The 71844-nt window shown below is 47.0% G+C and overlaps 1 protein-coding gene across 1 annotated transcript; it reads left to right on the top strand.

The window, feature by feature from the left end:
* The first annotated feature begins 19040 nt into the window (after positions 1-19040).
* On the top strand, positions 19041-70476 carry TBX1 (T-box transcription factor 1). The gene is made up of 8 exons (XM_084820347.1): positions 19041-19364; positions 24357-24861; positions 37002-37103; positions 47124-47295; positions 48307-48462; positions 58832-58899; positions 61564-61664; positions 67828-70476. The coding sequence occupies exons 1-8, from the start codon at positions 19142-19144 to the stop codon at positions 68271-68273; spliced, it is 1773 nt and encodes a 590-aa protein (XP_084676473.1). The 5' UTR covers positions 19041-19141; the 3' UTR covers positions 68274-70476.
* The last annotated feature ends 1368 nt before the right edge of the window (positions 70477-71844 follow it).

Genomic DNA, 71844 nt, shown 5'->3' with positions numbered 1-71844 from the left:
TAAACCCCCCCCCCCACCACCACCACCACCTCAGCCTAGACCTGCCCTTGGGGCTGGGGGCGCCGATTGCATGGTTCGCCGCGGGCGCCAGGCGCTGGCAGGCAGTCCGGGGCGGCCCCGGCCCCGCGTCCTGCCCCAGCGGGCCCCGCCGCCCCTGCGCCATCGCCTGCTCCGCGCCCTCCCCCGCGCGCACGAGAGCCGGCGGCTGCCGCGTGGGGAGGGGAGCGCGGAGGCCCGCCCGCCTGGCTGCCAGCCTGGGGCAGGTGGCCAGTGCTGCGCCACTGGCAGAGCCACCGGCCGGAAGACCCAGCCGAGCGCGTGACCGCAGAGCGAAGGAGCCGCCGGAGCAGACAGACGCGAGCAGGAAAGCCGGAGCGCCTGGGGCGGGCCGGGCGGGCCCGGCCAGGGAGGAGACTTCTCCCTTGCGGGGAGGGAGAGGGGGAGAGGCAGAGAGAGGTGGGGGGAGTCTGGAAAGCTGGCCAGATCCGGGGGGGGGGTGTCACACAGATGCGACGGTGCCTCCTTCCCGTTGCCACTCAGAGCCAGCTCAAGGGAGGGCAGCGGCAGGCGTCCAATAAGACCAGCCGAGATTTCGGGGCGTCTTTGGCCAGGAGCGGAAAGAAAGACGGGAGCCGAGCGAGAGAGAGGCAGACGGCTCCCGCTCCCGCCGCCGCTGTTCCTTCCGAAGCCGCGGAACTGTGAATGCTGGCAGGAGGCCTCGGGTTCTTCCGAGGGGTGGACAGGCCCTTGGGGGGACTGCGAGGAGGGGAGCGCCCGCGCGGCCGTCTCTGCCGTAAGTTTCTCCATCGCTCTTTTCGCAGACCTCTGCCTTTACGGAAGGGGAGGGGTGGCTCGTTGCTTCTTTTTCTTCTTCTTTTAAGGCGCCATTAACTCTTCCACCACCGATGCCGAGGGAACGAACAACACCTACCTTCTTGGCAGAGAATCGCTCTGGGCTTTGGTTTGCCTGTTTCGTTGCTCTTTTTTTATTTTTAATTGACCGGTTGTATTTCTTTATTTTAATCTCTGTCGCTAGGGTTACTTCACTGTTACTCTCTTGTGACATTATTCTAGTATTACTGCGAGACAACCTGTTGCAAATAGCATCAATAGTTTTCAACCTGCTTTCTCTCCATTGCGGAAATTCAGGGTAGTGTCCAATGTTAGTCCTACCTAGAGTAGACCCACTGAAATGAATGGGACAAGTTAGTCATGACTCAAGTGTCGTTCATCTTAATGGGTCTACTTTATGCAGGACTAACGTTGGATACTACCCTCAGGCTGCTCATTGGAGCAGACAGGATTCGGGACCACGTTTTTTCTTTTCCTTAAAGTGGATTAAGGCTGCAGCAATCCTAGACACATTTACCTGGGAGTCAGCCCCATTGAACACAGTAGGACTTACTTCTGAGTCAAGTTACATAGGATTGTAAACCTGCAATCCTATGCAGCTAACCTAGGAGTAAGCCCCATTGAAAATACTGTTGTGCTGTAAATAATTTTTTGCGATCCTATACAGGTTTAGCCGGAGGTAAGTCCTTCTGACTACAGTGAGATTTACTCTCAAGATAGCGTACTTTGGAGCGCACCACTACATATAAAACTACTCCAGATTAACTGGATTATGGATAAAATTATAGATGATTTACGATGCTATATGGGTGCGTGCGCGCCTGTATGTTTAGTCGGATGAAAGCCCCTCTGAATCAAGTGAGGAAAAAAAACTGATGGAGCGATCCTCACCGTAATTGAAAACCCCAGGGAAATAAACTGGACTTACCTTCGAGTAAACATTGTTTGGATCGGTCTCTTCAATACATTATGGGAAGTGGGGTTGCTATGCTTGCTGAGACGGTTGTACGTTCCTTCCTAGACTTCCCACACCACCACCCCGACTCCAGATCCAGACACAACCCATTTAAGCCGGAGTTCTTGAGTTCAAGCTAAACTATATCCTATTAGAGCTGCAGAAGGATGAGGCACTGCGGTTGCAACTAATATGTGCTGGATTGGAACTATGGTTTAATGTTGTGTGCCTGCTTTTGTGTGGGTGTGGTGTATGACATCATGATTATCATTTTTTATTATTTATTATTACATTGATATCCGATCTCCACCCCCTTGCAAGGAACCCATGACGGCTTACATGGCCCTCCTTCTCTCCATTTTATCCTCACGACAACCCTGAGAGGTAGGTTAGGCTGAGAGTTAATGACTGGCCCAAAGTCATCTAGTGAGTTCCATGGCCAAGAAGGGACAAGAACCCGGGTCTCTGGAGTCCCAGTCCAACACTCTAACCACTACACTGCACTGGCTTTTTATACCAAGTATGTGATTATATATAGATACACACTGTCTACATAGCTGCATTTATCATCAAATCTTTCTCAGCTGTTGTCTAAATAAAATTGTGTGTGTGTGTTTGTGTCAGATACTGTAACGCACGCTGAGTGCAATACAGCTCCATTAAGTGCAATGGTTAGGGATTGATTCCTTTATCCCTCACAGGGTGGAATAAGTCGGAGTGGCCGAAATCGTATTATATGCACCGTGTCCCGACTTAGTCCTACTGGGAAATCAGTGGGACTGGAGTTAGTCGCAACTTAAATCCTATTGATGTCAGCGCATTTGCGCTAACCTTAGGACTCAATCTGGATCCAACGCACTGAATTCAGTGGGACTTACTCCTGAGTAGACGTGCTTAGGATTGTCATAGTGTGGATGACTACGAAGCCGTGGTCTGCCTGCCTCTCTCCCACTCTGCCCCTCCTGAGAGAGTGAAAGACGCAAAACCAAACCCACCATTTTTATGGACACTTTGCAAAGTCGTGTGAGGAGACAAGCGCGAACTGATCCACCACTGGTCAGAACCAGTCCGGTAACCCCAGCCGTGTAAGAGGGAAGGAAATGGTTAACAGACTTAATGTGCGAGAGAGAGAGAGAGAGAGAGAGAGAGAGAGAGAGAGAGAGATTTGCTGGAAGGACAGGAGTTTTGTAAAGGGCACCTGGCGCAGAAAAAACGCATTTGAAGGTGCATTAAATGTGGCGAATGCTCCGCCAGCCAAACCCCCAAGTGAACCAGACACGCGAAACCAACACTATCTGGGTTCCTCTCTCTCTCTCTCTCTCTCTCTCTCTCTCTCTGTTTTAAAGTCTTCATGAAGCAATCAAAGGGGAGAATAAGGCTGCAGTAATCTTATCCACGCACCTACTGGCGAGGGAAGTCCCCCTTCGGATCAGCGGGACTCGCTTCGGACTAAACGCAGACAGGACTGCCTCGTTCCAGCGCGACCCCAGGCAGCTCTCCTCAGAAGTATATCCCATGGAGTTCAATGGGGCTTGCTCTCAGGGAAGAGCGGGTCGAATCGCACAGCCTCGGAGCTACGGGGTGCTGTTGAGCGGGACCGCCACCTTCTTCGAGGCTCTCCGGAAGCCCCGAATAGATCCGGAGTGAGGCCCCGTCCACTTCCCCGCTGCCAGCCCCGCGGATCTCCGCGCACAGGGGACGTCCGGAATCCGGAGCCTTGCTTGACGAAATGGGAGGTGATTAATCACGCGCGCACACACACACACACACACACACACACCCCAATCCTCTCGTCGTGGTGGCAAATTAAACGAGCGAACCGTGTTGATCCAAGGATTATACGCCCGGCCTGCGACTCCATTAACAAGCCCCGCTTTCCCAGGGAGGGAGCAAGTCCCATCTAAAGGTTCGTCTACGGTTACAGGAGGATCAAGTCGGATGCCCGCCGCGCCCAGCCCCCGTTAAATATGGGGAGAGATTAAGAGGGCACTTCACACACCTCCCCCACTTTTCTTTTCTTCTTAAATACTTAGGGAGCTATTTGAAGGAAAGACCGGGAAGAAACGGGTTCAAGATGCAAAATACTGAGTGTGTGCCGAGGGAGGGGTGCATTTTCTAGCTTGAATTAGCAAGCCTATTCATTTGCTTATTAAAAATTAGGCCGCCTCTGAAGGTGCAACCCTCGCAAGGCGGTGTACAAGATAACATACAGAGAAGATATAGTAAAAATCCATAAATGCAGTCCAATAAATCAATAAAAATTAATGTGCAATCCAAATCCATATTTCTACTGGTCCTGTACATGTCTACACAGAAGTAAGACCCACAGAGGTTTTTTTTTTTTTTAACGTCAGGGATATTAATGAACACGGAAGCAAAACAGTTTAGCACTCAATATATTTGGAAATTACTCTCCTGTTAGTCGATCTATATATAAATTAAGAGAGACTGCATCTATAATAATCTAGAGAGACTATGTTGTTTTGCTGTTGTGTTGCTTTACACCTGCCTTTCTCTTTCTCTCTCCTCTCTCTATATATTGTTAGCCAGCCCAGCCCCAAACCAGACTTTGGGATGAGAAAATCCCAAATATCAAAAATCAGCAAATACTTATGGTCCTAAACCATGGACAGGATGTGATTTCCACTGGAAGTGATTTCCAATTGATTCCAATGGAAATCTCATCTGATACGTGATGGTGTGTAGTGCAATTTTAAGCATGTCTCCTCAGAAGTAAGCCCCATTGAGGTTACTGGGAATTACTCCCAGGCACGTGTGCATAGGATTGCACTGTTGGGCTAGTAACTATTGGAGAGGGGGGGGGGAGAGAGAGACGACAATCAATTAGCAATCCTATACACACTTTCCTCGGAATAACTCTCACTGAACTCCATGAGAAAATCTTTCAGACGAAACAGATTACAAAGTGGTAAGACTCTGCAGATTTTTAAATGGTCCAGAATCTGTATAATAATCATAATCATATTCCGATCTGCATCCACGTTTATACAAATAAGAACTTATTATGTCCCCTGAGCCTGAAGACCAATGAGACAATTTCTAAGTTGGAACACTACTTGGCGTATCACCCACAGTATACTGAAGCTGAAGCTCCAATATTTTGGCCACCTAATGCGAAGAGAAAACTCTCTGGAAAAGACCCTGATGCTGGGAAAGACTGAGGGCAAAAGGAGAAGGGGACGGCAGAGGATGAGATGGCTGGATAGCATCACCGATGCAATGAATACGAACTTGAGCACGCTCCGGGAGAGAGCGCAGGACAGGAAGGCCTGGTGTGCTGTGGTCCATGGGGTCACGAAGCGTCGGACACGACTGAACAACAACAACAATTTCATGAAGGAAGATTTCAGCTTCTTGCTGATATTTACAGATTGTTCATACAATTCCCATGGAATAAGGAAGGCCACCTCTTAAGCCAGGCATCTTTTATAAATGGAATGTGCCATCCACATCCCGCTGAAATCGCAAAACTCTTCCCCCTCCGTTTTGTTGTTGTAGCTTCAGTTGTATGTCCTTATTTTATATAATACAAAAAGAAACACAAACCCATGCACATTTTTTTTTTAAAAAAAAATACTGGATTGTAGCGAAAACAGCTGAGATTAAATTCTACCAACGACTACTCCAGAAAGAGCACCCTATATTTGGGGAAGAAAAAGTTGCGCCTCAAACCATTAGAAAGGGTGTGTGTGTGTGTGTGTGTGTCATCGTCTTTCCCAGAGTCAGTTACATTTTTCTAATCGCGAGCGCAGCAGCAGCGTGATTGATTAATGGGTAGATTAATCAACTCAAACGTCCTGCCGATTGATCGGGCAACGTGTGCGTGTGTACAATTTTTAATACAATTGCGGTTGGCAAGTCCGTTTTAGAAGACGCATTCCTCCCTACTGTGTATGAGATAAGCAAAGGAAATAAGCTTCTTTCTTTAGAACTGTTGTGTATTCTTTCCTTTATATTCAAATGTAATTGACCAATGATCAACTAAGGGTGCGATCCTGTGGATGTTTAGACAGGAAATTTTTTTTTGACAACTCCCAGCATTCCCCAGCCAGCCATAGAGTTGTATGACTTTTTTCTGTCTAAACATGCATGGGATTACGCCCTACAGTTAATTTAACTGGGTGAAACCCTGTAGCTCCCCCTCTTTGGACATTTCCAAAGTCTGTCGTGTTCGCATTTAGCCTCCCTGACATTCCTTGTCCTTAGGGGTGCTCAAGGAGGACTGGGGGATGCTGCAGATGCAAAACAGCCAAGGTGGTCACCAGTTATACTAGCGGAGCCTTCCTCAACCTGGTGCCCTCCAGATGTGTTGGACTACAATTCCCAGAATCCCCCAGCCAGCCACGCTGGTTGGAGGTACTGGAAGTTGTAGTCTGACAACTCTGGAGGGCATCAGATTGGGGAACACTGTATTAGTGGAGGGAACCCTGGTCCTGTTTTGGACGATCGCAAAAAAACTCTTGTTGATTATACGGAGGATTCTAGATTTCCTTTTGGTTTTCCCTTATGCAAAGCCCTTCATCAAACAGGTGGAGATGGGTATGTGACTTCAAAGTTTTACATTTTTGTTTGGCCACAGGTAGTGATGTAACCTGGGACACCCCCCGCCCCATCCATAATGCAAAGTATTTGTACTTATGGGGACCCAAGGGAAAAACAAACATGCAAGTAATATTCAACCCAGTTGCTCCTGCTTATCATTGCCTGCTCTGGCTAATTAGTATACATGCAGGGCGGAAAATGACAAGCATTAGGCATTTATTTTTAAACTGTATGCAATTCTTTTTTTATTAGATTGAAGAACAGTAACAGTACGGTCCTATACATATCAACCTAGAAGTAAGTCCCGTTAATTTCCATGGGTCTTACTCACAGGTTGGTGTGTATATAGGATTGCAGCCTAAACCTATTAGGCCACATATATTGGCTGTGCAATCCTATATATGTTAATGCAGAAGTCAGCCCCATAGAGTTCAATGGGACGCACTAACCAGGCAAGTGTGGCTGTATAGGATTGCAGCCTTGGGTTCTTGATTGTTCTGGAAAGTTCTGCACATGCACAAGCAACCACAAAATTCATGGATATAGGCCTACCAATAGAGATTAGTCAAATGAGTTTATATATATATATCCTGTTTTATATTTTGTGACTATTAAGGAAAACTTTTCACACACACAAAAATTGCTTAGACGTGGGAAACTTCTATCCTTAGTTTACTTGCTATTTTTTCTTAACCAGGGTCAAGCAACAGGGAAGGTACAAAGCTAGGCTATGTTGAGAGACAGCCAACAAAGAAAGGCTTTGAAACACCCCCCAGCTGGACTACAAATCCCATCATGCTGATTTTGAACATAATCCCCATTTTACTTATTTATTATTACATTTATATCCTGTCCTTTTTCCTCTTGCAAGGAACTCAAGGGGGCTTACATGGTCCTTCTCTTCCTCTCCACTTTATTCTCACAACAACCCTGTGAGGTAGGTTAGGCCGAGAGTCAGTGACTTACCTAAAGTCACCCATGAGCATCATGGCTGAGCGGGGACTAGAACCTGAGCCTCCAGAGTCACAGTCCAACGCTCTAATCACTACACCAGACTGGCTCTTACTTCCCCATAACTCAGCATTTTTGAGAAGTAAACAGCTACCACCATTTGGTCGTGGCAGCAAGAGAGGAAGGGTCTCTTCCCACGGACCCCCAATGTATCTCTAGGGAACACCTTTAACAATATAAAATGAGAAATAGCACAAGTATAGAGATCTGCTCTTCTCAACCCATCACTCCACCCTTCTCACTGATTCACTCTCTTTCCCTTTCCAGATGAGTCTGGCACGTCTCCTATTGTCTTAGACAGGGGGCTCATAAACTGGATTCAGAAGAACAGCTGAAGTGGGCGAAGCAAACATGGGGGAGTTTTGGTGTGTGTGATGTTTTGGTTTTGGCATGTGGGATAAACCAGGGAGTGGTGAGCAGCACCAGTATCACATCACCGCCCTTGATCAGGAAAACAGGGTCTTTCCAGCCCCTACACTCCATCCCAGCCAGGGCCCAGCTGAAATTAAGATTTCGCTCCTGACATTGCATAAGGCACAAGTGGGCAGAAGGTAGATCAGGAACTATGAATCTCCGGATGATTGGCAAGGGTTTCTGAATCCCAGCTGTTTTGCAGCAGCAACAGCAGCAGCATGACATTTCTCCAACTAAATTAGATTGCTGGAATGAATAAAGCTTGGGGTAACCAGGACTAGATTTTTCTGTGAAATAACTGTGAGTGAGCTCAGTTCAGTTCTGATATTGGAAACAAATTCCTAGGCTCAGATCTTGAGTTTTCTCACATGTTTTGGTCACCTTCAAGTCGGCCTAATCAAGGTATTATTAACCTAGTATGGATTTAGGCTCAGAATGTGCTCAAAGCCATCCTGTTCTTTAGGTCTAAGTGTATGTCCTTTGCAGTAATATATCTCACTAGTGAATCTTGGGGTTCTAGTTAAAAACAGCATAGATCTGACATACCTGAAGTTTCTTGACTCCTGATGGAGGGTTGACATTGCATAGTGATGGCTATTCTGTGTGGATCTGCTTGATTTTGTCTGGTCCCAGCAGTGGAGACGCTTAACTCTTTTTCATATACAGTGACATGATGTGGTCTCCATCCTGTAAAATGTATGTCATGTCTACTCTGTGGAACATCTTGGTGAGGCTTTTTGGAGCTGAAATTGCCAGCCCCTTCCAGATGCTTGTGTATATAGAAATGGTGCTATATAGCTCACCATCGTGTCTGAAAGATCCAATTGTCTGCCAGGGGATTATGCACAGTTTGGGAAGGTTGATGGGAATCTACATGTAGGTGATTTTTTAAAAAATGCTTCCCCTAAAGATGCATTGAACCTTAGGGCTCCACACACACTACAGTCAGCAGAGATGTGGTATTTTCAGAAGTGGTCCATTGAGGGTGGGGGAAAGATGGAGGTGTCTGTAGTTCAAACCTACTTGGAACAGAGTCTAAAACAGGGTCTCATTCCCACATGCTGGGGAAGCAAAAAAATGGAAAGGTCTGGCTGACTGGTTTGGGGCAGGCTTCCCCAACCTGGTGCCCTCCAGATGTGTTGGACTGCAACTCCCATCATTCCCAGCCATCTGGGTGGGAATGATGGGAGTTGCAGTCCAACATATCTGGAGGGCACTGAGTTGGGGACAGCTAGTCTAGGGGTATGCTCTTTGCCCAGAGTGCAAGACATCCCTAAGCAGGCTGTGCACCTTTAAGGGCTGTAGCTCAGTTGTAGAACATATTCTGTGCATGCGGAAGGTCTCTGGTTCAGTTCCTGGCATCTCCAGGTAGGGCTAGGAAAGACTCTTGTCTGAAAATGTGGAGATCCACTGCCAGTCAGTTGTGCTGAGCAAGATTGCCCAATGTTCCAACTCAATATATAAGCAGCTCCCTATTCCCATAGTGTTTTGGAAAGGGAGATAACTCTGTGGTAGAGAGCACCTTGTTTGCACATAGAAGGTCTCAGGTACAGTCCCTGGTATATCCAGGTAAGCCTGGGAAAGACTCCTGACTGAACGGCCTACAGAGGCTCTGCTAGTCAGTGTGAGATGATCCTGAGCTACCTGGACTAATGTTCTGGCTCTGTTAGGGATGTCAGATAAATCCACAATGGATTCGAATGAGTTCAGATTTCTATGAATTCAACTGTAGAGTCCACAGCAGACCAGCCTTTTCTTATGCCTGTGGATTCCATGGATTTGCAGAGTGGTTTTTCACAGGGGGGGATTTGTGCTCATACACATTAGCCGGTTAGCGCTAAGGCATATTTGCACAAATATGCTAATACGCATTAGTTGATGCACATTTGCGCTAATGTGAATTAGCGCAAGTAGAACAAAATTCTGGTTTTAAAAAATCCATTTCCATTAATGAGCAGACAATGGAATGAAAGATGCCCGATGATCTGCAAAACACTGGCAGAACAGATTTAACAAAATCCATACATCCCATCCCTCTATATAAGGCAGTGTCTTATATTCCTGACATGCACTTTCCTTATACTTGAAGAGATACTCTCTTCTTCCTTATGTTGTCAGATCTCCAGTGGCTTATCCCTGGCACTGCTTGGGAAGCTGAGCCCTGACTTTAAGAAAGCCCTGGTTTTCAAATAAAGTCTGCCTGCCCCACCTACAGAGATTTGAGCTTCTAGAAACCCAGGGAGGACTTAAGTCAGATTTTAACAATAGGTGGAACTCATACTAAATAAACTCAGGGACGGAACTCCCATGTCATTGTTGGAAAGAATCTTCCTTGCCCCATGGGTGAAATGCAACATAATAGGATTGCAGCCTGGAGCAACCAAGTGACCCTATGCACACTTATCTGGGAGTAAATCCCATTGAACAGAGTGGGACTTACATCCAAGGAGGCATGCATGAGATTGCATTGTTGGTCTGTCATAGGAACATAGGGAACTGCCTTATACGGATTCAGATCCTTGGTTCATCTAGCCCAGTATTGTCAACTCTGCAGTGGCTCTGCAGGGTTTCGGATAGAAATTTTTCCAGCAGATGCTACGGATTGAACTTGGGATGTTTCACATGCAAGGCGTGCTCTACCACTGAGCCACGGCCCTTAATACTAATGGTCACCAGCTTAAATCCCAGAGGGCAGGAGAGATAACAGAGGCCCTTTTACATGGTGTCTTGGAATAGAACAACTTTGGGGGGTTTAAGAGCATGAAGGCTTTCCCTTTTCCAAACAATCCTTCTGCTATATGCAGCACAAACACTTGCACTCTCCCACATCACCCTAAATCAAGATACCTTCAGTGGTAGTTTAGTTTTTGTAGTGTTCCCCTTCTTCATGGTCTGGTTACATACAAACAATCTATAATTTACAAAGTTGTTTTGACTGAGGATGGTGGCTGGACTGGTCTATTTAGGGTCACCTTCTGGCAAAAATGGGAATTTTAGAGCTGGATATGTTTTGAACTGGCCTTGTTATAAGCAGAGCAAATTCACAAACTGTTTAATCTGAAGTATTAAAATGCTTCAACCTGTTCAGGAGCCTTCTAAGGAAAGTTTCCACTTTCAGACCTTTGAGGATTGCAGTCAAGAATTCTTCTCCCATCCACCTTCCTAGTCAAAAGTTTCCTGGCAATTATGGGCTTCAGGGCCATATTCACACAGGCTGATCACTTCATAGCTGTGAGATTAATAAGCCAGAGTAGATATCGTCATATCTACACAGGCCACCTCAAAAGGAATATCTTCCAACTGTGTCACTTCTTAGATTCACCTGGGAGAAAACAGGTGCAGAACATGCACCATTGTGGCTGAGAGAAAAGTCCAGTAACATCCATGCTGAAGGGATTATTTTTTTATTTGCAAAAGTATATCCCACTTTTCCATGCTAGGATGCCCCCAGTACTGTTGAAGACAAGGGGGGTGTAGATCAGATATGTGCTTGGACAGGAGAGCTGCATGCAGTGCAATCCTATGCATGTCTACTCAGTAGTCCCATGAAATGCAACCCAAGGAAATGTGTATAAGAACTTTATCCAAGGAGGTGCCCTCCAGATGTGTTGGACTACAATTCTCATCACCCAGCCAGTTTGGCCAATGGCATCATCCCCAGCCAATGGCCATGCTGTCTGGGGATGATGGGAATTGTAATCTAAGACACCTGGTGGAACTGCAATCCAGGAGCAGTAAATTGAAGAAGGCTGGTGTATTGGATTGTAACCTGAGAGAGCCATGGAAGCTGCTCTGAATTTCACAAACACACCAGTTAGGACCTGGTCTTTTGTCCATGGTGCTAAATGACTTTCCACTTACCTCTTATGGCTTTTCTGGCATTCTCTCTCTCTCTCTCTCTCTCTCTCTCTCTCTCACACACACACACACACACACACACACACACACACACGGATGCGTGGTACTTCTTTACGATGGGGTTATATTCATGAAGACATGCCTTGCTTGAGGAGGATGCACACACATTTTAAGAAGAAATGCACCTAGCCTTGCTTCTCCTCCCAGGAGGATCAAATTCCTTGATGTTAAATCAGGATGATTCAGAGACCATAGCTCAGCGGACCTGCTTCGCATGCAGAAGGTCTCAAGTTCAATCCCCAGCATCTCCAGGTAGGGCTAGGAAAGACTCTTGCCTGAAACCCTGGAGAGCCGCTGCCAGTCAAGTGTTGATGGACCAGTGACTCAGTATGAAGCAGCTTCCTGTGTTCCTAGCGTTTCTCTTGCTTGCCACCTCTGGTTCTTAATGGTGTAAGCGGCCTCCACTTCTGGACAGAGGCTCCCTTAGGAAAGGAAAGAACAAGGCCTGTTCCTGGAAACATCACCTCAACTGAATAGTGTTTCTCATGTTTAGTGTAGCCCTTGTTCCTGCCACCACCCACAGCAAAGAAAGCTAGAGGGGAGTAGAAATCACACAGATGGGGAAAGGAGGAGCCTAGACCTGGCTGTCTCCATCACTTGTTTATCTGCCTTCATCTTTCTTTTGCAGCTATTTTCCCTGCTCCTCCTGCAAGGAGAATTAGCTGCTAAGGAGAGAGATAATGGATGATTTATTGTTATTATTTTTAAAAGATAGAGAAATCCAGTCAGTGGCTCCTGCTTCCCCACACTGAGAGCCAGTGTGGTATAGTGGTTAGAGTGTTGGACTGGAATTTGGGAGATCCGGGTTCTAGTTAGGGATGTTGGAGAAATCTGCAATGGAACCAAATGAGTTCAGGTTTTCATGAGTCCAACCCATACATTCTGCAGTGCACTGGCTTTTCCCGTCAGGCAGATTCTGCGGACTTGTGGACTATTTTTCTAACTTCCCTGGATTTTGTGCACATTTTGTCATAGAAAAATATGCAAAGTAAAAGCACCTGTCCAAAAATGTGCATTCCTTCCATAGGCTAAAGCATGAAAATGCACATTTGGGGGGAATTTGCGCATTTTCGTGTGTGCGAAGGTATTTCTTGCATGTGTGAATAGGGCCACCAAATGCCATTTTTTAGAATTCATACATTCAGGCTGCATTCTGAAGCACCCTTGCATACATGTCCAGATCAGCCCATAGACTAATGGGACTACAGCCCCCAGCCCATCTTCTCAGTTGGCCCCCCTAGCTAGCCCAGATCCCCAGACTTCAGTTAAGTTAAAGAGCAAGTTATTGAGCTAACTCTTTAAGTTACTGAGCAAACTCCCCAATAAAAGGATGTAAAATTGCAGCCTTAGGCTTATTTCAAACTGTTAATAACACAGTGTAACACCATTTTGTTTTCCAAGTATGCCTTTAAAAACACACACCTTATTATATTACATTTATATTCTGCCATTCCTCCAGGAGCTAAAGATGTCCTACCCTGGAGGCAAAGGCTATCAATGGCTATTAGTCTTGATATATGCTACCTCCCGGATCAGAGGCAGGATGCCTATGGACCCCAGTTGCTGGGGAACATGGGCGGGAGGGTGCTGTTGCACTCATGTCCTGCTTGTGGGCTTCCCATGGGCAGCTGGTTGGCCACTGTCACTGTGTGAACAGAAGTAGATGAACGCTTGGTCTGATCCAGCAGGGCTCTTCTTGAGTTCTTTTTTTTCCTTCCTCACAACAACCCTGTGAGGTAGGTTAGGCTGAAAGGTAGTGACTGGTCCAAGATCATCCAGCAAGAAATGTGTGTGTGTGGTGGGGGGAACACATTTGTTGGTCCACCTCAGCCAGCAAAATGTCTTTGGCTACCTCTCTCTCTCTCTTCTGTCCTAGTGGCTATTGTGTATGAGTGAGGCAGACAGTTTGTGTCTCTTTCTGTAGTGTGTGTGTGTGTGTGTGAGAGAGAGAGAGAGAGAGAGAGAGAGAGATTGTGTGTGTTTAGGTTTCCTGTGTCTGTATGGAGGAATGATAAATGGGGTCTTGTATTTGTCTTTGAGTTCTCTACCATGGACAAGGTGTTTTAGAGTGTTTTGCTTTGAGGGAAGTGTGGGAGATGATTTCCTAGAAGATAAAATGTGTTTCATTGTTGTTGTACATGAAATAGCTTTATTTGACTGTGTGTCTGTATGTGTCCGTATATGTTTACATACACAAATGTTCAGTGCTGGAAATGTAGTTGGGGGACCCACTACATCAGGCTAGCAGGAGGATCTAGCCCTGCTTGCTTAAGAGTAAGCTCCACAGAATACAATGGGATTTACTTCTGAGAAAACATTCACAGGGTTGTGGTGGTGATTACCAATGATCAACTGTAGAGTTAATAGACAAGAATAGCCTTAGGGCATGGACTGAGCTAGAAAAGGTATCACAAATGCATTATTATTAATAACAATATTAGTATTTACTATTAATACTATATAAATACTATCCTTTTATTACTTGTTCATATCAAAAACTATAATTATTAATACTATTGATATGAAATCCTGTTATTATTACTAAAACTAATAAATATTAGCAATAATATTATGTTGGTGATACAAGATTGGTGATAGGAATGTCAAAATATTGGGATCGATATAGAATAAGATTGCTGTGTGTGTTTTTAGTAGTACCTTAATCAATAGAATTTGTTCATTAATTCATGGTAGATGTCAAATTGGATTCAGAGCAGTTTTTAAGCACGGCTGCGCTTGGTAAGAGAGATATTAAACTGGGTAGGGGAATAGCCTTTCAAAATTATAGACAATCACACACTACTTGTACCATTTTTTAAATGTCCGTGTTATTTAGCAAACGTATCCTGCTATCTTCGCTAGACATCTTCAGGTAATCACGTGTACTGAAAATACCATAGAAACAGACTTCGCAGTCAAAGTTAAGCACCAGTGTTTTGTTTTTTTTAATCGATTGAGTCTCTTGGGAAAGCTAAGCCGGTTTAAATGTCTCTCATTGAAATCAGTGGGATTTAATGCACTTAGTTGTGGTGGATTTGGCCTTTAACTTAAACGTGAAATTTTAAAAAAAATTAGGCATCATATTTACAGCTTGCCTTTTTCCCATCAAGGAATTCAAGGTGATAGACATGGATTTCCCTCCTGGGAAAGGGCTCTCCCCTACCTCGCAGACACTGACCAGACTCAGAGGGGTTTTACTTCCCCCAAAGAAATCAATAGGACTGGTAAATGCGTTCAGGATGGGGGCGGGGAATGTTAGTTAATTGACCAGTTAATCAGTTGAAAGTACGACAGCTACCTGCGATTGATATAAACTTCCCTGGGAGAAAGCCACTGAACTCCAAAGGGCTAAATTCTGCGTAGACATACATGGGATCGCCCTTTTAGGGCGCAATCCTATGGTTTAGACAGGAAGAAGTCCTACCACGCCCAGCATTCCCCAGCCAGCCAGCATGCTGGGCGTGATAGGACTTTTTCCTGTCTAAACCTGCATAGGATTGCGCCCTTAACTTCGAGAGATATTGTTATTTAGGAATCCAATGTAGAAGTAATTACAACACTCCGAGATCACATATTCCGCTTAACACTTCCTTCCTCCCACGCAAGCAGTCGCACTGGCTTGGATAGGGTTTATTTAAGCAAAGTAAGTCCGTGTACAGGAGGTTGCATATTAAAATTGCCTTTTTTAGATATAGTCAAGCGGTCCCCCCCAAAAAGAATAAATAAATAAAAGCATGCTGCAGAAATAACAAAATAATAATAATAATAAAATTAATAACACAACAGCAACATAATAACAACAACATAACAATAACAACTTTAATTGGTTTTAGCTGTTTTAAATAGTTTTAACTCTTTATATGTTACCCCTGTTGTAGGATGACTTGAGTCTTTTTTTTTTTTTTTTAAGAGAAAGGCTTCTAATAAATCTAATTATTATCTAATGACATCACCTTGGGTTCCTCAGAGAGGAAAAAAGGCGGGATATAAATGCAATAAATAAAGAATTATGAATGTCATATTAATCTAATAATAATAATATTAGTAGTAGTAGTAGTAATGGATTGCAGTCTCTAGACGGCCTCTATGCAAAATTCTAGGTGTGGGCTACTTACTGATCAATAAGACATCCCGAAATGTAGCCCTGACTCCGCAGTGATGGACGATGGAGCAAAAAAACTAAGGGGCTTTGGTAAGATCTCTACCCAAGGAGGTGAGGCCTTGGAGGGTACACTCCCCCCCCCCATATCCATTGGGTTCTTTCTGGAGACTCATCTGGAAGGGGCTCGGATCACACGCATTCCGGAGGGGGAGCGTATTCACAGCCCTCCCCCCTGCCCCCCGGCTGTTCCTGCTGCAGCCGCAACGTCTCAGGTTGCTCAAGGCTGCGTCTGGTACAGTGGTGGAAAGCGATCCTGTTTCGCCGGCTGGCCTTCTAACGTTGCAGCAGCCGAGGAAAGGAGAAGGCGGCGGACCAAGCTGGCTTTGCAGGTGCCCGCTAATGAAGCAGAGCGAGGGCGCAATCCTATGCACGTTGGGGAATGCTGGAAGTTGTAGAACTCCGCCGCCCCCCCCCCTCTAAACACGCACAAGGTTGCACCCTTTATACGTTTTAGCCCGCTTGCAGGAAACGGGGAGCTTTCCAGAAAACAGATTCGAGAAGGGAGCCGAGGCAGATGCGGGGAAGGGAATTTTCCAGTGAAGTGACTTGCCAGGAAAGACTGGGGGGCGGGGGGGGGATGGGAATACGAGCAATGATGCCTCCAGAACCAGCGTCGGCAGCTGAAATTGGGAGCCGTTCCCGCGTCTTGCTAGCGGCAACAACTGGAGAATTGGTTAAAACGTGGGGATGCGGAGAAGACGCGTGTTCTTTCTCATCTACAAGGCAAAACAAAAACAAAAAAACACCATTTCGTATTATCTGTACAAATTGTCCGCTGTTTTAGGACCCAAAGAAATCTAATTTTCAAGTCTTCCTTCCTCTTTCTTTTCCATCTTCGGCAGGAAGCATTAATCCTTCCTTCTCCTACAATTTCGCATCTAGTTTATCCCCCATCCTAAGTACATGGGTTAGTATCCAAGGTTAGTCCTACACAGAGCAGACCCATTGAAATACATGAGACTTCAATTAGTGACAATTAGGTCGGCTCTATGTAGGACTAACATTGGATACTACCCATGAAAACCACTAATAATAACACTTCTTCTAATCCGCGGCTATTATAAATAGACTAAAAAACCATTTAGGTTCTACACCAACTGTCCAAGGGCCGCTTGATCTAAATTCATACTAATATAGAATCGTGATGACTATCGGAGGATTGATAGCCCGGCCCGGATCCAGTGAAGGCCGGATGCCATTTCAAGCCTAGCGCAATTTTGTTTTACGATGGGAGAGCAACCTCTTGCTGAAGTCTCGAGAGTGTAAATCGGTCAGACCCAATTACCTCGGACTTCCTACACCAGGCTGTTGCCTGGAAGCCAAAAACCTTTTGCCCCGAAGTATTTAAGGTTGTCCCGCTGCCACCGGCGGTTTAATTTAACAGGTGGTGTTCCGAAGGGGGGCGTGGGATTGGCAAACCTTAGCAAACTTGAGCTGATACGTGTCCCGCCCGCCTGCCCGCCCCCACCCACCTGCCTTGTGCTAAACATTATGGGTGGATGATGACATCTCTAGCATTGGAGAGGATGGGAAATCAATGAACTGCAGCGTAATTATCATTAAACTATTGCCTTATATAACCTTCAGTTCTAGGTGGGAGTTAAATAGGGAATTAAATAGGCTCCAATCCCACGCACGCTGGCGTGGGAGACAGAGTCCCACTGACTTCAGTGGAGTTTGCTTTTGAGTAAACATCCATACGACTGGACCGGGCGGGGGGGCCGGCGGGCGGTGATATATTGACAGTAAGCCGGTTACATTCGAAGCAGTACCCTGTTCACAAGTCCCCCCACTTTTTACAGAAGGGATTTGTTCTCTCTAGCCTCTAGGACAGGGGTGTAAAACTAGGGGCCCTCCAGATGTGACTGGACTACAAGCGCCCTCGTCACTGGCTATTGGCCATGCCAGCTGGGGCTGATGGGAGTTGGAGTCCAGCTACATCTGGAGGGCCAAAGGTCCCCCATGCTGGTTCTAGGGGTTCAGGTGGCCCGAAGGACTGGGTCAAGTGCCCCCCCCCCTTGTTTGCACGCCACAGCATCAGCAGAGGATGAACATTTTCCTTCTAGGCGGGTGCCCCTCATCTCCTCCTCTGGGCTGTTTCCTCCTATTACATAGGCAATAGGCGAGATCGATCTAATTTAAACCCTCCTCAGACACCCCCAGACTCCATAGGCATTCCCTTGGCCAGGCCAAGAGAGTTAGAGGTTGAGTGGGGAGGGGTGTACACACACACTCTCTCTCTCCCCTCCCCTCCGCATCTCTCCCTTTCTTCCCACCCCCCACCCCTCCAGTTTGTAATATCGCCTTAGCTGGTAGTGCGCTCCTGCATAATTCTTTGTTGGGGGGGGGCGGGAGTGCAGGAGTGGAATTAGCAGGTAGAAGGCAAATCTTACACACACAGAACTCTATACACATACAGAGCACCGTCCATATGACATCACCATCCGCTTGAAGGTGCGGGGAGTGGGGGAGTGGGAAAGAGGAGGGATGCTGGAAGGGCGACGCTTTCTCTGCCTTTCAGGGTGGGGGTGGGGAGAGAAAGAATAAACGAATAAATAAATAGTGAAGGAACTCGAAAGTAAACGAAAGGCGAAAATGGGAAGGCGAAAGACAGACAGACAGCCCTGGGGTCGGGTGGAGGAGAAGAGGGGAAGAAGAAAGGGAAGGAAGAAAATGAAGAAATAACTCCGGGGCAAACCGAGAGGAGGAAGGAAAGGAAAGGAATAAACTTTCTTGCTGGGAGAGGAGGAAAGGGAGTAAAAGGGGAAAAGGGCTTGAAAAGAAAAAAAAAAAAAGACTGTTCACTCGCTCAGGCTGCAGCAATCCTATGCACGCTTACCTGGGGGGAGGGGGCATGGAAGCTTACTTCTGAGGAAGCGTGCACAGGATCGCTGCTGTTCCGCGCGCACTCCCTCCCTCCCTCCAGAGGGAAAGCGAGCGGGCGGGAGGGGGGGAGCGCGATCGCGGCGAGGCCGGACCAAGGAGCACGGAGCGATTTTCCGCCAGCTGAGAGGGAGGAGGGAGGGAACGGCTACGGGTTGGGGGGGGGGGAGGGAAGGGACGGGCCAGGGCGAGGGGGGGGGGAGTCGCTTGGGAAACTTCCTGCGCCTGCTTGCCTTTCCCCCACCAGTCTCTGCCGCCCCGCTGGCGGGCCTCAGCCGCGTCGGTGCCGTCCCACCGCGGCGCTGAGCTCTGCGCTCCTCTTGGCTCCGACGGGCGGGCTGCCGGCCGGCCGGCTCCCTCCTCGCGCTGGCTCGCCCTTCTCTATGGACGACGCGAGCCCCCTGTCCCCCAAGGCCAACGCGTTCAGTATCGCCTCTCTGATTTCAGCCGCCGAGCAAGCCGGAAAAGAGGAGGTCGCTGCGCTGGACGACCAGCCCAGCAGCGCCGCCGCTGCCGCCGGGGGCCCCCGCAAGCCCTACAGCCCCCCCGCCGCCGCCGCCGCCCGAAGGAGGATGCATTTCAGCGCGGTCACCCGGGACATGGAAGGTAGGCTCCGGGGAGGGAGGGTAAGTTCATTAATTAGGGGTGGGGGGAGAGCAGAGAGATTTGGATCGTGGCAAAGGTTTGGGGCTCCTCCCCTGTGTCCCCCCCCCCCACACACGCACACCACAAAGGCGCCGGGTTCAAGGGCAAAGGGAACCGATCTCTCTCACACACACACGCACACTCGAAGGCATTCGCACACCAACACACAGGCGCTCTCTCTCTCGCGCGCGCTCTCTCTCTCTCTCTCTCTCTCACACTCACACAGAGGCACTCGCACAAACACATACCAGCGTCGGCGTGGGTTCCGCAGGAACTTGACAAGAGCCGCAAACCACCCTCTCCACACTTCGCCTTTGCCAAGTTCGTCCCCCGTTGAACTCGGCGGAGCTTACTTCCGAGGAGACATGTTTAAACGTGCGTCGCGCGAACGTCATTACCTCAAACCAAACCCCAGCTTCCCCGCGTGGGAAATCCAAACTCCCACGGAGCTTAATTCCCCCAGGAAACGTGTTTGGAGGTCTGTGGGTCAGAGAATTTAGGAAGCCACGGTAGACGGAATGTGACTCCCGCGGCACTCCAGGTTTGAGACGGGGGCCTTTTCCAGCCCTACCTGGAGGTGACTGAACCTGGAACCTTCTGCATGTCTTCTACCACTCAGCTCGGCGGCCCGTTTCGAAATATAACCTTCCTCATGGAAACCCACAGGACTAGCGCCATCCCGATCCTTAAACGTAATTTATAATAACAATAGTAGTAATCATCGCATCGGGTCAATGGTTAAAACCATTTCGGCTGGCCAGTATCCTCAGCGATTTGGCTCTAACCGCGTTGGTCCGGTGTCTTTTCTAAGAACAGGGGCACCCGGCTAAACTCACCCATCGAGGCTGCAGTGCAATGCACACTGAAACCTGGGAGTAGGATCCGTCATCGAGCACAGTGGGGTTCACGCAAGCTTTCTGACTTCCGAGCAAGCTTGCCTGAAATTGGGCTACGTATAAATATTAGCTAGTTGAGGCCAACGCCCATTGGAAAAACACCCCCCCCCCCCCGCCGCCAAACCACAGATCGATAATAAATCTGGACACGCACCTTCGCAATACGGCGCAGCTTTTCTGTCAATTAGCGAACTAGCCCTGAGCTACGCCGATAGTAACTACAAAGACCACGTGTCTGTATTTGTGTGGCGTAACGTAATTGAGTATGTAAAGAACAGCAGATATATGAATACGTAGGTCTGGATGGCTTGCTTTTGTACTGACACAGACGTACAGGTCACGGTCCAGTCAGCGTTCTTTCTGAAGTCCCATTCATTCGAATGGGAGAGTTGAAGGAACGCCATAGATTTCCCTTCACTGAAAACACTTTACTTAAAAGTCAGTTTCACTTAAGACCTGGGATCAAGCCTCATAGAAAGTGGGACTTACTTCTGCGTAGACATGTATGGGATTTCACACTTAGACTTCTTGTTTTCAATTGAATGGTAATGAATACACATAACTGAAGGTGCGTTGCTATGTTTTTATGGTGATTATAAACCCATTTATTTCACTGCTATTAATTTCCACCTGAATCCGAGGGGGGGGGGGCTCTTAGGGTAGTATGCAATGTGTGTCCTACATAGAGTAGTCCCATTGAAATGAATGAGACTTAGACATGACTAACTTAAATCCCATTCATTCCAATAGATCTACTCTATGTAGGATACTAGCCTTAGACTAGGGTGGGGATTACTTCATGGGACTACACAGTGTGGAAAGACCACACTTTTTAAAAAGAAAAGAAAACAGTAATATTGTAATAGTAAATCTGTAGTTGTAACAAGGTAAAATAATGGCATTAACTATCATTTTAAAAAATACTGGAATCTGACTGAATGGAAGTCATTGGGCATATGCAAAAATGTGATATTCTACAATACTGCCCCACAAACACATTACAATCAATATATTTGTCTTAACTAGAGCATGGTGGATAGATTTCCACATCTCCCTGTCAAATACTGCGTTTAGGGGAAGATTGAGCCCTCATCCAGACCACCAAATAAACAAATCACACACAGATTATTTGTACACTGGAAAATACACCATGAAAAATAACAAGAAAAGCAGAATGATAGAATAGGTGTGTAAACCATCTTAAAGATCTAAAAGGTGGAAAGAGGAGCTATGCATCTGTTAAACAAATATACTTTGTGGGAAGGTTTCCTGCTGGAGTCCCGCTGAAGTGAATGGGAGATGGAGTTTCGCCCGGTTCCCATTCACTTCTACGATTCTCTCCAGTAAGAGACTTTCCATGTGGAGACCTTCTAGGTGCCCAATACTAGACTGGATTATACGTTTCCACGCTATTCCATATATTTTAAAATAAGCCACTACCACTTTAAAAAAATGATATTGAAAAATTGACCATTATGAATTGAATTACATCTTTTAAAACAATTGTTATATTACTTAAATATATCCAGGAATCTAACCCCCATCAGAGAGCCCTGCTGACTTTGCCCATATTTCCTAATACCCCCAACCCCTAATGGATTATTTTTGTAAGTAAACCCCATTGAAAATCATCTCCAGGTAAGTATGTTCACGGTACAGTTCCTCCAGAAACTATGGCCTCACTGGTGTCAGCTACGCACACAACTCGATTTCAATGGATCTTCTCACCAGGAGGACATTTATTTATACTTTTAAATAATCGTAATAGAGAAACCAGAACCATCATGCGAACAACGGCTGACTGATAGTCCTTTTGGATATGCCTTTGGTTTCAATGGAACGGGACATTCAAGAATTGTAATTCGCTTTATACCCTAGCAATCCGATCTCGAATAACAACAACAACAACAACGTGAATATACGTTCTTCTTGAAATCAATAGGAATTTCTTCCCCCAGGCCTGTTGAGAATGGATAGAGAAGGACCATTAGTTTTCACTCCGGATTCGCAACCGTGACCCCCCCCCCCGGCCTCCCATTCACAGTGCAATTTCCTTTTCTAATAACACCGTTCCTCCGCCCCCCGCCCCGGTTTAAAAGGAGCCATTTCGACGTTGAGCCTAATTCAATCGAAGCTGGGGGGGGGGGGGGTAACTCGAGCAAATCCTAACCATTTACTCCTAGGTAAATCTACTTCGGATTGCAGCCTCTGGATGACGACAGAGGCGGGGCTTTCCGTTCCCAGAGGCGGCTTCAGCCGTGTGGGGCTCGGCGCTGCCTCTCCTTTTGCTAGGGAATTCAGATGTCCCGGGTGCAAGCGGGCCTAGCTGAGTGAGGAGAAAGGCGTGTGTGGGGTGATGGAGGCGGAGGAGAAATCAAGGGGCTGTATCCAATGTTAGTCCTACTTAGAGTAAATCCACTGAAATGAATGGGAGTTCAGTTAGACTGACTTTGGATATAACCCATTGGATGCAGCTGCATCCAACGTTAGTTCTCCTTCGAGCAAATCAACTGAAGTGAAGGGGGTTGTTTCCAATGTTAGTCTAACAAATCCCATTCATTTCAACGGGTCTACTCGAAGTAGAACCGCCATTGGATACAACCCAGCGAAAAGCTTGTGCGTGTGTCTCTGTGTGCAGCTGTCTGCAAACAACCCCTTCATTATAAAATCGAGGGGTGCAAAGAGATGCCCGCCCCCCTTTGGCGGGGGGGGGGGAGAGAGAGAGGCACGAGCCGCGGAAGAGCTCCTCCAAAAGGCGCGCGCGCGCTCCCCTTGTCAATCATGCGTGGCCTCCGGAGGCGAGAAAAAGGAAAGCGCGGTTTACCTGCGGGGGCTGCCCTCATCGCTCTCGAGAGAGAAGGAGAAATAGGGCCGGGGGGGGAGAGGGAGAGAGAGAGAGAGAGAGAACGAGAACCGGTTTGGTGGCAGCCCTCAGCCGGGGGATAAGAGCCCCGCCTCCGTCGCGGCCCAGCCGGGAAAGAAAGGGGAGCGAGCTGAGGGTGGTGGCGGCGGCGGTAGGGGTGTATGTGTGTGAGAGAGAGCGAGAGCGAGAGCGAGAGCGCGCAGCCTTGCCCGGGCAGCCGCGAGCGCTGGCTGGCTGGCTGGCTGGCTGGCTGGCTCCCCTCCAGGGCCCAGGCCCAAAGCCAACGTGGGGAGAGAGACAGCGCGAGGAAACGGCAAGGACGGCCCCTGCTGGGCTGGGCGCGAGGAGGAGACGGGAGGAGAGCCCGGCGCGCCCGCCCGCCCGTCCGCCCGTCCGCCCTCCCGCCCTCCGGGAGAGACAGGCGGCAGCGCCGCCACGAAACCCCGCAAAAAAGAGAGAGAGGAAAGAAACGCCCGCCCCGCCCGGCCCAGCCCGCGGACCCGGGCATGTCCTCAGTAGCGCGCGCGCCGCCCGGGGAAGAGAGGCGGCCCGACGGAGGGCGAGCGGGCGAGGAGGCCGGACTCGCCTTATCTGGCGCGCGGCGCTCCTGCTGCGCCGCCGCAGTCCCCGGCGCGGCCCCCGCCCGGGCCCGGCTGGCTTTGCCGGGGGGGCAGCGCGCCGGCCGGCCGGCTGGCTGGCTGGCGGGCGGGCGGCGCAAACTCCCGGGAGGGGCTGTTTGGTCTCTCCGCGCGCCCTGAGGGGGGAAACGGGGCAGCAGCGGCGGGCCGCGCGCGCCGGAGCGGGGGGGGAGGGAGCGCGCAGGGGCGCGCGCGCGCTGCCTCGAACTTGGCCGAGCGCTGCAACCACCACCAAAAAGCAACCGCCCGCCCGCCCAGCCCCGAGTCAAGACTCTGGGGAGGGCGAGGGCGAGGGCGAGGCAGGAGCTCGCCCGCCTTCCCCCGCTGCCCCTGCGCGGCGCGCGCGCGCAGCGGGCGGCGAGGGGCGCTATAAGTGCCGGCGGGCTGCGGCGGGGCGGCGCAGAGCGCGCGGCGGAAGGGCGGGCGAGGGAGCGCGAGGGCACGGCCGTCCCGCGAGGAGGCGGCGGCGGCGGCGGCGGGCGCGCCAGCCCCGGACCTGACCGCCCGCTGCCCTCTCTCCTCCCGCGCGCCCCGCCGCCCTCCGGCATGATTTCAGCCATTTCCAGCCCGTGGCTCACGCAGCTGTCGCACTTCTGCGACGTCGCCGCGTTCACCGCCAACAGCCTGAGCAGCCTCAACGCCTCGTCGGCGGCGGCCGGCTACCACCACCTCTCCCCGGCGCCGGGCGACCCGTACGGCCAGCACGAGCCGCCTCTCTACGAGCCCTGCTCGGCGCAGCAGCAGCAGCAGCAGCAGCATCCGCCGCCGCCTCCGCAGCAGCCGCCGCCGCCGCACCACCACGCCGGCCAGCAGGCGCAGCACGGCTACGCGTTCCCGGGCGGCGCGGGTTCGAATCCTCCCCCGCCGCCGCCGCCGCCGGCTGGCTCCGACGTCCCCGAAGGCGGCGGCGGCGGCGGCGGCGGCTCGGCTCCGGCCTCGGCCAAGGCGCCGGTCAAGAAGAACCCCAAAGTGGCCAACGTCAGCGTGCAGCTGGAGATGAAGGCGCTGTGGGACGAGTTCAACCAGCTGGGCACCGAGATGATCGTCACCAAAGCCGGCAGGTCAGAGCGCCCGCGGAACCCCCGCGCCCCCTCTCCCGCCGCGATCCCTTCCCTCTCCCCCCCCCCCCCCCGCCCTCCGAAGCAAAAAAAATTGTCACCCGCCCAGAGAGCTTCGACTACTGGGTGGTATAGAAATATAATGTAATAAAAGAAATAGGTTATTTTTACGCACGATCCTGCCACAACTGAGCGCTTTAAATATATATGTATATGTATAATATATATATATATATGTAAATATATATGTATAATTAAAATATATTGGTTTTAGTAGGGAAGTTTGAAGAACTCTGAAATCCGAGGGGCTTAAAAAAATGCCCGGGGCTGTAGGCTGACCTCGAAAGCCCTATTGATTTCGGTGGGACTTGCTTCTGAGTAGAATAGGTGCTCGGGGTTGTGGGGCTAGAATGCCTTGTGCGCGCATTTGGGAGTAAACCCATTGAAAGCTTTGGGGCTCCTTATCTGGTTAACCTGCGCAATCCTTACTCCGAAGGCATTGAGTTCCCACTGAGTTCGCTCCCAGGCAAATGTGTATAAGATTGTCCCCCAAACGGATTCCTGGAATCTATTCTTCATTTCCCCCAGGTATATAACCACACACACCCTATTTTCCTTCTTTCTTCTCCCTTCTCCCTCCTCTCATATTTTCTTTATTTTCTTCCTGTGTGATTTTGTTAGTGGATAGCTTACTAGTAAACGAATCAATTTGATATATTTGTATATATTTAATATACAAATGCCACAGTCCCCCCCCCTCAGTATGTCCTATTTCATCAGCATATACTTCCAAGTAAGTGCGATGACCTGTCCAATCCAGGACCCAATCTAAAACTTTGACTTTGAATGTACTTATGGGCGCAATCCAGTTTATTCCTGCCAAAATGTTGTTGATTTGGGGTGTGTGTGTGTGTGTGTGTGTGTTTTAAAGCAAAAACAAACTCTCCCTTTTATTACTCCTTCCATTGATTCACGATGCAGGTTAGGTTGGTGAACTGGGTTATCCGCTTTGGTCCTAAACTTGATGATGGGTCATTGCGGCTGATTTAACTGGGATCGTTTTCACCCAAAGTGTTTGGGGGCCTACAGTGTGTTGGTTTCTCTTTGAATTCAGTGGAGGAGGCAAGGCCGATCCCTAAAAAAACCTTCGCTGGGAGATAAAAAGTATCCCGTCTTACTTTTGATTGTGGGTTGCATTGAAGAGCCAATGCATAATCACTACATAAGGATCAATCCATATTTAGGAAAGATACAAAATCCACAATTAAAAGTTGAAAACAAGGCATGGGGGGGGATCTTCGATTCCACAAAGGTGTTGCCCACTTTTAGCAGTGTATCCTAAAATGTTAGATCCTATAATACAGGCTTAATGCCTTAAACCTTTTTCTCATTCTCGGATTTTCCTGAGTTTGGGTTCTATTTCATGACTCCAGTAAAAATGTTGATTGCACTACACACTTATGGTTTTGTTTTAATTCCTCTCGCAACATAGTGCAATAAATTAGGGCCTCTATTATGAATGCCTCTTTAATGGGATCCTTGTAAAATGCATTGCGAAGGAATGAACTTAAATCCCCTTGGGGACAGGCTGAAAACATTTTATAGGCTTGTTCATGAACACACACACACACATATATATATATATAACTTCACTGTTCCAGGGTAACCTGCTTTCAGTCATTTCTGTTTCTTTAAGGGGAAGCTCTGTGTTTTGTCCCAACGTGGGATGAAGAAGGGGGGAAAAATACAGAGAAGGCCTCTTATGCCTGTGTGGAGAGATGCAGAGATCTCTTTTAGAAAGTCTGTGTTTACATTACTAAAACAAATAGGAGGGGTTATATATACCAATACAGTCCCTTGTTCATATTTTATTTTGAAGTGGGAAAAACCATAGGATTTCACATGTTTATTCACCTCTTTACCTTAATGTCTCTGTGAGAAAAGTAAAATAAATTTGCACATCATTCTGGCTAAACTTTAAAACTCTCTGCACAACAGATTTTAAAAATTTGTTAGTTTTAAGTTAAGTTTGTTTTAATGATAATTAAAGGTGGAGATCCATCCTTAGTGAGGTATCAGTTAAAATTTTCTGTCAGAAAGGCTAATTTTATATTTAGCTCAGGTAATAATAATAATAACAACAACAACAAATAACCGGTAAATAAAACATTATCAAGGGGCTAATAATTTGACTTGAACACCCCTTCCCCGCCTCTCCAACTTCCTGTCTGCATCAGGAACTTAAAAAATATGTTTCAGCTCATTATCAGCACAATCCACAACTCAGTTAAGCTAAAACTACTGGGGTGGTTTATAACATATTCACTATTAAAGTCATATGCGAACAGACCTTAGCTTCCACATAATAAGATCCTCATACTGTCCTACTGATGTCAATGGGGCATGCATTTGATGGGCAAATCGGAATATTTAAACTTGTGACTGAAGGCAAGGTTTACGCAGGGTCAGATTTGGCCCTCAGTCTGATCCAGCTTTGCGAATTTCTTCTGTATTCATTCCTACTCATGGTCACTTTCCCTGAATGAGGGATCTCCGGATCGGGCCCATTCCCCTAATGTTTTGGACCAGAGTTCTTCACCCCTTGCTTTACTTCAGAAGAGGAACCAAAGTGGGAGAAATAGAAACCAGAGGCAACCAGGGCTTCCACTGAGAGGCCCAGTATCCTCTAACGCATTTGGGGCGAGCTGTTTAGGGGTTGCAAACTGCCCCCGCCACACACACACACACACACACACACTCCCCCCACCCACTCCATTGGTTAACCGGGATGGTCTTAAGCGAAATATTTCACCAGAAAGGAAACGTAGAAAAAATTCCTGGGCATGTTCGCTTGGGTCACCTATCCAACTGAGTGCAAAAACAAGGCAAAGTAGGAATTATTACCAAATCCCCCCTTCTCTTCTGAAAGCTATACAGGGAGGATTTGTACCAGAAACACCTGTTGGTAGATAATGGACACTTTCAGCCCAAACTAAGCACTTTTCAGACTGCAATCCTATACATGCATATTTCTGAGTACACATGCATAGGATTGTACTGTATGTTGCATTGATTCTCGCCCCCCCACACACAGACACACCGCTCCGCAGCAGTGTCTAAATCTTACCCAGAGAAATTCGAACTAATTTATTATCTATTATTGACCATATTTATATACTGCTTCTCATTTGACACAAATCCTGAACTTAATTTGGCTGGACCCTGCCCAGTATTTTTAGGTTTCAGGGCACTGTTCCTTTTTTTCTTGGGAGGTGAGTTTTGGTGGTTGCCCTGAAAGTGCCATAACTGTATCAGAAAGTGAAGTTTGTCCTCATTGCTTTAACGATGATAAGTCGATTGACTTTTCTTCTTCGGCGCCTGTCGTGTTTAGAGGCCTTTGCGTAGTAGAAAAAAATGAAGCCCTGTAGGCGAAACAGAAGCTGCCCTGAATTCCTCCCCTGTCTGTGTTTACTCAGAAGTAAGTCCCAGTGTTCTGGAATGGAGCTTGCGCCTGAATTAAATGTACATGAGATTGCAGCTTTTAAACACGCGCCCGCGCGGGCGCGCGCAAACACAAATCGAAAGAGACATTTGCCAGCCCATTCGACCTAACAGAATAACTTAGAAAAGAGGATGAAATGAGTTTGGGGGTGGGGGCTTCTTACAGGAAGCCTTGCAGAAAGGGAAAAAAGTTGCCACTGTTTCTTCCTCCAGTTCTCCCTCTCCCTCCCCCCCTCTCTCTCTCTCTCACACACACACACACACACACACACACCGAAGGAGACATTTGCACGCCCCTGCGAACTAACAGAATAATTTAGAAAAGCGGATGAAATGAGTTTGGGAGTGGATAGGGTGGCTTCTGGAAAGCCTTGCAGAAAGGGAAAAAAGTTGCCCCTCACACACATACACACCCACGCACATACACACAGACACACTTACTAGGGCTCATTAGACTTGCCAGTTCAAGGTAATGTTACTTTCGTCCTTCTGGTTTGGTAGGGCTTTCTAATGGAGGTCTGTGTGTGTTGCAAAGTGGAGTTATCCCCTAAAACCTCAGCGATTGTTTCAGTGGGTCGGAGGACCCACAATACTTGACACGGTGATTTCGGTTTGATTTCATACCATGGAACCTGTTTCCTCCCGGAATTCTTCGGGTTTATTCTGTGCACAGTCTCCATGAATGGGGTTTGGGCTTTTTGTTGTTCGGAGGGGTCTTTTTAAAAATTCCTCTGTTTGATTTGGATTTGAAGGTCAGTTTCTGAACAGGAACTCCATTAACTCGATTGCCCCATTAATCTCTGGATCAGCATCCTCTAATCCCTGTGCTGTCCCAGATGTATTTGGTCTACAGCTCTCACCATGGGCCATGCTAGTTGGGGATGATAGGAGTTGTGGTCCGAACACATCTGGGAAGGCTGGTATAGGTCCTACACTGATATGACCGTTGCTGATTTTTAAAGAAAGAAAGAAAGAAAGAAAGCACAAATCCCGTTCATTTCAGTGGGGTTTGCTTTCCAGCGAATGTGTTCAGGGGAACACAAAGCTAGACAGTCGTCTTTGACCACAAGAAAAATGGCAATATCCGTATTAGGGCAATACCGTTATTAAGGTAACAGTCGCTAATGCGAAATGAAATTTCAAAGGCAAACGAGGCCTACAAGTGTGGATCGAATTGTGCAGATCTCTCTCCCCCCCCCCCCTTCCGCTTCTCCCTTTTGCGGTGAAATAGCCGGTTATACATGTTTTAAGTAAATTGAAATAAAGTTCCCATCCACTTTTGGTTCTTCAGTTCCTTTGAATGTGGCCATATCAGCTTTACTCGGAAGTAATTAAAAACAACAACAACCTGATTTCAGTAGACCTTACTTCCGAGTAAAGTTTGTTTTCTTGGGGGAAGGGTCCGTCCCTGCGTGTGTGTGTGTGTGTGTGTGTGACTTTTATCCTAAAAAGGGACCATGAACTATTTGGATTTCGGCCGATTTCTGTTCTTGATGACAGCGAAAGAATTAAGGCGTGAAAATGTAGAGTGAAAATGTGAAAACGCTGCTAACTGTAATAAGGAGATTGCTTTCTGTTTAATCTTATGCCCTCTCTCTCCTCGGTGCAAATCAGCGCCACAGTTCTGTGTTGGCCAAACTCTTTTAAAATTCTGAAGGCCCACAACAACGGGGGGATGGGGGACGGGACGAGATCCTAAAATGGGACAAACAAACAAATCTAGTTTCGAGACAGGCTTCTAGTCCCTGGTGTGTGTGCGCGCGCGCGCGGCGGCGGCGGCGGCGGCGGCAGCGGGGGGGGGGGCTGTGTGCGGTGCTCGTCCACATTGAAGGGCCCAGTTAATTTAATGATTCCCCGTGTCCCGGTCTACGTGTTGTTTTAAGCTGGGTTTTCTCAAGTTAATTTGTTTGTTTAAAGCTTCGATTCTCACACACACACACCGGAGTATGAGGTTAATAGGGTTCAAAGCCCTCTAAACATCATCCTTGGTCTGCTAACTCAGGCCTGGAACTTAATAATGAGAATGTTTGGTCCTCGTCCATTTTAACTAAGCAGGCACGTTTAAGCGAGCTGTCTGTTGATTTTTCTCTGAAAAGTTTGCCTGGTTTGGGAAGTGGATCTCCCTCTCACAAGCACGCAGGCTACACACAAGCACACGTGTGTGTGTGTGTGTGTGTGTGTGTGTTCTAGTGCCGAGAAAAACATGAGTGGCCAAGAAACACTCAGAACTGAAGCAACAGCTGTCCCAATCCTCAATCCAGATTTCTCCTTCTCTCCGTAGTCCGGGGCCCTTTCTAACTGAGAGACAGAATTTGGCCCCCCTGTGAATGAACGAGCAACTTTCAGAGGGGCGACCGCGCTAAATTTGTAGGAAACAAGATTCTGGTGGCACCTTTAAAGCAGGGCTGGGAACAGAAGATCGGTCTGTATCTACGGGTAGATCCCTGGGTTAATTGCAGTAGATTAGCCAGGATTTCTGACTCCCAATTGTTCAACAACACCAGCAACAAAATGACGCCCTTCCCACCCTAAATTATACTACTGAAATAGAAGAAAGCATGGGATAACGAGGAATAGATTTTCGTGTGGAAGCACTGGGAACTCAATTCGGTTCTGGTACTCAAAACAAATCCCCGGGCTTAGAATCCTTTCATTCCATGTGTTTGTGTGTTGGACCAGGCTCCGGTTCAGGGTTCTAGTTCTTCTAGTCTCAGGGTTCTAGAAAACAAAACCGATCCTGCCAGCCTAAATCTACCCAGTTCTCCTTTAAAGACCAGCCGATTTATTCTGACTTAAAATTTTTCCATGGACTAGCGACCCATTTCATCGACATGTATGGATTCTCTCTAGTCCATAAACCCAGTTGATCCACCGGTCTTAAAGGTGTCTCAGTAAGAGTTTGAGTGAATATACCGGCGTTACTGGAACCCGCTCGAGCCTTATAACTGAACTGGCCATCTAGTAAGCAAAACTGTTCCAAGTTCTTTTCCATCTGGTGGCCCAACAGTGCCAGCAGGTTCGATTTAGCTGGAGGGGGGAAGCTTGGAAAAAACTTCTCACCCCAGGAACTTTGTAGAGACCATTAAAGCGATCCTTACACCAGCGCTTCTAAGTTTACTCAGACATAAGTTCCGCGGAGTTCAGTGGGACATACTCCCTACTAAGTGAGATAAAAACTGCTTTTAAAAACTACTTGACTTGCCCATTTTTAAAAAATTAGACTTTCACCACCTTTTAATTATTTCCGACCTCCTTGCAACTCGAGCTCTGTCCAAGTCCCACTCGATTGCTATGTCTCTTGGTCTTACGATGGATTTTTCGGATTGTTTGGGCTTCGTTTTCTATTTGAGCCATTATGAAACAGTTTGGAGAAGGATTTTTTTTTTAAAGAAAAGAAAGAGGGCTTCCACCGCTCCTACATTTCTGCAGCCCAATCCTACCCAATTTATTTCAGTTGGATTTACTCTCTAGGAAATGTGCTTAGAACTTCAACCTTCCTTCGAATCACTTTGACATCAAAACATTCCAACTGGAAGGAAGTCCTATCAATTTCAGTGTGGACTTTATTCCCCCAGTGGGCAGGGGCACAAGACTGGGATGCTGAGCCCTTAGCTGTGTGTGTGTGTGTGTGTGTGAGAGAGAGAGAGAGAGAGAGAGAGAGAGCTCAAAGACCTGGGATGGTAGGGGCAGACCTCAGGCTTGCAGGATCTACTTTGTTTTTATTACTAGACCCTCTCAGCCAGACCTCCTCCAGCCCCCTGCCCGCCCATCCACCAGTCAAAGCCTGATGCAAAAAAAGGTACACTTAAAATTAAAGAAACTATGCACAGAAATCTGCTTTGAATCAATGGCAGCTGGTGGCTCTGGGTTTCAGCCAGAACCAGTTAGAACTCTAGGGTGCAATCCTATGCATGTTTAGACAGGAAAAAGTCTTTTAAAAAGTCCATGGCTGGGGAATGCTGGGAGATGTAGGACTTTTTTCTGTCTAAACATGCATAGGATTGCACCGGAAAGGAGCTGACACTTTGGATAGCTCCTTTAGAGTTCTGACTGAAACCAGGAGCAGATCCATTGCCTCACTGACATCGGAGCCACCAGCCTCCACTGTTTTGAGTACTACAATTGAACAGAGATACAGTCCTTCCACACATTTTTTTTTTAAAAAAAAACCCAACTCCTGGTTACCCCAAGCTTTTTTCATTTCAGTAGTATAATTTGGGGGCCAGTTATGTTGCTGGTGCCATCCTTAAACGATTGGGAGTCAGAAATCCTGTTGATTTACTGTAAATCATCCAGAGATCTACCGGCAGGTCCAGTGAAAAAAACGGAGACTTTTGACATCTCAAAGTCTAACAGATTTATTTTGCCATAAGCTTTCATGGACTATAGCCCACTTCATCAGATGCAGGGAATGTGAGACTTTCAAGTTTTTATTATATACAGACTTTTTGTTGTTGTTTTTGCTTCAATAGAGTCACATGCTCCTGGAAATTGTTACAATCAATTTCCTAACAAACCTAACTTCTTCCCAGCCCTGGCTTAAAGACTCCTGCCTTTAACTGTTCCTAGATTATGCCCCATTCTGCCAGGCTCTGGACTACAAGGACAATTATTGTGTAGGACTGGGCTAGGGTCCTGAGGAACACAAGTCCCAACCACCATCTGAATTGGGACACCACCCCCCCTGACCTTGGGGAAAGTTTGGTCACATGGAACAGAGCTCGGCCATGGGGACCTCAAAGCATGTGGGTAATTTGCAATCATCTCCAAAAGCCAGTGGTGCAGACATACCTGGCTGTATTTAAACTCCCTTGGAGTTCAGGATTATGTGTGATGTGCTTAAGCGAGTAGTGGATCACTCTGTCCACTTTGGGGTAGTTCTACCTGTCTCCTGTCTGGCTCAAAGTGTTTTTCCTCAACACCTGCTGTCCTGTGCACATTTAGGCTGGGATGCCAATCATATTACTTTGGCTGTAAGTGCCATTGATTTCAATGGGATATCTTGCTCCAAGTTAAAGTTGCAGTCCTATGCCAGGGTAAGTGCAGTGAGACTAGGTGGGCCTTACTTCTGAGTAAGCATCCATACAGGTTCAGGCAACATGTTTGAGATCCAGCTTAGATTCCAGTTGCGCTGCATAGGGGGAAGAATCAGGGTTGGGTTTTTTTTTTTTTTTTTTGTTTAACTCTATTGTGTTGTTTGGGCGAGAGTCTTTCACAGCAAATGTGGGAATCTCTGGTCCTGCATGGCATAGTTAAGTCCTTGAAAGCAATGGCGCCTATTTCCAAGGATTGGAGTTCAGGACTGGGGTACCAAATAGTCCAGAGAGAACAAATTGTAACCACTGGGGGAGAGGAAAAATAACAAAGTGTCTTGTGTGACCACCAAGACTACCAGATATACAGTGCAGCCCTATACGTGTCCACTCAAGCACAGGTATCATTGAGTTTAATGGGGGTTATCCCCCAGGTAAATTGGTACAGGATCATAGCCTTAGATGTGCAGAAGATTTCCTGCACTGTAACCCATCTCAGCAAATGCTCAAATCCACTGAAGCTTCTGCTGCAATTAATCTGTTAGCCTTTAGGCCCCTCAAGACTCTTCCTTTGTTTTTATTGCAACACACTCTCAAGTCCCCACCCTTGTAGAAACTGGGGAAATGGAGGGGGTGGGGTTCATCCTGGGGAAGAAGCAATCCTCCCCCAAGCCAGGATGTTGGGCATATTTATGCTGGCTGCAGACACAAGTCAAACAACAACACAAAAATAGGGTAGGGAATCTACCTGAGGCCTATTTGCAGTAGACTCAAGAGGTAACACTTTATTTGGTCTGTCCTCCTTTCAGGGTGTAGGTGTCAATTCATACAGTTTTCAGTGCTGTTCTATGAAAGAAAAAGCAAGAGTTCCCTGCACTTAGAAAAATAGTATACTAGGGTGAAGGCTAGGCTCCTTGCAATGCTAAATTTCTGTGTGTGAGGTGTTTTTATTTTATTTTTTTGTGGGAAGCATTAAAACTTGCCACCTCCACTAACAGTCTGAAGGGTGGGCAGTGCAGGAAAAGTGTCATCGCATGAGTCTTCTGCATGGGCCCTAGGCTACTGAGTCCTCCACAGGAGCCTGGGCACTTGGAAGAAGGTAGTATTGATGGAGGACCCTGGTAGAAAAATGGGTCTCTGCCACATTGGGCAAAGAAGGTTTTATTGAAGGTGGTTTGAGCTTCTTTAACACTTACCCATCTGGCCTGTGGATTGGTGGTTAGGAGGCACCCAGCATCCAGAAAAAGAAAACCAGTCCAGGCCACTTAAACCAAAATACTTGGATTTCTTTAGCAGAAGTTTGCAGAGTCACCCGCTGAAGAAGTCAATGGGATTTACTCTCTGGGTCAGCACTGCAGCTCTTCTATGGGATCTGGATCTCTATTATCAAAAGTAACCTTAGGATGATGCTTTTATGAGGACAAATGAAAACATCCCAAAGTAGCAATGAGCAAGCTTCTGAGTCTCCTATAACTACACTGTGAAGCATTCAGACTAAAGAAGAGCCCCAGGGAACTCAGAGCTTACTCATCAGTACTTTGGGAGGCTTTCCACCAGCAACAAAGCTACCTTTCATTTTTGGCTCCACCGCCAAATTATCATTCCCTCTATTCCCAGCGTTCTGTGAGTGCCGTTGTTTATGTAGCCAAAACTGTACCACCCCTGCACAAGAAGGAGGCATTGGCTGCTTTGGGGGGGGGACCCCAATTTTTGCAAAAGTACACCAAATTGGGTGGTGTTTTTTTTAAAAAAAGAAAACAATTGGGGTGGGAGGAGAACACAAAATAGCCCAACCAAGACTGGTCAGTGGTCTTGAAATTCTGACTGATTATTGGGGAGGGGGGAGACAGAAAAGGGGAGGGGGTGGGATGGAGTGGCTAGAATCCTAAACAGAAGCGCTCCACATTCAATATGTTGTTGCAGGTGCCACTTATCTAGTTGTAATCCCTTGGAAGAGCTTCTGCCTTACACCAGGGCAAAATATTTGTCCCTGTAGCCCAGGATTGTGTCCTCTCACCCAGTGGCTCTCCAAAGTCTCAGGCCATTACTTGCTACCTGATCTTTTTTTAAAAAAAAAAAAGCCTAGAGATGCCAGGAATTGTATCAGGGACATTCCGCATGCAGAGCTGGTATTCTCCCACTGAGCTATGGAGAGTCCCTCTCTATTTGCTCCCAGTCATGTTTTTATGAGGGGGGGGGGGAAGCGAGATGAACAAGTTTCTTTTTATCGGTGCAACCCATTGTAGTCAAAGGCTGAAGTCCCCTTGATTTTAAGGACCCTGGATTGCCAGTTCTGTCGAGTCTGTCCTCTCTTCTTGATCCGTTCTGGCCCGTTCCTTCACCAGCCAAGCATCACACTCAGACAGGATCACAATGCAAACACGGCCCAGGTTTGGATTTTTTAAATGCCCATTTCTTGCCATTGAAACCAATTTCTTTCCAAGGGAATTCACTGGCTTCAGTCGCCCTCACCCAACCTGGTACCCTTCCCGATGTGTTGGACTGGAGACCAATACATCTGGGGGGCACACCAGGGTGTGGAAGGCTGGTAAATCAAATGGACCGCCAGGGCAGTTAAGTTTGTTTTGCAGAAGCTGAAATGTAAATTCCATTGGGACTTCCTGTCAACCAAGTCATTTTTGTTTATGGGTGCGTGACGTGGTTATTAACATCCCAGTGTAGGAAGCAGTGCAGGCTGGTGGCTCCGGTTTCGCTGGGGTTATGTATCCATTCTGGGTTTCAGTCAGAACCAGCCAGAAGTCTTAAGGGGCTATCCAAGGCACTGAACCCTAGCTCCAAAATAGTTTTAGCATGTTGGATAGCTCCTTTAGAGTTCTACCTGGTTCTATGACCCAGAATGTATTCACTACCTCACTGAAATCAGAGCCACCAGCCTCCACTGGAAGGAAGGGAAGGAGTTGATGCTTTACACCAGGCCACTTGTCTATCTAGACCGCCACTGTCTATTCCAACTAGCAGCACTTCTCCAGGGTCTCAGGCAGAGAAAGGTCTTTTTATTCCCATCACCTTCTCCCTGATCCTTTTTCCACCTAGGGATGCGAGGGATTGAACCCTGGACTTTCTGCACGCAAACTGCTGTGCCAGGGTGCTGAGCAACGAGTGAGCCTCTCAGTGCTTTGGTTAAGTGGAGTGGGGAGACGTTCAAGTGCAGCTTTCTCCATGCCCTCCAGATGTGTTGGGCTTTAAGTCCCATCATCCTCATCTGGTTGGGGGATGATGTGACTTGTAGTCCAGAGCATCTGGGGTATGCGTGTCAGGTTGGAGAAGCCTGCCCAGTTGGATCAGGCAAAGCCATTAGATAGCATCCAATCTTAGTCCTACTTGGAATAGACCCATTGAGATGAATGGCTCTTAAGTCCCAGTCATTTCAATCGGCCTCCTGTAAGTAGGAGGAAGATTGGATAAAACCGTGTGTGTGTGTGTGTGTGTGTGTGTGTGTGTGTGAGAGAGAGAGAGAGAGAGAGAGAGATTGATTCTTTACTGGTTTATGTTGGTTTCCCCACCCCCCATGCAAATACAGAATCAGAAAGGACCACTACTGCCAGAAATGCACTTACCTTTCTTTGCCCTTTTTTGTTTTAATTCCAGGCGAATGTTCCCCACCTTCCAGGTGAAAATTTTCGGGATGGACCCCATGGCTGACTATATGCTCTTAATGGACTTTGTCCCAGTGGATGACAAGCGATATCGGCAAGTACAGCAGTATTTCTTTCCGTTCCACCCATTTCCTATGCTGGAAACAAACATCCCCTTAACTCTGCCCTGCCACATAAATTTTTCTTTAGGTTGTGGATCCTGCGCAGGCTAACCTGGGGAGTCAGGCCCTTTGAACTCAGTGGGGTTTGCTTCTGAGTAGACATGTACAGGATAGCACTGTCAGTCATTTGTCGAGAAGGTGCACTCCTTTTAGTTGCTGTTTGTGACATTCTGGTTTGCTTCCAAGATTTTAATTTATTTTGGTAACCCTGGTTTCCCCTCAAATGTAAGTTCAAGGTGGCTTACAAATATTAGAAATGGATGCAAAGCTATCAATAAAATCACATTGAAATACAATGCACTTAATGTATTTTATTGTGTTTTATAATATTGTTATTTTAAGGGGTTGTAAGCTTTAGCCTAAGTAATGCGTAGCACTGGAAGGGTGGGGTAGAATTTTTTATATGAATGAAAGAATAATACAAGATTGATATACAATTCAAAACAGCAGTGCTGAGACCCTGGCAAGAACGGTTATAATTTCCAGGCCAGGCCACCTAGCATCTCTATATATTATTAATTTATTATTAACATTTATATGCTAAAAAGCCATTAAGGCAGCACCTAAAATTCGGATTCCTGTTTTGATTGCTTTAGGATGCAATCCTATACCCAATTACCTGTGTGTAGGCCCCACTTAAGTCAATAAGGCTTCTTTCTGAGAAGACATGTAAACGATTGCACTGTTAATCTCTTATATACTTACACACACATGGTATATTCACCATTTCTTCTCTCAGAGACATCATGCTTCAGCTACCTCTCCTTCCCTGGCAGAAAGGCACAGGAAAAGAGAGCTTTGGCTATGGGGCGGTATAGGAATGAATGAATGAATGAATGAATGAATGAATAAATAAATAAATAAGAAAAATAAAAAGGAACCTTTGATGCATGCAATTTGATCCTAGGCAAATTTACTCTGAAATAAATTCCATTGTGCTCAATGGGACTTACTCCCCACTGAATTTTTGCACTGCAGCCTAACTGCCCGATCTTAACCACGTTTATTCATATGTCATTTGGTTCAACTGGTTGTTGTTGTTGTTATCTTCAGCCAAAAAAAGTCTCCCAGAGCGGCTTACAAATAGCAGAAATAAAGCAGTCCCTGCCTCAGGCTTACAAAGTAAAAGACACAATAGAAAAGGAAAAGGGATTGGAAGGGAGGAAGGAAGAAGAAGGAAAGCAAACTTGTTCCCTAGTTCTTAGTCGCAAAGTTCTTATAAGGACCGAATAGAAAGGGTTCAAGCAAGGAAGAGCCAAAAGGTGCTGGTCATCTCTCAGTTGAGCAGATAGAGCGGCCTGCTTCCCATCTTTCTCTCTCCTGATGGAATGGCTGCTGCCAGGTGACAGTTGTGGAAGGGAGGGAGTCAGGTGGAGCTGTTGGTCTTTCAGTAGAGCTGCCAGAGTGGGCTTGCTTGCCATCTCCCCTTCTGCTGGAGTCAGTGGCTGCTGCCAAGTGACAGTTGAGGGAGCCTGGTGGAGCTGGCTTCTCAGTAGAGACGTGGAGTCGTCCCTGCTTGCTTCTCTTTTCTCTCTCTGCTGCAGCCTGATGGAATGGCTGCTGCCAGGTGACAGTTAACATAAGAAGAGCCATGTTGGATCAGACCAAGGGCCCATCTAGTCCAGCATTCAGTTCACACAGTTGCCAACCAGCTGTCCACGGGAAACCCACGAGCAGGGCATGAATGCAACAGCACCCTCCTGCCCATGTTCCCCAGCCACTGGTATACATAGGCATCCTGCCTCTGATACTGGAGGGAGCATATAGCAATCAGGACAAGTAGCCATTGATAGCCTTTTCCTCCAGGAATTTGTCCAATCCCCTTTTAAAACCAAGTGGTGGCCATCACTACATCTTGTGGAAGTGAATTCCATTGTTTAGCTCTGCGCTGCGTGAAGGAGTCCTTCCTTTTCTCTGGCCCGAATCTCCCACCAATCAGCTTCATGGGAAGACCCCACTAATTCTAGTATTATGAGAGAGGGAGAAAAACGTCTCCCTATCCACTTTCTCCACACCAGGCATAATTTTGTAGACCCCTAGTTGAATTGGGCTCAACTGCATGTACTTCCCAGTAAGCACGCTTACGATGATTGCAACAGTCTAGACAATTGTGTCGTAATGGGGAGATATTTGCAGTGAAAACAGAGATTTCAATTGCCTTTCTTTGATTGGGTTAGGTCCTCTAAGTTCAGTTATACTGACCCAGCTGCTTGTGTTCCCACGTGCAAAATCTCTCTCCTGTGCCCAGTACTTTAGAAAGGGGAGCAGCAGCAACTCCGCAAGGAGGGAGGGGGGTGGTGGTTGGAAATCTCGACTTGCCCCCTCCCTCTCAAGCGAGTGTAGAGGCTGCCATTCCAACACACACCGGCGAATAGATCCAGGTTTTATTGCCTCTTTTATTTAATTTTTGGTTTGCTCGGAGGCCTCTGTAATTTGTCAGCGATTATCTCCCATTTTGTACTCTGTAAAAAGACTCTGCCTCAAAGCCATACTCCAGAACAGGCTCAGTGAAAGTCAGTTTCTTAATTTCCGCATAAATACTCTATATCGGTGGTGCTGAGAATCATCTGGCTGACTCTGCTTCCCCCCTCCCCCCAAAATTTAATCCTACGGCCAGGTAGGTGGCTATAAGGGCTGCAGCCTTAAAGTAGAACGTAGCAGGAGGCGCAGGACAATAAAAAAAGGCCATGTGAAAATGGGGTGCCTCAGTTTAAGCAATTTGATGGAACACCCCCATTGCAGCCACAGGGAGAAGAAAAAATAATGATAATAGCTGCAAAAGGTGATCCGGTACATTTATAAAGTGAGTTAGCCTATACATGTCTACTCAGAAGTAGCCCTATTGAGTTCAGTGGGACTTACTCCCAGGTAAGGATGACGATGATGACATTTGTATCTTGCCTTTTCTCCTCTTGCAAAGAACCCAGGACAGCAGCTCTTCCCTCTTTTTATCCTCACACAACAACCCTGTGAGGTAGGTGAGGCTAAGAGTCAATGACTGGCCCAATATCATCCAGTGGTCTTCCTGGCCAACTGGGAGCGTCAGCCAAGGTCTTCCCAATCCCGTGCTCTAATTACTTCAGCGCTGGCTCTGGTAACTAGCTGGCTCTCATAGTTCAGTCTCATAGCTAGCAGCACTTCTCTTCCCACCCCCTATTCAGCTTCACGGCCGAGCAGGGACTAGAACCCGGGTCTCAGTCCAGCACTCTAACCACTACACCACACTGGCTCTCCAGTGTGTATGGGTAGGAGCACAGCCTAGCACACTTTAAATTGGGCTCGTATAAAATTAGGGTTTCAATTTCCATTAAGTAATAACCACTAACTTCCAGGTGAGATAACCAAGGAAAAATAAACGTGGTTTTGTACATTTACCCATATTTGTACGTTTAGCCCCAATACATTTACTTTTGCAAGGGGTCACATAAAGTTCTGCAGCATTATGCTTCATGGCCAAGGAATCAGCCTTTCCCAATCTGGTGCTCTCCAGATGTGTTGGGCTACAACTCCCATAATCCCCCAGCCAGCATGGCCAAATCACGGATAGAGTGTAGTCTCGCAATGGACTGGTGTCTGCCGAGAAATGCTAGAGACAGATCCCAATAGCTAGTTTACATGACCAAAGCTTCACTTACCTGGGAGTAAGTTCCACTGAGCTCAATAGGGCTTATGTTTGTGTAGACATATGCATTTGTTTATTTAGTACATTTCTAATCCACCCAGTAGCTAATGTTCTCTGGGCAGATTACAACCAGTGAAAAAACTAAAATGCCATTTTAAATCACAGTTAGAATTATAAAATACAATGCCAATATTTAAAAGAATAAAGTACATATAATACAAAACAATAAACAGCACAGGAATCGATAGAATAGCCACAATAACCTAGAGCTACGTCTTTAAAATGCCTGGGAGAAAAGAAAGGTCTTCGCTTGGTGCTGAAAAGGTAACAATGTACAGTAGGTGCCAGGTGAACCTCTTTGAGGAGTTTATTCCATCAGTGGAGTGCCACCACTGAGAAGGCCCTCTCTCGTAGCCACCTGCCTGGCTTTCTTTGGCAAGGGCATCCAGAGGAGGGCCTCTGAAGATGACCTCAGGGTCTGAACAGGTACATGTGGGAGAAGACATGCCTTTAGATACACTGGTCCCAAGCATACAGGATTGCACTGTGAAGGAACAGGAGCTACACTGCCCTGTAGCCCAGCCTTCCACAACCTGGTTCCCTCCAGATGTGTTGGATTACAATTCCCATCACACAAGCCCTCTGATTGGGGACAATGGGAGTTGTAGTCCAACACATATGGAGGAGCTGGTTACCTAACTATGCATGAGGTTTTCTTCAACCTAAAGCTGAAATACCCCCTTGGGCACACAGCGGGACTGACTTCTGAGTGCGCATGGCGTATTTACTCAGAAGTAAGCTGCCCCGCTGAGTTAAATGGGGCTCGCTCCCAGTAGTCTATGGGCTACACCAACCATTGGTATCATGTCAGGTGGCAAAATTTCATTATGATTTTTTGAAAGGGGTATATGTCTCTGGATTATATTTTCATGTGACGGCCTATTCTGACTGGTTGCTTCAGCTTTTTACGATATCATCAAGATGGCCAAAGCCACCTTTTTCTACCTTTCCTAATTTAAGCTGTAACATGTGAACGAAGTGTCTGCTTTAAAATTTTAAAACTGCGTTGGAAAGCAGATGAATCCTCTTACAAATAACTAACTGTAATTATAACCTTATCTGTTACCATTTTTGTGGTACAAACCATATATCAAGAAAAAAGTTACATTTTCCTGCATTTTTATACAGTTTACTGCATGTGACATGTTACTTGATCCAGATAGGCAATAGAGGGGTATTAGTCAATTGAAGGGTACTCTTTTCCCTTCCCAACAAGCCATAGCTTGAGTACATTAATTTTGATATGCCATAGTTAGACACATATGAGCATATCCACTTTTCATGTAATTTTACTCAATGTATGGATAACAGGTAACTTAGTGTTATTGTAAAGAAGCATTTAGTAGTTTTGTGAGTTCAGCAACTATTCAATATGCATATGATCAGCGCTTCTAGGACTGTAGCCATAGGGTAGTATCCTGTGCTGTGAGTCCTATGTAGAGTAGACCCATTCGAATGAAAGGGACTAAATTTAGTTATAACTAACTTCATTTCAATGGGTCTACTTTAAGTCCGACTAACTTTGATACAACCCATATTTTGGCTTAATCTCCACCAAATTCTGAGAAGGTTGGATCCAGATTTAGTGCATTTACCCTAGTCTAGATTTAGTCATTAGGGCCGCGGTGGCTTAGTGGTTAAGACGCTGAACTGCAGACTGGAAGGTCGGCAGGTCAGCAGTTCGAGACCCGAGTGCTGCGTGACGGAGCTCCCGTCTTCAGTCCCAGCTCCTGCCATACTTGGAGCAGATCCATCGAGCTCAGTGGGGCTTAGGTTAGTCATGACTAACTTAAGTTCTATTCATTTCAGTGGGTCTACCTTAAGAATGACTAGGGGTCGAATCCAGACTGAGTCGTACTTAGAGTAGACCCGCTGAAATCGATGGGACGCAAGTTAGTCATGCCTAACTTGTTACATTTATTTCAGTGGGTCTACGCTAAGTAGGACTAAGTCTGGATCCAACGGTAAATCTAGGATTAGCCCTGAATAAACGTCGTACAAACATGATTGTCTTTCAGTTTTCCTTGTGGCGGAAAGAAGGAGCTGATATTATCCTATCCTGTGCGCCCTCTTGAAAATTCACGCGCCCAAGGGCTGCATTTTCCAGCCACGCACCTTATCTGCCTTCCCGGCCGCCAGTTCCGCGCTCTGCCTTTTTCGCACCGCGGCTTCAAAGGCGCATTTGTCGATGCGCTCCACATCCAAGACGCCTGGCATAAAACCCACCGCGCCTATGAATCGCGGTGCGCCAACGATGTAAATATTTAGACAGATCTCCAGCTTCCCAAGACGTTTCAGAACTGTTTGCTTGTCAAAGGAAATGGGGTATATAACATCCTATTGCGAGTATGTCTTTTTCTTTTTTCTTGTTTTGCGAGCGATGTTTCTGCTCCGCTCCGAGGCGAAATGGTTCTCCCCGCACCGAAGCAAATCTGACTTTTCAATAAACGCCACCACCCCCGGGGATTGGTCTAACCACTGTGCTGTTGAATCAGTGCGGACTTTGAAAAGAAGGACATTGGGAGGGGGAGTTAACGGGACTTGCGAAGTGTGTAAGGCTGCGATCCTATACACCCGAAGGGGTGGGCAGAAAGTAGAGAGCCAGCGTGGTGTAGTGGCAAGAGTGTTGGACTAGGAGCTGGGAGATCCGGGTTCTAGTCCCCACTCGGCCATGGAAGCTCACTGGGTGACTTTGGGCCAGTCATAGAGACTCAGCCCAACCCACCTCGCAGGGTTGTTGTTGTGAGGATAAAATGGAGAGGAGGAGGGTTATGTACACCACCTTGAGTTCCTTAAGGAGGAAAAAAAGGCTGGATATAATTTAATAAATAAATAATAAAATAGATGGGGTAGTATCCAATGTTAGTCCTATGTAGAGTAGACAGTTGGAATGAATGGGACTCAAGTTAGTTGTGACCAACCTCAGCCTCATTCATTTCAATGGGTCTACTCTATGAAGGATTGACTTTAGATATTACCCTTGGATCTGCTAGAACAGCTTTCCCCAACCTGGTTCCCACCCACCCTGGACAGATGTGTTGGGATACTGTTCCCACTATCCCTAGCCAGCATGATGCCATACTGGCCAGGAATGATGGGAATTGCAGTCCAACACATGGACTTTCCCAGGTTGGGGAGAGCTCTAGTAGTAGTAGATCCCTGAGTGATTTCCAGTAGATTGGCAGGAATGTTTGGGTAGTATCCAATGCGAGTCCTATGTATAGTAGACCCATTGAAACAAATGGGGCTCAAGTTAGTAATCTATGTCTCATTCATTTCAATAAGTCTACTCTAGGTAGAACTAACATTAGATATGACCCATATTTTGGCATAAAAAGGTAAAGGTAAAGGTGTCCCCAACCAGTCGTGTCTGACTCTAGGGTGCAGTGCTCATCCCCGTTTCTAAGCCGAAGAGCCAGCGCTGTCTGAAGACGCTTCCGTGGTCATGTGGCCGGCATGACTGAACACTGAGGTGCACGGAACGCTGTCACCTTTCCCGCCGAGGCGGCACCTATTTATCTACTTGCAATTTCTTGCTTTTGAACTGCTAGGTTGGCAGGAGCTGGGACTGAAGACAGGAGCTCACTCCGTCACGCAGCACTCGGGTCTCGAACTTCTGTCCTGCCGACCTTCCAGTCTGCAGTTCAGCGTCTTAACCACTAAGCCACCGCGGTCCCCATAATTTTGGCATAATCACCACTAAATTTAGAGGGATGGATCCAGATCTAGTAAGTTTAGTCTGGTCTGGATCTAGATTTAGTCATACTTAGAGTAGAACTGTTGAGATCAATGGGACTTAGGTTGGTCATGACCAACGGTAAGCCCATTCATTTCAATGGGTCTACCTTATGACTAAATCTAGAATTAGCCCTGAATAAACACACTGCAAACGTGATTGTAGGATTACCGTAATGGATAGGATAGGATTGTGCTGGGCATAGTTGTCTTTCTGTTTTATGTGTGAGGGAAAGAAAGAGCTGATATTATCCTATCCTGCATGCCCTCTTTTGAAAATTCCTGAGCCCAAGGGGTGCATTTTCCAACCACATCCCTTCTTTGCTTTCATCACTGCTAGTGCCAGTTACACGCTCTACCTTTTTCTCACCCTTGCCTCAAAGGCACAAAGGGACTTAAGTTAGTTGTAAGTAACCTCTGTCTCACTCATCTATGTTTTAACAACAGCAGCATCTTCCCACCTTCTAAATTATACTGAGAAACTGAAAGGTTTGGGGTAACCAGGTGTGGATTTTTATTTTTGTGAGGAAGGACCGTGAGCTTCCTTCAAGTTCTGGTACTCAAAACAAATCCCTGGGCTCAGAATTCTTTAATTGTAAAAGTGTATGTCTGTATTCTGCATGGATCTGGGGGTTTTAGTTAACCCCCCTCCCAACCCAATGTGAATTCCTCAAGCCTGTAGTCTGCCCATCCCAATATGCACAGTAACCTGGAAGTAAGTTTCATTGAATCTATCCATAAAGAGGGCAGCTTATATCTCTGTTGCTGTCTGTTGTGTTTAAATGGGTATGTGTAATGGTTTTGGAAGTCATGGCAGTCCAAAAATGATATATATTGGGGAGTTGGGTTGTTTTTATTATTTTAAATGCTGATACTGGTGTTTGTTTTAAAAATGTTTTATTGGATTTATACCCCCCACCCCGAAAGTGTGTGTGTGTTGAACTGCAGCCTAGAAGGTTTTCAAATAAATAAACTCAGTGGGACTTACTTCTGAGCAGACATGCATAGGATCACTGTGTAAGGCTGCAATCCTATACACACTTACCTAGGAGTAAGTCCCATTGAATTCATTGGGCTTTATTTCTGAGTAGACATGCGTAGGATTGCATCATACTAGCCTTCCCCAACCTGGTGCCCTCCAGATGTGTTTGACTACAACTCCCATAATTCCCCGGCAGCATAGGCATTGCAGTCCATCACATTTGGAGAACACCAGGTTGGGAAGGTTGTAGTATACACAGCACCCAGAGTTTTCCCACTACAATTCAGCAAGGATTAGGCAAGCCTTAAAACAACAACAACAACAACAACAAAGGACAGTGAGATCTAAATGGACATAGGCACATAATACTTTTATTACCCCTCCTGGTTCTCATCTCTTCTCCTTTTATGTTAAGCTGTTGCTGACAAAAGAGCCAAAAAGTCTTCTCTCTCCTCTCAGATCAATTTCTCTGCAAGATCTATTTTGCATAAAATAGTCTCCCCCCTCCCCCCGCTTTCCCTTCTGGCATTTTAGCAAGGAAGCAGAAGGTTTCCGAATTTGGATGAATCGTGATAACTAGGGATGTCACCCCTATCTTAGTTAATTCATCACTGGATCAGTCATTACACATTTTTCTCACACACAAGAAGGGTGGAATACAAAATGCATGTTCCAAGGCTGCACCTACCATCTGCAGTTTTTACCCCCAAAATTGTATATTTGAATTAAAACATACACTCTCTCTCTCTGCTGCCTCCTTAGTGTGTGAAGCACTCTTTTAGTCAATCAGAAGATTTTAAACTGACCAAAGGCGCAATCCTATGCATGTTTAGACAGAAAAATTGTCCTGTAACTTCCAGCATTCCCCGGCCAGCATGGCTGGCCGGGAAATGTTAGGAATGCTGGGAGTTATTGGTCTTTTTTCTGCCTAACATGCATAGGATTGCACCCTAACCTAGTGTGTCACCAATGTGGTGTAGTGGTTAGAGTGTTGGATTGGGAGACCCATGAAGCTCAATGACCGGTGACTTTGGGCCGGTCATTGACTCTCAGCCTGATCTACTTCACAGGGTTGTTGTGAGGGTAAAATGGATCATGTCCCTTGGGCCCCTTGGAGGAAAGGGGGGATAAAAATGAAACAAACAAACTTAGCCAGTTAACTGACTGACAGCTGAATCCTAGGCAAGTTTACTCAGAAGTAAGTCCCACTGCATTCAGTGAGGTTTACTCTTTGAAAAATAATGGGACTTATTTCTGAGTAGACATGAATTGGTTTCACTGTTAAGGTTGCAAGCCATATGATGATGGATTAACAGTCCTTCGATTCTAACTGAAATCAAAGGGTTGTAATCTATTGAGTAATGGATGGGCTCAGTTAGGTAACTTAGTAATAATACTGACTGTCCCAATAACAATATGGGTTTTTGATTTTCCCTAAGAAAAGTAGGATATAAATGTTTAAAATGTTAAAATGCATAAAACTAAACTGCCTTGGAGCCCTTGCATCCCATGGTGGTTAACCCAGCCTTGGCTTTCTTTTTCCTCCCCACATAGATATGCATTTCACAGTTCTTCCTGGCTGGTGGCTGGCAAGGCAGACCCTGCAACACCGGGGAGAGTTCATTATCACCCCGATTCCCCGGCTAGGGGAGCACAGTGGATGAAACAGATCGTCTCCTTTGATAAACTGAAGCTGACTAACAACTTATTGGATGACAATGGACATGTAAGTGTTATCTGGGGTGGAGCGGGGAGGAGCAGGTTGGGAAACAATGAACAATATAATATAGGTTGTGTGATGGAATGGTTGGCTGCGACATTCTTGTGGTTGAGCTACTGGGCTTTGGGCAGTGCTGCGGCAGAAGGAGAAAAGAAGGGATAAGTCTGAAGTCTGTTCGTTTGTTTAATTTCTTCCACCCAAAAAATGGCACTCAAGACAACAAAACAACAAAATCCAGATTCACAAAGTCTTACTGGAAACATAGCATAAAAAATACGGATGTGTGAACCAGCACAACTTGAGCTCGCCAAAGTTCTCTGAATTCCATCTCAAAGCTTGTTCTGACTCAAGTCCATATCGGGTTGCAAGTTTTTCTTTTCTTTTCTCATGAAAGTCCGTGCGTGTTTGTCAAATGTGAACTTCGAATGTGCGCATCTCTGAAATGTATGCATTCTTCTCCAATTGACTGAAGCCTTAATGTGCTTACGCATCAGATGTGTACATCTTTCACATGCATGCATTCTTCACCAATTGACTAAAGCATATTTGTGTGCGTTTTTCAAAAGAACGCATTTTTTCATGCACATTTTTCAAATGTACACATGCTGTCCACCGCATCTTTTTTGGTCCCTGAATCACATTGCAAGCTCAGATATGTACAGACTTCTGCTGCAGAGTGCGTCCAAGTCCATGTTCAGTCCTGCGGGTGTGAACTGGGTAAATCCTGATCAAAAATGAACTGAAACAAATTTCTCATACATCCCTAATAAAAAACAAATACATTCAAAACTCAGTTAAAAATGGATCAATAACAGGAGTGTTGCTAGGCAAAGGCAGCCACACATATATTGATTCCCCACCCCTCACCACCCCCTTTGCTCCCAGTCTGCTCTCACTCTGATGCGGTGCAGTCAGTATCCTGGGAGGGTGCATGGCATTCTCCTCCCTCAATGGTGCTGTCTTACTATAGAAGAATGAATCAGTTATATGATCTCCCTTGCTCGTTTTATCATTCAGATCATTTTGAACTCCATGCACAGATACCAGCCTCGATTCCACGTGGTCTATGTGGATCCACGGAAAGACAGCGAGAAGTATGCAGAAGAGAACTTTAAGACCTTTGTCTTCGAGGAGACCCGCTTCACTGCTGTGACGGCCTACCAGAACCATCGAGTGAGTATCTGGAGCTCATTAATGAGACACAAACCTTCCAGTACTTCATTTATCAACAACCAAAAAAGCGCTTGTCCCCCATCCTGCACTTCCAGCAGCATGATGGATGGAGAGCCGGAAAAGAGACGGCAGTAGAGGGAGAGATTGTTCAGAGCAGTCAATCAGTTGATGCCACCCCACCCCCCAAACAAAACAACGATCCTTAAAGTGTTTAAAGGTGATTCGTTCCCCTTTTAAATCAGTTCAGATGTGATGAGACTTGACCGAGGTGATTAAACTGGTTTGGATGCAAATGTGGCATCTTAAAATGGTTTACAGATTCCCATTTTACCAAGTCATATGGAACAGAATAAACTGCATTACACAGACTGGGCTCAGAATTCATTCCTCCATCTACTCCACTCCCCCACCCCTGAAAAAAACAACACCCCCGGGAGTCAAACCTTAAAAATTTTCTAAAGAAAATTATATTATTTATTTGCACATACACTCTGGTTTCTTATTATGCCTATATTTTGAATATAACACTCTACGTTGAAGGCAGGCAACTACAAACAATTCAGAGACTACAGCCCCCATTAAAAGTGTCATAGAAATGTAAGATTATATACACAGCAACGGTGGGGAATTGCTGGTCCACGGCCATATTTGGCCTGCAGTAGCTTTGTTTTTAGCCTGTGAGCTGGCTCTGAACTTAATTGTGTTACATGCCCCCTGCCTCTTTAGATGGTAATGTGTTGTATTCAGTGAAGGCTGGTGGCTCTGAAGTCTAAAGGAGCTATCCAAGATGCTGAGCCTATTTTGGGGATAGGGTTCAGCTCCTCAGATAGCTCCTTTAGAGTTCTGGCTGGTTCTGACTGAAACCCAGAATGGATTTACAGCCCCAACTAAATCAGAGCCACCAGCCTCCAATGGTATTACTTAGACCAAATGTGGTAAGCCAACTCTGTTGCATTCTGACCCTCTTGTTCATTCTGTTGGGTGGGGCCCTTGACATCTGTCCCCAAAGTCCTATCTGGTGGCACCACTGCCATTAGTCTTCAGGCAGTGAGTTGGGGCCAACAAGTGTGTTGAAGCCTGCCCCCAAATTGGGTTGCAACAGTGGTACTACATACTAAATTTCTAATACATCTACCCTATTAAGAAATTATTATTATTATTATTATTATTATTATTATTATTATTAATTTTCCACCTTTTTTCTTCTTGCAAGGAACCCAAGGAGGCTTACATGGCTCTCCGTTCCCTTTTATCCTCACAACAACCCTGTGAGGTAGGTTGGGCTGAGAGTCAGTGACTGGCCCAAAGTCACACAGTGAGCTTCATGGCCAAGTGAGGACTAGGGAAGATTGAGGGGAGATATGGTAGCGCTCTTCAAGAACTTGAAAAGTTGTCACAGAGAGGAAGGCCAGGATCTCTTCTCAATCATCCCAGAGTGCAGAACACGGAATAATGGGCTCAAGTTGCAGGTAGCCAGATTCTGGCTGAACATCAGGAAAAGCTTCCTGAGTGTTAGAGCAATACAACAATGGAACCCATGACCTAGGGAGGCGGTGGGCTCTCCCACACTGGAGGCATTCAAGACTAGTTGCTAGACTACAACTCCCATGAACCCTGAACAGTGTCTATGCTGGCTTCGCCTGATGGGAATTGGAGTCCAATAACATCTAGAGGCTCAAAGGTTCCCCAGCCCTGTTCTAGGGTCACTGAGTGTTGAACTACTATTGATTGACTAATACAAATACACCCACTTAAGAGAGAAGTGGATAGGGCTGTCCAATCCACCATCTCCTCCAAATCAGTTGAAAGACGCTGTCTCCTTCTTGGCATTAAAAACTCCCAAGATCATAGTGTTACAAACTGCTTACTCCAGGTTTACTTAGAGATGTACGAAACTCACTTACCTGTTCGCGGATGTGATTCGCGGGGGGGGGGAGGCGCTCCGTCCCTCCCCCCGGAATCCTTGAAGGGGGGGGAGGCGATCCGGTCCTCCCCCCCCAGAATCCTGCCCGGCCGGCTCCGCTCCATGGCGGCTCCGCGGAGCAGCCAGCCAGGACCGTCCGCAACTGGATTTCTGGCCGCGGATGGGCCTCTGCGGACGCAAATGGCGGCCGCCGTAGCGGCCGCCATTTGCATCCAGCCAGACTGCTGTGATAGGCTATGTAAGAATTTATGTAGCCTATCATGGCTACCCCCCCCCAAAAAAACCCAGCATACCCAAATGGCAGCGGGTACTGCGGCTGCCATTTGCGTTCCCTATTTTTCGCCGTTCTAGCCTACGTAAATATTTACGTAGGCTATTACGGTGAAAAAAAGGAACGCAAATAGCGCCCACTACGCTATTTGCATTCCCCTTTTTTTTGCCGTAATAGCCTATGTAAATATTTACATAGGCTAGAACGGCGAAAAATAGGGAACGCAAATGGCAGCCACCGTAGCCGCCGCCATTTGCGTACGCTGTTTTTTGGGGGGAGGGGCTAGCCGTGATAGGCTACGTAAATTCTTACATAGCCTATCACAGCTGCAAAGACGCCAATGGAGGCCACAGCAGCCTGGCTGTGGCCAGCCAGGAGACCAGCCGCCGCCGCCGCTGGAACCACTGCTGAATCTGCCGCATCCGCACCAGGTAAGTTCCGTCCCGGGGGATTCCGTGGCGGGGGCAGGAGGCCTTTCCACCATGGATTCTGGGGGGCCGGATTCTAAAGAATCACTGGCCCCTCACTGGAATCCGTGGCGGAATTCTCTGCCATCCCTAGGTTTACTGTCAGGCGGATTCCGCAGACTTGCGAAGCAGTTTTCTATCTTTCCCGAATACTGAACTATTGAGCTCAGTAGTAAATTGAACTCAACTTACTATTGAGTTCAGATAGACAAGTCTGGAGAGTACCTAGTTACTGAGGCTGCCCAAATACTATCAAGGAATAGTTCTATCTCTGGGACTGCCCACAGAAATATGATGGATTGACAAATGGATTAGGGATTGACAAATTAATCAGTTTTGCTTTCTCCTGTTTTCAATTTTTTTTTTAAAAAAACAACAACCTCAAGTTCTTTCCATTTGGTATATGACAAAATTTGCAATTTTTGATCAATTCTTATCAAAAAAGAAACAGAATTTTCACCCATCTGCACTGGCTAAATAGGTGCAGATATTCCCAGCAGGGAGAGGAGCATTTTGAACCTGCTTGCCATGATTAAAGATGAGGAGCTGTCAGAAAAAAAGAGGTGGCAAACCTAATTCAGCACTGTAAACATGATTGAACATGCAAGGATTCGAAGCCAGACTTCTAAAGTTAAGCACTCAATGCCCTCTGCCTTGATAGATCTGTCAGTTTCAGCTTCTCCCACATTTGGATTTTTTTTTCATTTCATGTTATTTCCATCCCACTTATGAAGAAAATTCTGACGTTTGTTCAGTTCTTATTTTAAAAAAACAAAACAAAAAAAAACCCAAGCAAAATTCTCATTGACCCCTTGTGAGTAAGGGATGTTGGAGAATTCCACAATGGAACCAAATGAGTTTGGATTTTCATAAATTCAACCTACGGATTCTGCAGCGGACTGGCTGCAGGGGGATTCTGTGGACTCGCAGACCAGTTTTCTAACTTCCACAAATTTTGTGCAAATTTTGTTGCAGAAAAATACGCGAAATAAAAAAAAACCTGGCCAAAAATGCAAATTTCCCCCATAGGCTAAAGCATGAAAATGTGCATTTGGGGGGGAATTTGCACATTTTTGCAAGTGCAAATTTGTGCAAATTCGGAAACAAAAAATCCAATTCTGTTGATGGGCAGACAAAGGAATGAAAGGCACCTGACAATCTGTGAAACATAGATGGAACGGATTTTACACAATCCATACTTGTGAGTACTAACAGAACATTCTCAATATATTCACAACACTGTAATTTCCAGTATCCCTTCTGGCAAGAGAAGCCATGATAGTCGAACAGGCTCGGAAGTGGATTGTGTTTGTCATATAGATGAGCCCGTGGCTCGAACTACTAAAATCAGTTATGAGAGAAGGATGAATGAGATTGACTGCAAGATTGCTCTGCGTGGCTTTCTATTCCAGCCATCCCTTTCTGCATGGCTGACAGTTCCGCCAGCTGAATCATTTGCGTTCAGCTTTTGAGTCTCGACGCAAGTTCTGTAGACTGTCTAGGGAACTGTCCTTCTCCTACAGCAGTTCATCTGCTAAACCCGTTGCTTGGTTTCTGAAGGAATTTGATCACCCTGGGAGGCCTTGCTGAATTATTCTTCCAAAAGAAGCTGGCAAGAGCTGTATGTTCTGACATCTTTCTTTCTTTCTTTCTTTCTTTCTTTCTTTCTTTCTTTCTTTCTTTCTTTCTCTCCCACAAATATTTCCTGAAAGTCAGTGAGACATCACGACTTTTATAAAACTGAACCTCTGGCACTATCTGAGGAACTGCAGGCAGCACACCCTCAAGACAGTGCAATTCACAAAAACTAGTCAGACAGAAAAACTCCCTTTGCTTGGAGTTGGCTTTGTTGCCCTGTATCAGTTTGGAGGATGCTAGTCAAGTTTGTCCGGACTTACTATGCTGGATAGCATAAAATATGAATTACATTTCCGAAGTGCAAAATAGAGTGCCAGTTCTGTGTCTGTGGGTGTGTCTGTCTGGGTGTGTCTGAGTGTGAGACAGACCTTTTACAAATCACTTCCTTGTCCAAATAAATATTGATGTGGTTTATATACTCAGTTGTATTAAGCCTGAAAGTGTTAGTTTGTTAAAAGTCTATAGTTAGCCAACCGGCACCTTAACCAGAATCTCAAATGCATCTTGACCCAGGGAATAGTGTTCAAATGATTTCCCCATCTGAACAATACGTTAATTACCTGTCCATGCTGTTTAGTCAGGAGAAATGCAAGATTCACCTATATGAGTGATTTCCCTGCAGAAAAATCATGATGTGTTCCTCAGTCTCAAGGTGGTTGGACGTAGAATCTCTATACTTTGGAGGGAGCGCTCCAAGGGAGTGGCAATGCAGCATCACAAAACATAGGGTTACACCAGCGTCTCAGAAATCAAATATGTGAACATCCCTCTTGCTAGAAAGCACGTTAGCAATGTGCTCCAGTGAGAAATTAAGCTGGCGCATTAGCATATGGGCAACAACCCTAATGCACACTTACCTGGGAGTAAAACCCATCGACTCAATGGGATTTACATAAATAGTGGGTTGGATCCAGGATCTGCTTTCCACGGGAGGAAGGAACCTTCTATGAGAGGAAGGCCTCCGCTCACAGCAGGTCCTCATCCCTGATTTTCGGGAATCCCTCTCCCTCCCCCATATCACAGCTCCCTCCCCCATATTTCAGCAGGGTGTCCTGACTCTCTGTGTAGCATTTTCAGTGGACTGGAGAGGCTGCTGTCGGAAGGAGGGGCTAGGGAGGTCCGCTTCCATGAGTGCAGTTGATCCAGCATCTATCTGGATCGAACCCCTCATCTGCAAATGCAATGTTTTTCCTAGCCTGCATTGCCTGTAGGTGTTTATTAAAGGATTCTAAGAAAAAGCATTCCATGTGTAATACTGCTAAACAAGACAAATGTTGACAATGGATTTCTGTGCCTTTAACTTTTTAAATTTAAAATAAAAATAAGAATAATTAAGCATAACAAGAAGTAAGGGGCAGGAGAGAGAGAATTCGCAATTGTTCCTTGGACAACCTCTGAAAATAACCTTCATGCAAGCTGAATGCTGTGCCTTTAAGAGGCGCTTGGGCCCTGTCCCGGACTGGCATTCATCTGATGGTTCGGGACAGCTGCTCCTTCTCTTCTGCTTTCTATCACTTTGACCTCTAAGGCTGGAACTGTCACTGAGGGGGCTTAAAGTTTGTTTTTCAACCCATTCCGGAAACTCACAATCACATGCTTTATCCGTGGATTTGCTTAAATATAGAAGGGGGGGCAGGGGAAGAAATGCCCTGCCTTTTCTCCCTGGTGAACGATGTGATGGAGGGAGTCCCTTGCTGGTGGATGTTGGGGAGGGGGAGGCGTATAAAGTGACATCTTCTTACAAATGTATTTGGGTTTCAGACTGAGTGAGGATTAGGGGTGGGGGTGCCTCTCTCCTGGTGCCTTGAATTAGCTGACACAGAGTACAATTTTGCATCTGGGAGCAGAGAGGGAAACCACATGGTTGGATTCCAAGGCAAAAAGAGAGAGAGCTGTGGTAGCAATCTTTAGAATGGCCTCAGGCCCAGGGCCACAAAGAGCGCAAGGCAAAGCTTTAGGTTAGATCAGCCCCAGAACAGAGCTTTAGGGAACCTAAATGGTTCCCTGAGAGGAGCCCCTGGACTTTTGGCTTTGAAAGAATTTTCCAACCCCCACCACATTGCCACAAAGCTGCAATTCCTAGATAGAACAGACTGGACCTGCAACAAAATGTTGTGGTATGAAGTCCTCCTGTTCAGGATACCCTGTTCCATTCCTCCCACCCCCCAAAGACAGTCAGAATTCTGTGCCCACTGAGCATGTGCCCTCCTCATTATGCTGTTTTGGGGTTCTATCCCACTGAGGGGTTTGCTTTGCAGTGGATTCCTCAGGTTGGATTCTTAGAAATCTGAGCTCATTTTAGTCAGTCTCGAATTTCTCCAGCATTCCTAACTTAGACCATGAATGCATCTCCTGTACATTAGCTCTGCCGTCTCCAACCCGGCACCTTCCAGGTGGGTTAGATTACAGCTCCCATCACCCACAGCCAATGGTCCAATGGCTGGGGGTGAGGGGAACTGTAGTCCAACCAGTGGTGTAGTGGAACCAGGGCTCACAGGGACGCAGCACCGTCACTTTTTGATTAGCAGGGATGTGGAGGTCATCTCCCGCCCCCTTCAAGCTTCCCTGTTCCCCCTGAGCTTAGCTGCAGTCCTCACAGGAACTGGGGGTGGGGCTGGTGGAGGAAATGAATGTTCCCAGCAATAACATATCGCTCCCCGTTGTAATGCAGAGAACTTGGGGGTGATTTGGTCTTGAATGGACAATCACGACCCATTCTGCTCCTGGTGGAGATGAAAACTACTAGAATGCATTTATTGATATGGCCTGCCTGAATTTTGGGACTCTCCTCGGGGGCGTGGCTATGAGGACTCTCATGGTGAGCACGTGTGCTTCAAAATTTACCATGACCCCATTGAGTCCAGGACATCTGGAGGGCACTGGGTTGAAGAAGGCTGCACTATTTTTGTATAAGCCAGTGTGGTATAAGCCAGTTTTGTATAAGCCAGTGTATAATACAATATAATACAATAAATACATATAATACAGTGTATAATACAATATAATACAATAAAAATACAATATTTTGTATAAGCCAGTGTAGCTCATAGAAAGGGGATAGGGGAACATGTGGTCATCCAGATGCTGTCAGACTACAACTCCCATCATCCACCACCATTGGCTAGGATGGCTAGGAATAATAGGAATTGCAGTCCACCACCATCTGGAGGGATGTACATTCCCTGCCCCTGTGATAAGAGTACTGGACTTGGTTTGAGTTCAGATTCCCATTCTACACTTCTCTACCAGCAAAGGTGTGTTTCCAAAATAGGTGTCGGTAGGGATGTCAGAGAATTCCGCCATGGATCTCGGGGAGGCCGAATGCCAGTGCATTCGGCCCCCCGAAATCGGTGGCAGAACGGTCTCCCCCCCACCCCACCCCGGGACAAGACTTACCTGGGGCGGATCTTCCTGGCGGCGGCGGCAGCTCCGGCGGCAGTTCGGCGGCAGCTGTTCGGCGGCGGCCGGTCTTCCAACCGGCCGCTGCCATTTCCAGTTAAAACAAACAAACAAACAAACAAAACGTGATAGGCTATGTAAATCTTTACGTAGCCTATCACGGCTGACTTAAAAAAATAAAAAACACACACGCGTGTATGCAAATGGAGGTGCCCATGTGCGCCGCCATTTGTGTTCCTTATTTTGGCACGTCTTAGTCTACGTAAACATTTACGTAGACTAAGACGGCGAAAATAAGGGGAACGCAAATAGTGTAGACGCTACGCTATTTGTGTTCCCCTTATTTTCGCCGTCTTAGTGTACGTAAATGTCTACGTAGACTAAGACGTGCCTAAATAAGGAACGCAAATGGCGGCGCCCATGGGCACCGCCATTTGCGTACGCGCGTTTTTGTTTTTTACTCAGCCATGATAGGCTACGTAAACATTTTCGTAGCCTATCACGGCTGACTGCAGGGACGCAAATGGCAGCGGCTACGGCCACTTGCATCCCTGCTAGCCAGTGGCTGGATGTCCGGCTGCTGGCGGAGCCGGCCGGCGGCTCCGCAGAATCGCTGCGGAGCACAGCCGGCCGGCCAGGATTCCGGGGGGGGGGGGAGGAACGGAGCGCCTCCCCCCCAGCGAGGATTCCGGGGGGAGGGACAGAACGCCTCCCCCTGCACCATCAACATAATCCCCGAAAGGTAAGTGATTTTCGTACATCCCTATGTGTCGGCCAGTTACTATGAATCCAGGGGCCAAAATGATTGCAAAAAAGTGCAGACCAGTTTAAGGGGAGGTATTAACCAAGCCCGCCAATTCTCTCCAAGAAAGCCCCCTCCCTCCACACACACACACACACACACACACACACACACACGGCAGCTGTGATGTGTGTCATTCTGACTTTGTTTTGGGTCAGGCCACAAAATTCTCTAAGAGTAGCAAAATACAGCAGAAGTTAAAAAGTGCTCAACTCCCTGTTGACCTCAGCTGGAGTGAGATGTGTGTGTTCTCAGCTCTTTCACCAGAATCAATAGGTCTTAAAACGTGCTTTAATATGCCTCATCTATTTGATGCCAGGGTGGTTTGCCATTGTTTGGTGTTCTCTCAGACATTAAATAAACTCCTTAGTGTGATCCCTGCCTCTGATAAAAGAGTATTTTATACCCTTTGTTGTGTTGGATGTAATGAAAAATATTAGAGAGCTTCTACAAATAAATAAACCAATTTTATTTAGTCCCTTTCGAGGTTCACCTCTTGGGGGTTTGTTTTGTTCAGTAATCAGTCCATCGCACCCAGGGGAGTGGCCATTGTAGCAATGTTTGAGGAATTCTGCCTTTGTGAAGCGAGCTGTTCAGCAGCGACTCCTGGATTAATGTGGTCATTAGAATGTAGTTATCCTTCAGGTTTCACACATCTCTAAATTTCACGATGCAGTTCTCGGCTCAAAAACTCTAACAAAATGCATTTTTAAATTATATATTTTGAGACAGAAGGCCTTCAAAAGTATACATATTTGAACGCAAATTTTCGTGGAGATTTTTTTTTTTTTTAAAAAATGGCAGGTTGATGTAAGAACAAGATGGGGCAGACATACGAATGAAGCCAGGCACAAGTGACACAGGCTAGAAAGAGAGTGATCGGTCCATCCCTAGACCATAATTCAGTGGTAGCTTTACATGCAGAAGGTCTATAGCTCAAGCCCCGCCGTCTTGTGCGAAAAAGATTTCAGGCAGCGAGGCCAGGAATGACCTCTAGTCCAAGACATTGCAGAATGGTGGTGTAGAGGTAAATGTTGAAGTGCAGGCGCTCATTATGACAATCCCCAAAAGAGATTCCAAAAATTCAGACTGCCATGTTTGTTGATCCATATCAACAAACCACTTCTAGCAGTTCTCATCTCCACCGGGAGTACATCTTTTGTAAAGCGAATGGGTCTTAATTGCCCATTCGAGGCCAAGCCACCCCAAAATACTTTGATTTAGAAGAGGGAACAATATATGGTTGATGGGAAAATCTGTTTTCCCACAGCTGCTGTGAGGATTGCAGAGAGATGTTATCAATGTCCCCGCCAGGGCCGGCTGTACCATGCGGCAGTGTGAGGCAGTTGCTTCAGGTGGCAGATACTGGGAGGCAGCAGCAAGGTGTTGGAGGACCCTGCCCTGAGCCTCCTAAGCTGGCCTTCTGCCCTCCGGGGCAGGGGACGATGCTTCGAATTGCCCGTGTTGAAGACAGATTGATCTGCCGGCCCAGTCATCTTTTGTCCATGGAATGGGAGGGGGCCACCTTGTTGTACGCCTTGTCGTTCGCCTCAGGCAGCAACACGTCTCAGTCCAGCCTTGTTCCTTGCCAATAACAAAGCACCCCTGCAAGGCCTTGCTCAATGGCACCAGTGTTGGAGAACCACCACCGGAGTAGATAGAACGGACGTCATGGTCTGAGTCCATGTAAGGCAGATTAATATGTTCATTTGATATCTTTATTTGCCATGCTATGAAAGATATTGATATAGGGTAAAATGGAGCAACATGCCTTCTTGAGGGCCCAACTTGCCTGTCTCTGGGTCTGCGTGACATTGTGGTTCCTCAGTGGCTCTTAAGCTTATCCCCTCCAAAATCTCTCTCATCAGATAACCCAGCTAAAGATTGCCAGCAACCCTTTCGCTAAAGGATTCCGAGACTGCGACCCAGAAGACTGGTAAGGGCACTGTTTGTTGTCTCTTCCCTTCCTCTGCCCAGACCCTGGTTCATCATAGGCCTGGCTTGAAGTTCGTTGCTCATGTGTAGAGCAGACCCAGACGTATCTGAACTTTGCAGAAGTGATTGGTTTGTGTTTAGCATTTAGCGCAGGAGTGCAAAACCCCAAGCTTGGGGGGCAAATCCAGGCCTCCTGTGGCCTCACCCTGGCCCTCTGGGGTTTCCCAGACAGCCGTTCCCCCTTCCTCTCCCACCCCCAACCCTGATCGTTCCATGGTTTCCCGGCTTCTGTGTGGTTTCTCCCCATTTTAAAAGACTGAAATGCTTCGCCTACGGCTTTGTTACTGGCAGTGAGAGCTTTAAGCTAAAATATGGTGGTATTCTGGCACCACTCCTTTTGCTTTGGCCTCACCCACCACTGGAATGTGGCCCCCGAGAACTTCTCCAAAATCGAATGTGGCACTCAGGCTGCAAAAGCTTCAACACCCGTGACCCCTGAAGCAATAATAACATAAAGGCATTAGAACTTTTTTTTAAAAAGCACAAAATAAAACAAGGAGAGTCGTATTCACAGTATTCAACCATTGCTTGACAAAAATCCCAAATGTAACCAGCTAAATCTAAAGGCAGCCCCCAAAGGTGCATTTTGGAGCCCTTCCTGAAGATAAGTAAGAAACACCATGCCTCAAGGAGAAAATCCTTCCATAGCTTTGGGGCCATGACTGTAAAGGCCCTTCTTCTGGCAGTAACAAGGCTAACTTCTCACACTGATGGGCTGCAAAACAGGGCCTGATTTGGAGAATGGAGCTGGTGTGGGGCTTGATGCAGGGAGAGGCAGTATCTAAGGGCTGGATATGGTGATGGGAGAACCATGGCCAGAACGCTAGTTTTATTTTCAATTAGGGCTGTAGTGTTGCATCAGTCAGTAAATATATATGATTAATTGATTGAAGACTTTTTAAATCCAGTTGCACAGCCCTATTTGAAATGGCTACGTGCAGCTGCGGGGGCCTCCCAGTTTGGATCGGGGCAACAGCACTGGGAATGGAGGGCTGACCCTTCCCCCACACCATTTTCCTGTTCCAAATTGCTGCATCCCATAGGACAAAACAAGTGTCCCATCTTAACTCCAGCCTTCCAAGTTTTTGCTCCCACCCCGAAATGATGCAAACAAAGCAACATGGCAGGAAATTCTGTGAACTTGCTTGATTTAGGGGAGGGGGCATGCAAAATCTGAGTGCCATTTGTCTTGGTAGAAAGGCAGGGTACGCATCATATAAATAAACAAATAAATGTTGGGTTTCTTTAATGCAGGCTTCAGGTTATTGTCTTTAGAGAGTTGTGTCAGGATTAGGGATGTACAAAAGTCACTTACCTTTTTGCGGATTGATTCGTGGGGGGGGAGGTGCTCCGTCCCTCCCCCTGGAATCCTCGATGGGGGGGAGGCGACCCGGTCCTCCCCCCCCGGAATCCTGCCTGGCCAGCTCCGCTTCGCGGAGGCTCCGCAGAGCAGCCGGCCAGGGCCGTCCACAGCCGGAGTTCCGGCCGCGGACTGGCTGCTGCGGACGCAAATGGCGGCCGCCGTAGCGGCCGCCATTTGCGTCCAGCCAGGCTGCCGTGATAGGCTACATAAGTATTTACGTAGCCTATCACAGCAGGCAAAAAAACCCCCCAAACAGCGTACACAAATGGCGGAGGCTACAGCGGCCGCCATTTGCGTTTCCTATTTTTTGCCGTTTTAGCCTACGTAAATATTTACATAGGCTAAAATGGTGGGGAAAAAAGGAACGCAAATAGCATCCACTACACTATTTGCGTTCCCCTTTTTTTTCGCCGTAATAGCCTACGTAAATATTTACATAGGCTAAAATGGCTAAAAATAGGGAACGCAAATGGCAGCTGCTGGAGCCGCTGCCATTTGCGTACGCTGTTTTTGTTGTTTTTTTGGGTTAGCCGTGATAGGCTACATAAATACTTATGTAGCCTATTACAGCTGCAAGGCCGCCAATGGCGGCCACAGCAGCCCGGCCGTGGCTGGCCAGGAGACCAGCCGCCGGAGCCGCTGCCGCCACCGGAACCGCCGCCGCCGCATCCGCCCCAGGTAAGTTCCGTCCCGGGGGGATTCCGCGGGAGGGCGGGGGGCAGGAGGCCATTCCCCCACAGATTCCGGGGAGCCGGATTTTAAAGAATCCGGCCTCACTGGAATCCGTGGCGGAATTCTCTGCCATTCCTAGTCAGGATAGATTGTAGAGAATGACCAGCTGTGTGTGTTTATAATTTAGAGTAAGGGTGGACAGAGGGTAGATCTCTAGATGTTTTGGACTCTAGGCCTCTGCCAGCATGGCCAATGGACGGGGATGGGAACTGAAGTCCAAACATCTGGAGATCTGATTTAGACCCTTCTATTGTTTTAGATTTTAAATTAGTATTAGCTTGCTTAGTGGTTTACTATGTTTTTAGCTGTTTAAATTATTGTTTTATACTGTCTACATTGATTTTATCTGTATGCTGTGCTGAGATCCTAATGATATAGGGTGGGATATAAATGTAATAAATAAATAAACAAACAAACCTCTCAAAAGTATAGTCAGCCATCCTCATGATGCAGTGCAACTCCATTGTTAGGATGCAGTGCAACTGCGTTCTTCTGTTTTTCCCACATTAGGCCCAGGAATCACCGACCTGGGGCTCTGCCTCTCATGAGTGCTTTTGCCAGATCCAGAAATCCAGTGTCTTCCCCAGTGCATCAGAACGGGACAGAGAAAGGTGAGTTTTTTCAGCATAGAGGTGAGAAAGATATCGCTAACGCTCACCCCTGCTTCTCCAAGTGGTGAGGAGTTCCAAGGATGCGGTGCCTAACTGGCTTTGTTTCCCTTTGCAAGGATGTCACTGGAGGTTTCTTGCCATTGTGGGCAGAACAGCAAGAACCTGACAAGGGCTGAGCTGTGTGGAATCCTAGCTGAAGGAGCAGGCTTTACCCTGGATAAATCTCACTAGAGGCTCTGGGTTAAAGGGATAAGAAAGCTTGCATTTTATTGCAAGAAATACGTGTTGTAAAGGAGGGTCCCCAGCTCAAGATCGAGGGAGACCCAAAGAGATGTCTCCTCTCTGAGAGGCAAGAGCGTGAAGAACAAGGAAGTAGGAAGTGAGGTCAGCAACGCTAAGGGTAGTATCAGTCTAGCATCAGAAGGAAAATCAGCACAGATCAGAGGACAGTCTAGGATTAGAGCTGTGTGCAAATGGCCTCTTGAAATTCTCCACCTTGCTTGTGGGCAGAGAAATTTGGAAGGAGACAATTTCACTGAATTTCTCCAGGGGGAGGAGAAATTCTCAACCGTTTCTCACAGGTAGGGCTCCCCTTTGGCACGGCTTGTAGCACAGCTTTCTTTCTTTTTGGTAAGGGTTTTGGGTTTTTTTGTGCTGCATCAACTGTCTTGGCAGCTTGCATCCACTGCAATGCAGGTGGGGGCCGTGTTGTGTCCAGCTCCAGGGTTGTGGTGGAGTGAGTGCTGCCAATTTCCTGAATTTTTCTGCCCCCATGAAAGAGGCTTCCATTGTTCTGCCCCATTTAGGATGTTTTATCATTTATTTTTGTGGTGTTTTTGAGCTTACCTAATCACAGCTAGCCTCCCAGGCCTGCACGTTCTGATCTGAAAAAAGCCCTAGGGAGGAATTAGCTCATGATGCCTTCTGCTGGGCTTCCATTAAAGTGTAGGAAGCTGAGGAGGCTACAGGCGGCCGGAGAGATGATTGCACGATGAAAACAGGTACTGCCCAATAGCTGGAGGTCTCTGGGCGGTTTACAAAGATTTAAAACATTAAAAATACAGTATACAGAGATTAAAAACTATTTACATAAAAACACATGAATAGACAATATACACAAAAGAAACATATATCTAAAACAACTTCAAACAAACAATCTCAGAAACAAACAACCATAACCATAAGACATTCCAGGATCAATCAAACACTTATCGTATACTGCTGAATGCCTGGGAGAAGAGAAAGGTCTTAACCTGGTGCCGAAAGGTAAAAATGTTGGCGCCACATGGGCCTCGTTGGGGAAATCATTCCATAATTTGGGGGCCACCACTGAAAAGGCTCTCTCCCTTGTCGCTGTCCTCCGAGCTTTCCTTGGTGTAGGCAGCCAGAGGAGGCCCTTACGGGTAGGTTCATGTCGGGAGAGGCGCTCCATCAGGTTTTGTGGTCCCAAGCCGTGTAAGGCTTTATAGGAAATTGAATGAGAATGGTAAAAAAAAAAAAAAAATGTGGGAGAAATGTTCAGCACAGCACTGTCTCCAATGCTTGGAGGTCCCTATCTATTCCCTTTCCATGCAGACACGTCAGCCTTTCTCTTTCCTTTTTGAAGCAAGTGGAGTGGCACCTACGCTTCCAACAGCCATTTCATTATATTTGCGTTTATTTACAACAGAGGTGCAGAACCTCTGGGTTTCCTCAGAGGGCCAGGCCCCCTTCCCCTGGCCCCACACTCTTCCCCTGACCACCAATCATTTGGTGGTTTCTTGGCTTTTGTGCAGTTTTTTCCCATTCTTCAAGGTTGAAGTGCCTCTCCTAAGGTTCCAGGGCGTGGTCTGAAGGCACATGAAGCAGCCACTGTGCTGAAGCTGAGCAGGTCTGGGTCTGGTCAGTGCTTGGAGGGGAGACCACCTGGGAACCACACGTAGCCACCTTGAGTTCCACAGTGGGAGAAAGGTGGGCTATAAATGTAATAAATAAATAGCAGCAGTAAGAGCTTGAAGCTAAAATATGCTGGTATTTTGGCCCTGCCTGCTTTGTCTTAAGCTTTGCCCCTTTTGCCTTCAGTCCTACCTACCACTGGAAACCATCTTATTGTTTGCTGTAATGTGGGAGAGCCTTTAGAATTGGGGACAGCCCTGCATTGCGGATTTCAGCCTGTGCACCCAACACTTTAAGTGCGCTCTTGGCTCTAAGCAGCATGACACATAGGAACTGAAAATTAACTGTGATTAACAGCTAGATCCACCAACTAGTTGAGACACAGTGCTTGGATATTTGCCAGTCTGGTTTATAGACTTACAAGAAAAACATCTCGCTCACAAAGAGGCCATCATACCGCTTTGGAGATTGGAAGCCACGTCTTCTTTCTTTTGCTCCTATTGGCTGATCTGGTTATTCTTCTGGGAATTTGCTGTTAATGCAGATGGCTGCAAAGCCATCCCAAGCACTTACTTGCTGGGACAGCAAGCTGTATAATAGGCTGTTTGTCCTGTTTAAGCAAGTGGGACTAACAGGCTATTCCTCAATCCAGTGCCCTCCAACTGCCTGGGGAAACAGGTTCCCACAAGTAAATCTTCTGTGTTGGGTGCACCAAATCCCCCTGCTCTGGAGAAATGAGAAACTACAATCCAGTAATGGTTGGTTAGTGCATATAGAAACAACCTTCCTCAGCCTGGCGCCTTCCAGATGTGTTGGACTACAACTCCCACAATCGTCAGCCGGCATGGCCAAATGCTGGCTGAGGATTGTGGGAGTTGTAGTCCAACACATCTGAAAGACACCAGATGTGTAGTCCAACACATCTGAAAGACACCAGATTAGGGAAAGTTGATATAGAACCAAATACCTTACCCAACACACATGAGTCTTCCATTGCACCAAGCTGGCATACCGGGTTCAAGTTCGTCCATTGTGAAAGTAGCAATCATGGAGATGTCTGCTGCTGCTCCACCCAGCAGTTTTTAGATCAGGAGCCAGTTGGTTACAATTCCGGATCAGGAGCCAGTTGGGCTCAACATGCATTGGAGAGAGTGACGGTGAAACATGTGCCATGGTGCACGGCAATTGCACACGCTTTAAGAAAAGTGCACTGCACTTCTTCAGCCTTTCCAAGTGGAGAATGAGTGAATCTTCTGGGTTGCAACTGTTACTTGGGGAATAAGTCCTCTTGGAATGATTGCAGTTTTGTGGGCACGATGCATCCAAGTTAGCTGCAATCCTAAATGCACCTACCTTAAATCCAGCGTCACTGATACATGGATCTGCATAAGAACATAAGAAGAGCCCTGCTGGATCAGACCAAGGGTCCAGCATTCTGTTCACACAGTGGCCAACCAGCTGGCCATGGGAAATCCACAAGCAGGACACGAGTGCAACAGCACCTTCCCACCCATGTTTCCCAGCAACTGGTATACATAGGTTCAGTGCCTCTGGTACTGGAGGTAGCACATAGCCATCAGGACTAGTAGCCATTGATAGCCTTCTCCTCCATACTGCATGGAGGCAGAGCAACAGGGCTATGGGCGAAATCTGGCCCACCTGGGGTCCAAATCTGGCCTTTCATGGTTCCATGGATGACCACACACCTTTGCCCTACCAGCGATCATTTGCTAGCTTCCCAGCTTCTGCATGGTTCACCACCACTCTGAACGGTTGAAATTCATTTATTTTAATTTTATTTTTCGACATTTATATACTGCTCCAAATCTAGACAGATTCTGAAGTGGTGAGCTATAAAAGATAAAAAGATAAAAGAAATAAAACACCATCTTAAAAATTATTTTTAAAAACAGAGTACTGATAAAAAAAACATGGGTGGTCAGTCAAGGAAGTCTCTCTGGAATAAAGATGTTTTCAGGAGGCACTGGAAACAACTCAGTGTTGGTGCCTGCCTGGCCTCCAGAGGCCGAGAGTTCAACAGAAAGGGGGCCACCACACTGAAGGCTCTTCTTCAGGTGGACTCCAATCGGGCCATGGGTTAATGCGGAACCTATACCCCTCTTAAGGCATAATTGTTGGTAATAAGAGCGTTAAGCTAAAATATGCTGGTATTTTTGTATATTGGCCTTGCTCATTTTGCCTTTGGCTTCACCCACCACTGGAATGGGACCTGCAAGAGCTTATTCCAAATGGAATTTGGCCCTTCAGCTGAAAGAGATTCAAAGACTGACAAATTTATTATGGCATAACCTTCTGTGGACTAGAGTCCACTTCATCATATGCAACATAAAATATATAAATAATGAATATTTATGTGATACTTTTTAAAAAGTCTCGAGTGATGTCTCAGTTTTTCCACTACCGCTCATTACCAGACTCTTTCATACCAGTTCATGGATGATGATAAAGGCTTACCTTTACAATGTTTATTAGCCTCTATTCTTGCTGTATTATTGACATTTCTATTCAAACTCATGTACACTTGAATTTTGAAAGCTTCAAATATAATTAGAACATCAAACATACATTTAAGTGAATAAAATATCCCAAATGAGAGCTTTACTTCAAATCTTCATTTTACTGCCAAATGTGTTTGCTTCCAGTTAACAAAAAGTTAATTTCAGCCATTATCTTTTCAGAGTTTCCCTGGTCCAGATCTCTTTCCCCCATTCCCAGCATTCAAACAAGTAGAATGCTTTGCATACTCTTCTTTTCTTAAGAAGAAAAAAAGTCGTGTTCTTTAAATCCACATCAACAAAAACACAATATTCAGTAGTTGCATTTAACCTTCTGCAGAACTCCATTAAGAATCTTTCATTGATTCCCTTTCCATTACACAGAGTAAACAGTTGCACAGAGAAACCTGGGGGCCCTTTCCCCCAGCACACTCCAGGCCTATTAAAATAAAGAGAAGTCTCTATTTGTTTAGCGTTATACAATTGCAAAAATTTCAAGCGTGTGCAAACTTGTCACTCAACTCAGCTCTATTTATCACAGTCAGAATGTCTTGTCCCAGGAGCACGGATTTCTGCTGAACACAACGTTAAACACTTCACCGGAAAAAAAAGAAAAGAAAGGAAAGCAAAAAAGCTGCTATTCCTGGCATTCCTCCTCTTGTCTCTGTTAACATAAGACTGTTGCTCTAAGAAGCAACAAAAAGGCTCTGCTTTTGTTTTGTTTCTGTTTAAAAACATGGTGGCATTGAACTGAACAGTCTCGATAGGTGTGTGCACAGAAGGTATTTCTAAAGCTTCACCGTGAGCTAAAAAAGAAAGAAAGAAAGAAAGATTCCAACAACCTCCTCTATTTGTCCAGAATAATAAATGCATTTCTGGGTTCAGGCCCCACTGCTACAGAATAGGGTAAGACAATAAGTGAAACCTCCTCTCATGGTTAAATTAAAAAGCAACTTATTTTCCCCTTATAGATTTCTAGTGCTGGTGATAGTGCATTTCTGAATTAGGGATGGATGAGAATTTCTTTTTTGCTCGCAAAACTTGTGAGCATGCCCCGTTCGAAGACCTGAACATGAGCGTGAGCACGTGTCTTCAAAAAATGTTCTCAAATTGTCAAACACGTGCTTGCATTCATCTAGCTGCTGATACCCAACTCAGTTTTGCAAATTTCCTTAGTAGATTGCATATAGGAAATGTTTGGGGACTGAATTTTTAGGACTGAGTTTTTAGCAGATTTGCTCAAATGTGAGGAGATTTGCATAAATCTCCCATTTGTTCACTGCTCAGTTGTTCAAGAGCACACTGGACTTACTGCTTCTCTTCACCCTTGCAACCTGCCTGTTCACCTGCCTCTCACTCTGGCCCAGAGGATGGTGCTGGTGAGAAGGAGGAGCAGCGGATGCCACGGCCGACTTCCTCGCTGGCTGGCTGCCTCTCCAGCCAGCCAGCAAGTGGTGGCAATGCTGAAGGAGTGGAGGGGGAGCGATACCAGCTGGTAACACTGGTGGTGAAAAGGTGGACTCGCTGAGGGAGGGTGCCTATTGAGGGTGTGTTGCTCAGTGGCCCTCAAAAAACCTGGAGCCCACACTGGTGCAGTAACTTGGCTCCACGGAAGCCCAAGCCAAGGTATCGCGCCGAGCTCCTTGGTATCACTTTGGGGTGGGTGGTTCCTTCACCAGATGTGGGAGCAGGAGCTGGAGCTCTGGAGCCACCAGGCTCCCTGCCGCCTGGCTGATTCTCACGCCACCCTGCCCCTTTGCGCTGTGTTGCAGATGTAGCAGAGAGCCGGCGGGAGTATGAGCGGGAAGCAGCCGGCGGGACGCCTCTCCACGCCGATCCTGCCCACCAGCAGCTCATGTCAAGGGTGTTGAGCCCAGCACTCCCCGTGCCTGGCGGAGGGGGCCTGGTCCCACTCTCCAGTCCAGCCGGAGGCCGGCCCAGCCCCCCACACCACGAACTGCGGCTGGAGCCATCTGCATCGGAGCCCCTCCATCACCACCCCTACAAGCATCCGGTCTCAGCCTACGACCACTACCTGGGAGCAAAGAGCAGGCCGGCGCCCTACCCTTTGCCCAGCATCCGGGGACACAGTTACCACCACCACCACCACCACCACATGAATCCAGCTGCCGCTGCGGCCGCAGCAGCTGCGGCCGCGGCGGCCAACATGTATTCCACTGCAGGAGCTCCTGCCAACTATGACTATGGACCGAGATAACCATCTCCAGGACGAGGTCCTCAAGCTATGACTGGCTTTCTGCATGGTTTGAAATGGCTCAGTAGCATACGTTTTTGGAGAGAGCACTATCTCGTTGGAAGAACTCGCCCGCAGGCCCAGACCTTCCTGTTTCTGCGAGGGGGTCCTTCGTCTCCCACTCATGTCTTCTTCTCATCAGCACCTCCCTCTCCGTGCTCCATCAGAGTCATCATTCAAGACCAAATTTACTTCCGTATCCCGGAGGAAGAAATGATCGGCACACTTTCTAGGGCAGACCTAGCATGGGGGATGGGTGGGTGGGTGGGTGGATGGATGGAGGTGGGGCTTCCCCTGGAGTGTTTGCACCACCTGCCACCATCTTTGAAGGGCATCATTCTTTTCTCTTCAACCCTCCCGGCTCCTGCACTCCCCAGACACAGTGATTGGCAGCTGCACTTTTTCTTTGCTTTATAAATGAAGCCATACGTTGTGTTATTCCCTTGCAGCTGTCATCATCCTAACCTTCTAGCATGCATGCCATTGTTCACCTGTTCAAAGTGCTGGATGATGCTCCCCAGGGCACTACCAAGAAATAGGTAGATCAGATGATCCTGCCAATGGGGCTACGAACGAACCTGAAAAACACAAGAATAGGAGCGGCCTGCTTGATTTCTTGCCTAAAGCCACTGTAAGGTGGTCTGCAATAGTGTAAGCCCACCAGTCTCTGAAACAGTGGGGAGGTACCAGGGATGGCGTCAAGGGTAGGCATGGCTGGGCACCTGCCAAGGGACCACACACCAGCAGGGGCCGACTGACAAGAGCCCCCCGGAGTTGCCCCTCCTCTTCACCACTTCCAGCCTGCTTGTTCACCTGCTTCTCGCTCTGGATCAGGCAGCAGTAGTGGTGAGAGGAGGAGCAGGAGATGCCACTGCCCACTTGTTCCCTGGCTCTCTGCCTGTCAAGCATGCAAGCGGTAGCGATGAAGAGGAGGAGGAGGAGGAATAGCAGGTGACAATGGCGACGGGAAGGTAGACTCACTGAGGGAGGGGGCCCATTGAGGTTGTCTTGTTGAAAGGCCCTCAAAAACCTGGGGCAGCACTGTGAAGGGCTGTAGCTCAGTGGAAGTGCATGTGGTTTGCATTCTGAAGGTCCCGGGTTCAATTCCTGGCATCTCCAGGGAAAAAGGATCAGATGGGGATGGGGAAGGGGAAGGAACTCTGGTGCCCTCCGGACGTTTTAGACGGAAGCCCCAGCCAGCATAGCCAATAGTAAGGAATGCTGGGAGTTGTAGTCTAAAACACCTGGAGGTGGGGGAAGGCTGAAGTAGAGAATAGCAGGCTAGATGGACAAGCAGCGTGATCCTAGTATAAGGTAGTTTCCAATTTGGTGGAGGAAATGGCTCAGTGGTAGAACACATGCTTTGCATGCCGAAGGTCCCAGGTTCAGTCTCTGGCTTCTCCAGCTAAAAGCATCAAGGTTGCAGGTGAAGACTCCAGACCAAGACCTTGGAGAGCTGCTTCCAGCCAGAGTCAACAATCCTGTGCTAGATGAACCTAATATAAGGCCTAATATAAGGCAGCTTCCTATGTTCTTTCCTAACATGAGCAAGAATACTGATGTGCTCCAGATCTGGGCAAACTACGTGTGGGTTGAACATCGGCAGCGCCCACCGAGTACCTTCTGCCTTGTGTAGCAGATGAATGCGGTCACTGGGGATGCATGGATTGTATAAAATCCATTCAGTCTGCATTTCGCGGATTGTCAGGTGCCTTTCGTTCTGCTGTCCATCGGGTTTTTTCCAGTTTCCTAAATTTGCGCAAATCCTTACTTGGCTCCATGGAAGCCCAAGCCAAGGTATCGCGCCGAGCTCCTTGGTATCACTTTGGGGTGGGTGGTTCCTTCACCAGATGCGGGAGCAGGAGCTGGAGCTCTGGAGCCACCAGGCTCCCTGCCGCCTGGCTGATTCTCACGCCACCCTGCCCCTTTGCGCTGTGTTGCAGATGTAGCAGAGAGCCGGCGGGAGTATGAGCGGGAAGCAGCCGGCGGGACGCCTCTCCACGCCGATCCTGCTCACCAGCAGCTCATGTCAAGGGTGCTGAGCCCAAAAGCCCACACACACACCCCAAATGCACATCTTTGGGCTTTAGCCTATGGGGGAAAGGCACATTGTTGTTTTGTTTCACATATTTTTCTATAACTAAATTTGCGTAAAATTCTGGAAAGTAAAAAAAAAAAAAACGGTCCGCAAGTCCATGGAATCCATGCAACTCGGGAAAATCTGGTCTTCTGTGGAATCCATAGTTCGGATTCACAGAAATCCAGACTCATTTGATTCTATTGCAGATTTCTTCAACATCCCTAGCAGTCACTGCTGCACTCGTCTAAGATGTGCACTGAAAGGCATCCCTTTCTCATCTGCCACACCATTCCTCATGTTCAAAGATACTGTTTTTGTCCCATCCCGTTCAAGCGGTTTGCCTGGGGCATTGGAACTGGAGCTCCATACCATACAGGGAGCCCTGGGCAGCAATGGTGCAAGTCCAACGGTCACTGTAACAGTGGCTTAGGGAAGAGCATACGCACTGCATGCCGAAGGTCCCAGGATCAACCCCAGCATCTCCAGCTAAAAAAGGGTTAGGTAGCAGGTGCTGTTGAAAGACCTCTGCCTGAGCACAAGAAGCAGCAACTCCAAAAATACCTACCATCCCAACCATCCAGTATTTCTGCTGAATCCAAGCTCAAAGAACTTTCCAAGGGTGGGTCTCTTACCGAAGACCCCCCCAGAGGCAGTGCTGCCGACCTGTGCAGAAGGTGCTATGTTAAGCAAGAGACTTCGCAAGCAAGTATTGTATTTAGTTCTTTTTTTGCACAGGTGATGAGGGCATTGCTTGTTTGCACTCATACACTCACAGGAAAGTGGAATACAGTTGAACTCGGGGGTGGCTGTTTTAGGCATCTGCCTAGGGCTGAGGACCTCTGTGCAAGAGTATTCTTAGAACTTGTCCTAGAGTCCTCTGCTTGACATCCACTGAAGCCTTGATAAATGGTTCAACTGTATCAGTTAGAGGATTAAACTGCCTTTCCCCCCCAGGAATTCCCATAAACAGTGGAAGTGCTGAGCCCGTTTTGGGGACAGGATTCAGCACTTTGGATAGCTCCCTTGGAGTTCTGACTCGTTCTGACTGAAACCCAGAGTGGATTCACTGCCCCACTGACATTGGAGTCACCAACCTCCAACCACCCATGAGGCTGGTTGAGATGTCTGGCTGCCACGAAAAGATTTACAAGGCACGGTGCCGACCCGAGACATTTTGCTGCTTCAAGTGGAGCCCAGATATTCTTTCTTTAGGGCTACTAATTTAAAAAGTCTCATTGTACCTTTTTTTTTCAGACACCAGTCCTAGCCTTCATCTATTCCTCTCCCCTTACCCCCTGACAAGAGAAAACAACGTATCTTTGTGGCACAGCATGTGGTAGAGCTTTCTGTGCAGAAGTTCCCAGGATCAATCCCTGCCATAACTTTTCTAAAACAGGAGTGTTGAACTTCTGGCCTGCCTGGGTTCCCCTCCCCTTTCACCCAACCACCAATCAT

This window comes from Heloderma suspectum, chromosome 13 (genome assembly GCF_057233095.1).
Source record: "Heloderma suspectum isolate Gila_16-S chromosome 13, 16-S_ref, whole genome shotgun sequence".
Classification (NCBI taxonomy): domain Eukaryota; kingdom Metazoa; phylum Chordata; class Lepidosauria; order Squamata; family Helodermatidae; genus Heloderma; species Heloderma suspectum.
The sequence above is the reverse complement of the archived record's forward strand: the minus strand, read 5'-3'. Positions and strand labels throughout refer to the sequence as shown.

What these genes read in the sequence shown, in the direction of transcription:
- TBX1 (XM_084820347.1), top strand. Translation starts at nt 19,142, where the DNA reads ATGGACGACGCGAGCCCCCTGTCCCCCAAGGCCAACGCGTTCAGTATC. An exon ending in GGTCACCCGGGACATGGAAG is followed by an intron (nt 19,365 to 24,356) that starts GTAGGCTCCGGG and finishes GCATGATTTCAG; the next exon opens with CCATTTCCAGCCCGTGGCTC. An exon ending in CGGCCTACCAGAACCATCGA is followed by an intron (nt 48,463 to 58,831) that starts GTGAGTATCTGG and finishes CTCTCTCATCAG; the next exon opens with ATAACCCAGCTAAAGATTGC.